General features: G+C 37.1%; 2 protein-coding genes across 2 annotated transcripts; one reads left to right on the forward strand and one right to left on the reverse strand.

The window, feature by feature from the left end:
- Positions 1 to 5250: 5250 nt before the first annotated feature.
- On the reverse strand, positions 5251 to 6596 carry LOC149250037 (xyloglucan endotransglucosylase protein 1-like). Its single transcript, XM_089458900.1, has 4 exons — positions 6297 to 6596; positions 6085 to 6185; positions 5795 to 5988; positions 5251 to 5695 (listed from the first exon to the last, which is right to left on the reverse strand). Exons 1-4 carry the CDS (start codon positions 6457 to 6459, stop codon positions 5338 to 5340), a joined length of 816 nt encoding a protein of 271 aa, XP_089315026.1. The 5' UTR covers positions 6460 to 6596; the 3' UTR covers positions 5251 to 5337.
- Positions 6597 to 26566: 19970 nt separating this feature from the next.
- On the forward strand, positions 26567 to 28120 carry LOC149250038 (xyloglucan endotransglucosylase protein 1-like). The gene is made up of 4 exons (XM_089456376.1): positions 26567 to 26907; positions 27000 to 27100; positions 27195 to 27388; positions 27488 to 28120. Exons 1-4 carry the CDS (start codon positions 26745 to 26747, stop codon positions 27843 to 27845), a joined length of 816 nt encoding a protein of 271 aa, XP_089312502.1. The 5' UTR covers positions 26567 to 26744; the 3' UTR covers positions 27846 to 28120.
- Positions 28121 to 72089: the final 43969 nt, after the last annotated feature.

The following is a 72089-nucleotide window of genomic DNA, read 5'->3' on the forward strand; positions in this document are numbered from 1 at the left end:
AAGAGTTATTTGAGTTTGAATCAGCGTATTGATATGCTGACAGAAGAAGAGAGATCCAAGCAGCATACTGAAGTGTTGCCAAAGGAAGAAGAGGTACAGAGGCCTTATATCTTTAATTATGATGATTGTCTTATAATTGAAGATGTTATTGCAGAAACTGGAACATATTTGGCATAGGTGGATAGCCAAATGAAAGAAGAAGAGGAAGAACATATACTAAAGGATGTTAAGAAAGATTTAGCAGAGGAAGAAGGACCGTGTGATGATGGATCAATCACAAATGAAGAAATGGGAGATTGTGTAAAATTTCCAAAGTTTAATCCAAGTAAAATTATTGAATTATATAGGGAATTAGACTTTCAAAGGAGGAAGTTAGAAGAACAGATGATAAGTGTTCAGGATAAATTGTTGAAGAAGAATGACAAAGAAGTTGTCATAAATAATAATCAAGAAGAAGTTGATAAGTACAGGAAACAAAAGTAGGAAATTGTTCAGAAAGACAATATAGTAGCAGCTGAAAAGGTGCAAGATAGTAATAAAGAAGAGGGTAACGATGTAAGGGCGGCAGCAATAATGAGAGTTCAGCAATCAAGAGTTGAAGACAATCAGCAGACCGAGGATATATTGGATAGAGAGATTGAAGTAATAAGAAGGTTAATGATGAAAGTGTCATAGAAGAAGACAACCACAAGAAAGTAAAGGAGTGACAACAAGAGGAAGACAGTAGTAGATTGTGAAAGCAGGGCAAGTGGAGCATTGCAGCATAAGGTATAGAAACCTCGAGAACAGTATCAGACAACAGCAGCAATAGAACAATGGACAAGTAAAAACAGGTTACAAAATAAAGTGTGGGATCCAAGAGGAATCAATTATCCAGACTTATGACCAGGAGGTCATAAATTTTCTTACTTGGGGAGTCTGATGCAGGAGCATTCAGCTCAACATCATTATTGTATTCTAGTAGACATAGGGGGTCTTGTGTTTCAAGGAAGTTGGTTTCCTAAGTATTGAATTAATGTAATTATTTAATGTTTTGAGTGATTTTAATGAGAATAGGAATTAATTGAATATTGTGAGGCATAATTGTAAATGTTCTCAAATGTAGGAGAACATGAGAGATTTAAGATAGTTGAGTGATAAGAGGATTGAGAATTGATTGTAAATCTTAGAATAGGAGTTAGTTCATGATTTAGTGGATTTGAGAGAATCCTTAGGGATGAGAAAGAGATTTTAGGATTTTTTTGAGAAGCTTATGGATCTAAACCAGGAATTGGTTTTAGAATCTGTTTGTATAAATGTAAGACTAAAATGCATGATGATAGGTTAGAGAGGTTAGAGTTAGAGAATTAGAAAATTAGCTAGCTGATGTAATTGTAAGCCTACGGGCAGATGATGAAACAGAGGCCGTTAAATTAGAAGATTAGGCTGAGGAGAGACCGAGAGTCTCATTATGTAATTGTTCGTTGATATGTATATGCACAGAGAGTCAAATTCCAATTTATATAAGTGTGTTATCGAATATTGAATGATGAATGAATGAATTAGCATATTTTGTGTAACAAAGAGTTGCAGGTGAAGTTCAGCGATTACACAAAGAAATACATGAAGAGGAGGATCATAATGGATCGTTGAATCCATTAGAAAGATCAAAGCCAAAGCTCAGGAGGAATTGCGCAGTGGAACAGCCGAGGGACCAAAATCTTGAAGAAATCCAAAACCATAGTGGAACGCTGAAGGAATAGCATAAAAACATAAGTAAACAGAGTAGTGGAGGATTAAAGTGTCAATGCACAGCAACCATTAGATCTCATAGATCAACGGCTAAGATCCAATTGCAGAGGAGAAGGAGGAATATCGCATCGACGGTAACCCTTCAAGTGTTGTCGGATGGTCGAAGGGAATAAGCGGTTACGATCATGTGATTAATCGTCAACCGTCGGATTGCGAGCCTGATCGACGGTTGAGATGTAAGCGCATATCGCAAAGGTTAGGAACTAAAGGACGGTGTGATAGCCGATAGCCGATAGCGATAAGCACTGATCGGAGATCGGGCAGATCAAAGATCGGAGGCATCAGAGATCGGAGATCGGAGGAGGAGCAGCACAACAGAAGGTTTAATATGGAATGCGGACCCGACGATAAATATGAATGCGGGTGTATAGATTTTGAGATCCGCTTATCTGGTTCGAAACGGAATTTCAATGTATTTCCTTTGTATTTCGTTAAAGTGTTGTCCCGAGTCTTTTAAGGCTTAAGCATTATTTAAACGCTTCCGACAGTCGCATATCGGAGTCGGAGGGGTGATAAGAGCATATATGTTGTATGACCATGACAACTGCGATGAGTGATTGCGATAAAGGCAATTCTTGGAAAACGTGCTAAGGTAGAGGAAAAGGCGAAAAGGTATGATTTATGTGGTTTTATGTGTCATCTATTATAAAGGGTTTAATAAAGACTGGGCTATTGTAATGAATTGATGCCACATGAATTCTAATTAAAGGGGCCATAAAACATTGTTCATTTATAATGAATATTTGACCGGATGGTCATATAATTCTTGGGGAAAATGGTTTATGCATAGGAATATGCATACTGTGGGTAAAGCAGGGGTAACCCTGCGTTAGTATCTCTCCTTGTATTTCTATGAGTATTATAAGGATTTATATGTAGATCATATGATTGTGATTTCATTGGTATTTATGTTGTTATTATATTAGTTATGTATGTGTTTTATGACAGTGGTTGTGTATGGATCTCATCATGTTTTTACTTGTAAATGAATGAACAATATATATGTGACCTAATGAATGAAATGGCAGTTAATGTGTTGAGGCATCAATGCATCTTAGCGATTCTCAGCTAAGTGTGATACCGCTATGCGCAAATCTGTTATTTACACCTGTAGATTACATATTCGCTATATGTTTAACGAAATGCCTGTCGTGGCTAGTGGGGGTCTAGTCAAGGCCTTATTCAAGTAATTGCATGTGTATTGTCATTTCCCTGTTATCTTGTTGTTATGAAGGTTTCATTCAATTCTGGGTAGTGACATGGGCTCTAGGCCTAAAAAAGTGGCTCAAATCCCAGGGACGCTTGCACAACACTAAGCAAAATAGTCCCTCGACACTAGCATGCCTATAGCGTGGGAGCGTCCAAGGATCAAGTGGTCCAAAATCTCAGTGGGACCTAGGGGTTGGTTGGAAAAAAGGTTGGGATCGTTCCTGAGGGTCCTAATGATGATGTTCAAGGTTTGTATGTTGTTTTTCCCTGGGTTCCACTTCCTTAATGTGACTTAGGAGGCCGAATCATATCATAGTGGACTCTCGTCGCATGTTTACCCCGGTTGGCCTGTTGCTTGGGTAGATGTGGGAGGAGGGTGTTACACATTCAATTGTGTTCCATCTAAATTTTTGAAATCATCAACACCTTACTATTCCAAGAATAAAAACACCTACTTTATCCTTAATATTCCAAGAATAACAACAAGTACTTTATCCATTCCTGTAGAAACGAAATCGATAAAATTTAAACAAGTATGGGATTACTTTTCTGGAATGGAGATTTTTAAATTTTTCATAGTTGTTGACTTAACGATGAGTGGAAATTGATGTATAGAGATAATCAATGATACTTTTTTTATTATGAAAACTCAGTACTTCTCTAAACAAAAATCGTTATGGTTCCCAAAAATGGAAAAAAAAAAAACAAAAACAAAAAAAGTGGAAAAGGGTGAGCATGCAAAAGGAATTGCAACGTAGAAAAAATACACAGACTTATCTATACCACTGTACACTGATTCTTGACTTCTTAATTCAAATTTCACTACTTTGCGAACAATCTTGTACCACTACGTTTAATCTTGACTTCTTAATTCAAATTCTTCAAATTTGCAAATAAATATCGTTCATTAAATATGATTATGACTAAATAGATGCAAATTTGGAAGATGGCAAGAACATTATTCAATCTTTAAATAGACATGACAAAAATACTCTTGAATTTTTAAATAAAGATGAATTATTCTTTTGTGACCATTTGTTCCAAAAAAATGAGGCTCATTTTCTCCAAATTAATCCCAATACGATGAAACACAGGTGAATGAAAGAACTATCATAAATACATATTCTTGAAAATTAGGGTGATTGGAAGGTTGTAATTCCTAATTTCAAGGGCTAAATTTACTTTTTTTACCCTCTCCCTTAAACTAAGGTGGGCTAACCTCTATACCTAATTTTTTTATAAAATAAATTTGATGCTATTTGTAACAATGTACTATGATAAAAAAAAATAAAAATAAAAATCATCCAATAAAAATTTAAAACCCTTTAATTTCCCCTTAAAATTTTCCATGAACATCAGTTGTACACTAGTCTTGAGTGTACAAGTGTTGCGGTGTTGCATTTCATCCATCTAGCCGGCAGTCCCTGGGAAACTTTCGGTGTCTGCACAGTAATCGTAAATCATATACTCCTTTAGTGGGTTCTTTCGGTGTCTGCACAGTAATCGTAAATCATATACTCCTTTCGCACCCACTAAAGCCTGTTCTCTGGGTGGAGTCCAAAACTTTCCTCTTCGACAGGGGTAGAAGAAGTAGCAGCAATGATGTTAGCCGAAGAATGCAAACAAAGCGGGCTTCACTTCAGTCGGTCTTGACCAGCTGACCTCTGGTTGCCCAATCATTTGTATTCCAAAGTCTAGAGTAGATCCCAATTGGTATCTGTCATCCACTTTACCCAACTCTCTCTCCCTGTTATTTTGGGTTATGAAATTTCTGTGGTATCAGTTTTCAAGGATAGACAATTGCTCAAAGTACCAAATTTAATTTCTGTAGTAATCCGTTTTCAAAGTTAGGCAATTGCTGAGGTATCAAATTTTAACTACAGGAGCAGACAAGAGATCAATTTCCACCTTACCAAATGTATCAAAAACTACACCTGAAAGGAAATGGTATATGGATATATACCAACTTGGCCTAAGGTATTGGTTCTTCCTGATTTGGTTTATGAGATTACGTGAATCAATTTTCAATTACAGAATCATGCAGAACAAAGGTGTCCTTATCCATTTAAAAAAAATTAATTGAAAATTGTTATATAAAGGACACTGATATTATATAAAGAACAAAATAATGAGTCCCTTTCGACTATTACAATTACGCTACTGGGAAAACAATGAAATAATGGAGCCCATACAGCAGATTCTGTATACAATAATGTATGTACTTGGAAAATAATGAAAGAATGGAGCTCATAGAGAAGAAAAGAATGAATAAAAGAATTGTTGGAAGGGCAGGGTATCGAAAATACATCAATCAGACAATGGAGTTGAGTTGGGCGCTCATTTACATTCTGCGGGTAGCCCCTGGGGGAACCTCTTGGTGTCAGCACAGTAATCATAGATCATATAGTTATTTCGCACCCACTGGAGTTTCTGCTCTTGGTTCGAGTCCAAAGCCTCCTCTCCTGCGAAGTTAGAAGAAGCAGCAGCATTGAAGCTGTGGAAGGATGCGACAAAAGGGGCTTTGCTCCAGTCTGTCTTGACGAGTCCACCTCTAGTCGCCCAATCATCTGCATTCCAGAGGCTTGAATAGACCTTCATTGCTTGGCTCTTAGGATAGTGATAATTGCTATCCACTTTACCCAACTCTGTCTCCCTGTTCTTAAACACTCGAACGGGAGTCTCGTCTACAGAGAATCTGAATAACAAACACACATTTATAATTCTGTTAGATTCAGAAATTGTATTGTGCTCTATTGAATGGATGAATGAGTGAAGAGGTAATAAGAGTACATACATGATTTGGTTTGATGTCCAGAGCACGGAGTAAGTGTGGAAATCCAAGGTTGGGTCGAACCACAAGTAAAATTGTTGCTCACGATTGCCCAGGCCTTGAGCGAAGACATTAGTGTGCATAATATAAGGATCCCCAGAGAGGTTGCCAAGAAATTCAAAGTCTATTTCGTCATGTTTGGGGCCTTGAGACGATAGCTGCAAGCGGGCATATACCAGCAACATGTTAGCATAGCATAGGACAAGATATTGTCATTTAGAATATTAAAAGGGTAGAGTAACAATAGAACATACATAATAGGTAGTGACTGTGCCTGCAGAGTTGCCAGGTACCAACTTGATTTGCATATCAATCTTTGCAAACAGATGCTCCTCTTTGGATTGAAACCCACAACCTGTCATAAAAAACGGAAGGATCAGAATGTCGTAGGCGGTATAATAAGTGTATATGAAAATGAATAGTTACAGAGCATGTTGGCATGAAATTTATATTTACAAAATATTACCTGAAGTTCGATCCAGAGTCAACTGTAGTTGTTGGCCATTGTCAAGGATTTTAGCACGATCATTGCCCCATGTAATGTCGACATCATTGTAGAAATTTGCAGAGACAGTTAGGAGAAGTGTCGATGAGATTAACAATAAAGGGAAGAGGAGAGGCGTGTCCATGTCCAAGGACAGAGTAATGCAGGGAGGATCTGGAAGGAAAGGAAGAGAATAGCCCGAGATGCGTGCGTAAAGAAAGAATATTGGATTGAATGAGTGAAAAAACAAGCAGTAGGCTGAAATTGCTGTGGGAGATGGATGTGTTTGGAGTGATGACTGATTGGGCCCGTTATATATAACATGAATGGCAGTGGGCATATGTCGTCACACCGCGTCGGCGAGGAAAGATGAAGGAAACAACGGCGAGAAGGCCGTAGTGTTTAACGCGACTTTTTGAAAGCCTTTCCGGGCGATTTTTTCCGGTGAAAATCCGGCAGTAATTTAGTGAAATCCAAGTTTGATAACTAGTTTTTGCACAATGAAAGCGTCCAGAGGTTTTTCAGGGTGCTGAATCCGAATATGCAGTTAAAAAACCATTTTAACTGCAACAAATCATGATTTCATCTCAATTTCTTCCGCTGGATTCCGTCACCGGAATCTCAAAAAGTCGCATTATAGACAACTCCGGCGAGAAGTATGCGCGGTCGCCAGGCAAACATAATGAATGATTGAAGGTCATCGTGGCAGCGAAAGTTGTTGGAGTGCGTCCCAACTTTATTGGATGGCTTTCACTTCCGCGTGGGGCATATTCGAAAGGAGGGAAGTCATTACATGGATTTAAATGCGGAGAAGAAAGTAATGGAGGTGGAGTCATTCAGAGTTAGCTCCGACATCCAACTGGCTTTTCAACGTATGGTACGACTTCTACAGAGCAACACACAACAACCGCCTTCCTTCCTGGTACCTATTCCACGCGCTTTGCTTCCCAGTAAACCGCCTTTAATAATCGATTCTACGTTCCAAAAACATTGGATTTAACATTTGTATAAAGATGTGTCTTTTTCAAACTTCCGCCAACACAAAAGCTTATTTTGTACCAGCTCCATTAAATCTGATAACTACACCTTGAAGTTTCCTTTAATAAATTTAAAATTTTCTTACAGAGATTTACAGTTTGTCGGTTCCAATTACTTTTCCAAGTCGGGCCAGCGCACTAGGTTGGGTGAAGCGAGTGTCTGGGCTTCATACGAGAACCAAATGTTTTGCATTTTGGAGTATATATATGATATGAATTTTTATCGTAAAAAATATGGCTATACTGTGTATTTTCGATATATATAAAATTAATTTATATAACATAAAAATAATAACAATAAAATAATAATAAGAAATCAATAAAAAATGGTTAAATAATAATAATAATAAATAAATAAAAATTTGTTAAATATTATAGAAATCTTATGCATATGGATGGTTAAGATAAGAATACATTTTATATATATAATTTTTATATAAAAATATTTGTTTGGAAAATTGTTGGTATAAATCATGAATCATATAAGCTGATAATTATAAGTTTTTTTAATTGGTTTTTTAAAAAACTTGAAATTTATATAAGTAAATATAAATTTTTTCATATTTAAAGTGGTTGCTTCATGGAATTAGTAATTTTGTATGACTTGATGTTATATATTGAAAAACAATAAATAAAAAAGCTTAAGCAATAGATTAAAAAAATTAGGTAAATAGATTGTTCTAAAGCCTTCAATCCAAAGTCTCTCATGGAAATCAAATTGTTAAAGATATCCATTTTACAATGAAAAACTTAAAAGTGAAACAAAAAAAGTTATGATACCAAGAAATAAAATGTAAGCAAAAATTTCATTAAATAATAAAAGCTAAGAATTTATGGTCTCAATTTAACTAGCAAGAAAAAAATTGTTTGAAAACATGCCGACTATAATTAACCCTAAAGACAACCAATATCTTCACAAATAGGTCATAGAAGAAAAAGTTCACAATATAGTCATATCTGCAAACTAAATCACATAATTAACCCTAAAGACAACCAATATCTTCACAAACACGTCATAAAAGAAAAAAACTCAAAATGTAGTCATATCTACATACTAAATCACATCCTTGTCCCTAGACATCTTCTCTACAATTTTTTGCAAAACAAAATATGGAATGTCATTATAGATGAATTCAAAAAATTCAATGAATAAGAAATGAAAATGGAGAAGATTAGAGATTGAACAAACCATGCAAACTTTTCTCTCATACCCAAAGAGAGAATTTCCTCAATCCTTGGTGGGCTTCTTTCAATATCCCTCTAGAATGTGTTAAATATATAATAAAAAATAGTTACTAATAGATTAAAAATTAGGGCCACCATATGAATGCCTATCTATTCATTGATTCATTGAAATATCTAAATGCCTATCTATTCATTGAAATATCTAAATGCCTATCTATTCATTGATTCATTGAAATATCTGAGGATCATAAGGAAGGCTCACTTCCCTCTCTTACTAGTTGTACAAATACATGTTATCTTATGCATTCAAATATATAACCAAGAGCCTATCAAATCATGGAATAGAACGATAAAAAGAGGACATCACATAATGATAAATATACCATGCATAAAACCAACATTTAACAAGAATAGAACCATGACAAACCAGTAATGAAATCATACATAAAATCAAAACTTGTGTTCATTAATCTTAATAAGAATCAACACATATTACCACATGCAAATGCCAACCAAGTCAAGGACTTCCACGTACCACCCGACCATAGATTGGGGTCGAACCAACTATTTCTTTCAACCCAATCACCCCCATGCCATATTCCAGGCATGAATGTGGGATCACATGGGATAAGCCAAAACAGAACCAACCAGGGCTTCCAGAGGCTAAACCGCCTAAACCCTTGACCACAATGATTTCACCTAAACCAGTCCAGAAATCACCAAAACCAATAAAGCTTGGATGCCTCAGAATTTCTTCACCATACCTAGAGGAATTTTATTTTCTCCACTCACCTGTCAAGAGTTCCAAGAAAAATCCAATCTTTACCCTCAACCCTTAAGAATTTTCCTGAGACCACCTCAACTAGGATTCAAAATCTACTAGCCATCCAAAGCTTAACCAAAATATGGAACCTAGTACATCATGGCCATCCAGGAAATGGCAAAGGAAAGGTTGTAAACCATTATCAACCCAGGAAAATCTCTTTCCAATGAAAACAAACATAAACCATAAACCAATGCATGCCCCACGCATCAAATCCCCACAAGCCAAATCACACATGCACATTGTTACTTGCAATTCCATGACTATTTTCTGCCCTTACTTTCTATTTTCCAAACTTCCTCTTGCACTCCCTTACTTTCCTTTGCTTTTCCTTTGCTTTCTTATGTCCAAGTGCTCTCCTTCTCCTCTTGGAGTTCGATTTTTGAAATTGATAAAAAAATTGTCAACTGTTTCTCATGTCCCTTTTTATCATTGATTATGGTGTCTCTTCCTTTCCTTTTCCTCTTTACTTTCCTTTTCCTTTATTTTCTCTCTAATTTCCCTTGCATGCATATTTTTGTCTCTTCATCTTCCTTTTCTCCTATGTTCCTTTATTTCCTGAATTAATTGTCATTTATTTCCCTTTGCCTTTTGCCAATGCCAATTTTCATATCCAATAAATAATTAACCATAAGTGACCCCCAATGTGATGTTTTCCCCTCCATTCAACTTGAAATATGTGTCTCATGACCTTGGTTTGATTTTTGTTTTACATGGAATTATAACGGAGGGTTGTTACAAACAACAACAATAATAGTAATAAATTATAATGGAGTCAAAAAAAAATTTAGTTGCATGTAAAGGGAATGCGGTTATAAGACTTGGTAAAGCATGTGTACCCCCTGGGAAATTACCATTAAGGTATAGAGTTAGACCTAGGTGATAGGGGGCATGTCAAATTATTGAATACACAGGATATAAAATTTAAGAGGGGTGGGGCCTAGAGGTGAGCAATGTTGGCTCACTTGGATGAATTGGCTAGCTTTGGTCGAGGGAAACCCCAATTCAAGGTTTAAGGGGTGGTTTCTAGGTAAACTTGACCGAATGAAAGAGTCAAAGTTTCTCAATCAAATAGTCGTGGTATGAAGCATGCAGTTTTGCTTGATCGTGATTTTATGCCTATGTATTGCATGTAATGAAGCCTTTAAAGGCTTGGGAGGACTTCATTGTAAGTGGCTAGGAGAGGTGAGTCGTGAAGTCTCACTTGGTCGACTTGGCTAGATTTTGACCACAAGATTAATAGAATATTCCATTAGCTAATTTTTTTCCCATATTGGGGTTTTTCCACGATAAACACTGTGTTTATGTGTTTTTTTATTATTGGTAAGTTTATCTCTCTTAGTTATCACTCTCGATAATTTCTAACGATTTTGTATGAGAGTTGTTTCAAGTGGGAATATGTTCTTTCTATTGTTGTTAATTTTATCTTTGTCTCTCTCTCTATCACTCTCTGTAATTTCTAACAATTTTGTATGAGAGTTATTTCAAGTGGGAATACCCAAACTTTACGCATGGTTCCTCTTATGAAACCAGCTGACAAAAAGATAGAAAAGATAGATCAATGCCTTAGAATTCAGCCTCTTCCAGGGGGCAACCTCCTTTACATTACACAAATGAATGATTCCTTGATGATTCAAATGACAAAACCTCCTTTCTATATATAGGAGTCTAAGGAGTCACAATATAACCCAACCGACCTATCAATAATAATATAAAGCCACAAAAAATAACAATAGAGGGATTCTATGGGGCACAATAATAACAATATGGGGTCAATAGGGGCACAACAATATTAATAAGGGATACAACTACAATAATAATGGGGTAATCACTAGTATTATAGGGACCTGACATGCCCCTCTCCTTCAAAAAAGTGTTGTCCTCAATGCTTGAGTAGTTCTAGATGCTTTTGTATAAAATTATCATCCTCCCATGTGGAATATTCAGCTGATAAGTTCTTCCACTTGATGAGATACTCCGAAATTGATCGATTTTGTAGCTGTCGAGTTCTTGTTTCTGTGGCTGCTTCCGGTTCCAATATAATTTTTCCTTCCTCGTCAAGTTCTGGAAATATTGTTTGAACTGGAGCTTGTCGCCTATAACCTTCTTTAAACATGAAACATGGAAAACTGGGTGCACTCGAGAAGCTGCAGGAAGCTCCAAATTGTATGCCATCGTACCAATCTTTTGCAACACCTTGTATGGACCATAATACTTTGGTGATAATTTATTATCCTTCTTAGCTTGCTTGAGGGACATTTGTTTATATGGTTGTAGGCGTAGGAATACCTAATCTCCTACATCAAAACTTCTTTCACTGCGATGTTGATCTGCCTGTTGTTTCATTCTATTCTGTGCCAACACGAGGTTATCCTTTAAGAGTTGGAGGACTTGTTATTGATGCTCGATGTGATTTTCCACTACTTGAACCTTAGAATTTTCTCTTAAATATGATGTGATGGATGGTGGCTGATATCCATAAAGTGCCATAACTGGGGTCATTTTGTTGCTGTATGGAAGGAAGTGTTATACCACCATTCAGCCAGAAGCAGCCATTTGACCCATTGTGTCTGTTTATCAGATACAAAGCAACGAAGATATCCTTCCAAACATTTGTTTACTATCTCAAATTTCCCATCAGATTGAGGATGATAAGATGAGCTATGAGCTAATTGAGTACCGAGACAAGAAAATAATTTTGTCCAAAAATTTCCAGTGAAAATGGCATCTCTGTCACTCACAACTTTGGGTTTCCATGTAGCTTTTGAATTGTTTCCATAAATGCAGTAGAAACTGTATTGGCTTTAAATGGATGTGATAATGCACAGAAGTGTGCATACTTGTTAAGTTTGTCAACTACCACCACGATGACACTCTTTCCCTCAGACTTGGGTAAACCTGTGATAAAATCCATTGAAACCTCCTCCCAACGTTGGCTTGGAATGGATAAAGGTTGTAATAGACCCGGGGTCTTAATTGTTTCAACTTTATTTTATTGGCAAACCAAACATTCCGCTACAAACTTTTGAATATCTGATTTAAGGCCATCCCAAAAAAATTCCTTCTTAACCCTGTGGTAAGTTTTTAAAAATCCTGAGTGCCCTCCTAAGGGAGAAGTGTGCAATTCCATAAGAATCTTTTGTTTGAGTTGGGAATTCTTACAGAGGTATAAGCGATCTTTGTACCATAACGAATCATTTTTCCAGCTAAATGTATCAGATGTACTGGAATCTTGTTGTAACTTTTGAATAAGTGCCCACACTTCTTCACCATTCTTCCATTCCTCCCTTGCTTCGTTTATCCAATTTAGTTGGATAATAGAAATGGCGCACAACAATGCTTCCACATCCTCATCCTTTCTTGAGAGTGCATCTGCCACCACATTTTGCTTCCCTTTTTTGTAGATGATTTCAAAGTCATAACCCAACATCTTTGTGACCCACTTTTGTTCCTCTTCAAATGATAATCTTTGTTCTAAAAAGTATTTAAGGCTATCATGATCCGTTTTTACCTTGAAGTGTCTTCCCATTAGGTAGGGTCACCATTTCTTAAGTGTATGTAGTATTGCCAACATTTATTTCTCATAAATAGATTTGTGTAAAAACTTTCCCTTGATTGGACGACTTTCAAAAGCAATGGGTCTTTCATCTTGCATTAAAACAGCACCATAGTCAATTTCCTGAAGCATCACATTCCACAATAAAGGGTTTTGTGAAGTCCGGTGTAGCTAAGACTGGTGCTTGGCACATTGCCTCTTTAAGATGTTCGAAGGCCTTTGTTGCTTCTGGAGTCCATGAAAATGCATCTTTCTTCAATAATGTTGTTAGAGGTGCTGCTATTCTCCCATAATTCTTAACAAACTTGCGATAATACCCTGTCAACCCAAGAAATCCTCGTAGATGCTTTATGTCTGTGGGGATTTTCCATTCCTTAATGGCTTTAATTTTTCTAGGGTCTACCTTAACTCCTTCATGAGATACAATATGACCCAGATATTCCACCTCTTATAGTCCAAAGAAACATTTGGATCTTTTTGCATATAATTGTTTCTCCTCCAATAGTTGTAGTACCCTGTCAACATGTTCAACATGATCCTTCCACGATTTGCTATAGATTAGTATATCATAAAAAAATACTAACACAAACTTCCTAAGGAAGGGCTTGAAAATGGAATTCATCAAATCTTGAAATGTAGAAGGTGCATTGGTAAGGCCAAAAGGCATGACCAAAAATTCATAATGACCCTCATGAGTTCTAAATGTTGTTTTCGGAATGTCTTCAGTCTTCATTCTGATTTGATGATATCTTGAACGAAGATCCAACTTGGTGAAGTAAATTGATCCATGCAATTCATCTAGTAATTCATCAATGACAGGAATGGGAAACTTATCTTTAATAGTGAGCTTGTTGAGTTCCCTATAATCTGGACACATGCGCCATGATCCATCCTTCTTGTGCACCAATACTACTGGAGTAGAGAAAGAACTTTGACTAGGTTGAATTATACCAACCTCTAGCATTTCTACAACCATACGTTCAATTTCACTCTTTTGGGCATAGGGATATCTATACGGCCTGATGTTTGGAGGAACACTTCTTGGAATCAGATGAATAGCATGATCATGATCACGAATAGGTGGGAGACCTTTGGGAGTCTCGAATACCTTGGAATGATTGTCCATGATTTTTGGAAATCTGGAGAAATAGATGATTTCGATGTGGAAACATCTAGCGAACATAATTGTGCAATTGCACCTCTTTGTTCCTTTTTTAGAAGCTTTGTCATATCGTTAGAGCTGATTATCTTTCCCGGTTTCCCTGCAATACCCCTTAATTCAACTTCCTTGCCTTTCGCATAAAATTTCATGAAAAGTTCTTGAAAATTAAAAGCTATTGTACCCAATATTGTAGCCATTGGACTCCTAGTACAACATCAGCACCTCCCATTGGAATGGAAATCATTGGGCTAGTCAATACATATTCTCCCATGGATTGCTTGATATTATGGCACTTTCCAGAGTAATTTATTATTCCTCCATTTGCAGCCATCACTTGACACTTTGGTGCTGGATATAGGAAGCAATTCAATTCTTTTGCTACCTTACAATGAATAAAATTGTGGGTACTTCCTGAATCAATCAACACTATTACCTTTTTCTTCTTGATTTGTCCTTCTGTCTTGATGGTTTGAGTGGTAATTCCAGCCAATGCATTACAAGATATGGTCGGATTCATTTCTTCTTTATCTAGACTTTGTTCCTGGAGTATATCCTCTTCTTTTGACCTTTCTTGCTCCTTTTCTTCTTCCTCTTCACAATCTATGTAGAATAATTTCTTCTCAGCACACTTATGACCTTTAGTGTATTTGCTATCACAACTGTAACAAAGCCCTTTTGCTCTTTTTTCTTCCAATTGTTGTGGTGTCAACCTTATAGGTTGTGGAAGACTAGGGGCAACAACACTTCCATCTTTATAGTTGTGAGTGGTATGCTTCCTAGTTGCCATAATTTTGCTTTCCATTTTTTTTGCTAACCTGGATGCCTTCTCTAATGAATCAGGTTCCCAAAGGTGAACATCATGTTGGATATCATCCTTTAAAGTCCCTATGAACACATCAATCCTATGCTCCTCTGGAATATTTTTTACCCTTATGTTCAATTTTTGGAACTCCTCAATATGCTCCATTATTGAACCCTTTTGTTTGAGACTTATCAATTGGCTAAAAAAGTGTTGCTTTTTGTATCCTCATAATGTGTTGTTAATTCTTCCGTAAAAATTTCCCAAGTATAATTTTTTTACGAGAGCAAAGCCATTGATACCATACAAACTGATTTGGTTCCAAATATAAAGTTGCAATACGTACCTTTTTTGCGTTTTTCACATTATTGAGATCGAAAAATTGCTCCATCTGTGATATCCATGTCGCGAGATCCTTGCCATCAAACTTCCTCATATCGATTTTTGGAATATGGTGGGTCTTTGGTCCAACATTAGAGTCTATGAAATCATGATTAACATTTCTTTTGTTCGCATCATGAGTTTCCTTTACTACCCTTTCACTATTAGTAAGTATTTCTTGTAGAAAATTTGTCAAATCTGCCTTCAAATCTGCCTTCAAATCTATCTTCAAATCATCAATCTTAGCTTCCATGCCCTTTATCTTAGATTCCACGCCATTTATCTTAGCTTCTATTAGCTTTTGTGAGAGTGAAATTTGTTGCACTTGGTCTTGTAATTTTGATATGTCATGTAGCATTTCTTCCTCTTCTTCATGAGTCATGCTAGAGCTTTCAGGTTGCTTACTATGTGTTTGAATTTTCTTTCCTCGAGGCAATAGTTACCGATAATAATGCTCTACTATGCCCTTTGAATTCCTTCAAAATAATTTTTCAAACCAAGCTTAAGCAAAAATTTAAAAAAATCTACACACCTTTTTTCACTTTGTAGGAGCTCGATATTGCCTCTGATGTATCTCTGTAATTTCAGATCATCTAGTTTTGAAATTGCAACCTGCAGTAGCCCTCTGTGTCCTCTTTCCAATGCCACCAGTCTGATCCCAATTGGATTCTCCAAAGAAGAGTTATGCCAAATCTCCCACAATGACCTGATTATAGACTAGTTCAGTAGAGCGAACTTGTACGACGTGCCACGTGTCCTTGTTTCGACCTTTGGCTCTGAAAAATATATACAAGAAACTACAGTCCGTCCTCTTTCTGTACCTTCTTACGAATTTTCAATCCGATGCCCAGAGAGAAAGTTATGACGATTTTCCCTAGGTCACCTGTTTGGAATGTAATTCAGGAGTCTGAAAAAAGACCAACTTCCTCAGATCATATCTCCACAATTGTAGCGCAAAAAGCTCTGAAATTAGGAACCGAGCTTTAGTGAAATCTCGTCTCAAATGGGTTTTTTTTTAGCTTCTGAAACATCGCAGAAAAAAGTTATAGCAAAAATTCCACGATGACTTGTTTGGAGCAACGAAACCTTAGAATCCAAAGCTCTGATACCAAATGTTATGAAACCAGCTCACAAAAAGATAGAAAAGATAGATCAACGCCTTAGAATTCAACCTCTTCGAGGGGGCAACCTCCTTTACATTACACAAATGAATGATTCCTTGATGATTCAAATGACAAAACCTCCTTTCTATATATAGGAGTCTAAGGAGTCAGAATATAACCCAGCCGACCTATCAATAATAATATAAAGCCACAAAAATAACAATAGAGGATTCTATGGGGCACAATAATAACAATATGGGGGCAATAGGGGCACAACAATATTAATAAGGGATACAACTACAATAGTAATGGGGTAATCACTAGTATTATAGGGACCTAACAGTTCCCATGTGCTCGATTTCACCAAAAGGATGACCATATGCATAAGTATCGATGAGATGGAAGTCTTGAATAGACATGATCTCAATATGACTCACATAAGTATCGAAGGATGTCAATCAGTGCCATCACACCATTTGAACCATAAATCTTGAATAAACATTGATTTGGTTAGTTTCATTTTTGGCTAGGGTGCATGATATAGGGTGTGTGATATGTAATTAGACAATAAACCATGCTTTCAAGTGTATTAGATTGTGTTACCAATCCTTTATAATGTATATAATTAAAAATCACTTAAATATTGCAGGTGAGCAAAATGAAGGTGATAAAAACCTCACTAAATTTCCCTAGTTACTTAGTAGAATTTAGCAATCCTTCCATTGATTAAAGGATCCATCCATCAAATTCTTATGAATGCATAGATTCTTAAGATTGATTTTTCAATAAATCCATATTATTTTAGGAGTTTCAAAACAAATACATGGTTAATCTAACCAAAGTTAATTTCCATGTTATCTTTGTGATCATCTCTATCTCTCACCAAGCATGTTGTGGTGTATTTCCTCATATTTCTAAATGAGAAAAACTAGAAAATGTTATCTTCTTTAGAATCAATAGTTCGGACATTGCTATTTTTAATATATTAGTAACTATATTTTATTATACATCGTAACATAAATTATAGAGGGATTTGAAGGAATCCCACCAAAGTTACAGGATTTTCTCTTTTTGGAACCAGAGATAAAAATGTGGGGTTTGTTAAATATTTAATCTTCCCCATTTTCATGTTTTATTCTTTGAATTTTGGACACCATCTAATAGAATATTCCCACTTAGATTTTCAATTTTAGTATTTAATGGGCTTTATCTTTGTCCTTTTGTCTATTGGTAATATAGGTTTTTTACTCTAATGGATGTCTCTCACAATTTTGATTCTCATAAGATACTTTGAGTTGAGGGTTTTATGACAATCCTTTTTACCTAGTATTTTTAAGAGAGGTTGGGTTGAGGGTTCTACTTTCTCTACTTAGTTTTTTTAATCCATCACTTAAGCTTCTTGATTTATTATTTCCAATATATAAAATTGAACCATACAAATTGATGGAACTTGAATTACTAATTCCATGAAGCAATCTCCTTTTTTTGGGTAAGCAAAAGAGGTTTCATTTAAAGTTTGTCAAAAACATTATATGTTGCTTTTCCCTAGTATAACACTAGAGAAACTAGACTAGTGGGAAAACCAAAATTCTTTGAGCATTCAAAAATTGCTTGTGTTTTGACATTTCAAAATTAAAGAGCTTATCCTACAAGGCTTATGGCCTGCTAGAACTACTATGAACCAATAAGGAAAATTGACAGAGAAAATGTGAGCGAAAGCCATTAACCTGTTTCGAGGGATTCTAACTCCTCAACAAGAATGGGTTCTTTTCTACTATCTGGTGAGTAACCCAAATTCAGAGGGAGGCCCAAGTGTGCCCCAATTATTTATATTTTTCGATCAAATCCCATGTTGTGAGTTGAATGTCATCGAGCATTAGTAGAATTTCATCTTGTGTTTTGTTTTGATCCATGAATACTTGTCGAAGAAACATTTTCATGTTTCAGATTATGTATATATTATACATTATAATGGATAAAATGACCCCTTGTGTGGCAGTCATTCGAAACTCAATTTGTTATTTTACAAGAAATTTCCATGTTCGATCGGAAACCTCGTTCCCCTGGGATCTCTTACTTTGTGTTAACAATTTTGGCTTCTATTAGATATGGTGTATGAGGATGAAAGTGCTCAACTCAGGATTGCGCCCTCTACTAATCTCAAGAGTTCCCATTTCCCTGTAGTATGCCATTCTTTGAAGGATTTTAGTGTGTTGTCGAAGCAATCAAGAGGTTCAAGTAGGTGTTGGGGTTGAAATTGAGAATGGGTGAGGTGTACCTGTAATCTGGAACTAGGGAAGGTGAGTTTAAAGCAGTGGGAGAGACCTTTAATTGAAGTGCCTGAACAATGACAGAGGAGTCGTAGAAAGAGTGTGCAATAGGAGAGAGGTTTAGTGAAAGGGATCGTTGTAAGAGCATAGACAAACCCGAAATGACACGTGGCTCCCAAAAGAAATGGGGGGTGACCAGGGGGCACACTAAGACCTTATTGCCAGAGAAAAACAAAAGAAAAAATAGGGAAAGCCTAGATTGAAGAGGGAAGCGACAAGCATGTAGGAGTGATCATTTAAAATTTGGGGAAGAACCATGGTTTGGATGGAAACAACAACGAATTACCATCACAAAATACATAGAGGAATATAAACCAAATCTTACCACCTTGTTGCAATGAATGCTAACTATAAGAGGCAGAGGCCATGAAGAGCTGTGATTTTCAATTGTATCATAGCTTGGACCAAAAATTACTCTGCACATTGTGTGGAACCACTCTAGTACACATACGAAGCCACCTCCACTACATGTGACGACTAATTTGCATGATAAACTATCTTGGGAATATCTCCAAGTGCAATGGGTGTCGGAATGGAGTCATCCTTTGAGTTAATGTCCATGTTTAATAGCATTAATCCCTGTTAGCTTGTGCAATCTTGTGACCTCACGAAGGACCGTGTTGGAAGGAGCGGTCCATAACAAAATGACTTAGATGAAACATCAAAGGGGAGGTGTTGTGCCATGTTCATCCTAATTTATACTTATGATGCAATAGCCACGCCCCGCCCACCTATCCCTCCTTGAGTACCCTTAAACCTAAAAAAATTAAATCTATTTAAAATGAATTCCAAAATTTTTAAACCACCAATTTTTAAGAAAATTATCTTATAATTTAATATATAAAAATTTATAGTTAAAAAAATTACAACATTTTTAATATATATATATATATATATATATATATATATATATAATTAATAATATATGTCACATTTTAATCAAAACCCAATACTGTTTTAACTTTTTCTCAAGCATTTCTTCTCTTCAACCATCTTTACAAAGAAATCCTTTTGTTTTCTTTTTCCCACAATTTTATATTAGTTTTCTTTTTTCCACAATTTTAATTTAAACTCACTTCCTATTACACAAAGAAAACAATTTCTTTTGCTTTTAATATAAACAATTTCATTTTTATTTCTTATTATTATTTTGTTGTTAAATTTTAACATATATATATTCCAAAATAAATTTTATATATGTAATTATATATTCCAAAATACAAAGTACATGGATATATATATATAATTATATATTCCAAAATACAAAAAGTATATAGTACATGGATATATATATATGTAATTATATATTCCAAAATACAAAAAGGATATATATATATATATATATTCCAAAATACAAAGTACATGGTTATCTTTTGGCTATCTCTTATTATAGTTTAAAACAAATTATAGTTTAAATGTCTCTAAGAAAATTTAATTATATGAAAGGAAACTTCGATGTGTCATTATCAGGGGAGTAGTCTACCCAGGCGGAAGAATGGCCCGGTTTCCGTCGCCGCCTGGAAAAACCTCTGGCTGCGGCTGCCAGTAATTCCTCCCCCTCCGCTAGCTCCGCCACCCTCCGCATTAATGTCGAACTGACAGGTCCCTGACATACATTCGCGCGTCTTGTTAATTCACCATGGAATTTGAATTCGAACACAACCTGCGGGCTGCTCCCTCACCAATTCGACCGGCATCCCCTACAGCTCACCAGGTAACCAGAGCATTCTGGAATACTCACTCCGTTTTCTAAGTTATGCTTTCTACATTCCAGGGATCAGTTGGGTGCTCAACATCTCACCAGGTAACCAGAGCATTCTGGAATACTCACTCCGTTTTCTAAGTTATGCTTTCTACATTCCAGGGATCAGTTGGGTGCTCAACATTTGGGGCTTGTTGGTGATTGCTGCTGGGATCGAATCCGTTTGTTTAAAGCACATGCATATTTATGTATCCTTATTAAAGCAGATGCAACCTGAGCACCTATTGGCAACTTCAACCAAGCTCTGTGCAGAAGTACTTGCTTCTGCAGCTGATGGTTTGCTTGATCTTGATGATTTCGCTTCACAGTGTGTATTGCAGGATGCACTGCAAATACTGGCATGCAAGGAGATCCGCATTCAAGGCAATCGAACAGCTGCTGGGGTAGCTGAGAATATGGAGCTGGAAGAAGAAAGTGGAGCAGCAGCTTTTGCGGCATCAAAAGGGCGAGTTGTAACTCAGATTGCAAAGAAAAATTTGGTCCAAAATGCTATCCCAATTTTCATAGAACTCAAAAGGTTGCTTGAGAGCAAGAACAGTCATTTGACAGGCTGTTTAATAGACTGATTACGTATGCTTTTAAAAGAGTACAAGAGTGAAATAGATGAAATACTGGTAGCAGACAAACAGCTTCAGAAGGAACTTCTGTATGATATTCAGAAATATGAAGCTATGAAAACTAAATCGAAAGTGGTAGAGGCAATCATAACAATGCAAGATTCGGCCCCTCATAATGTGCTTGCCAAAAAAACTGACAATCTGGGAGGCAATTTACCAACAACTTCCCAAAATAATAGCAGTGTTCGTTCAGAACGGCCTCCTAAGACTACTGCATCTGTCAACAGAGTTAACAAAGGAAGCAACATAGACAAAGAAAATGTTGATATTCACGACGCTCAGAAGACTGTTAAGACTTCTGCGATGAAGAGGAAATCTTTCTTTCTCTCCAGTGGTGGAAAAGTCTCTGGCTGGCAAGGTGAAATGGTTGGCGACAATTTAAGAACACTTGAAGCGCCTATGAGGACTCCTGGGGTAGCTTCAAGCAGGGGTCAGGCACGGTGCACTTCAAATCTCTTAAGGTCTGCAAAGGGAACTATGCTTTCCCCCAATAACATTCCTGTATTGAGGAGGCATAAGATTGCTTCTGCTGTGGCAGATGTTGCTGCTGCCGAAACTGTTTCGGCTGTATTATGGGAAGTTGCTACAGGAAGTTCGACCCCTTCGCATCCAATGTCCATACCCAGATTAAAGCCCTCAGTTCCCAGCACCTACAGGAAGTTCGACCCCTTCGCATCCAATGTCCATACCCAGATTAAAGCCCTCAGTTCCCAGCACCATGAAGGCAAGGGCTGGTTCTGCAGAAAATTCGACGGGCCTGGCAAGCTTATTGGACTCTGAAGGACAAGAAGGTCTGCAGTCAATACAAAGGAGGGAAATGTTTGGTGACATTGATGATTAGACATCTGGCTTCAGTTATAGTCTTTTGTAAATACTGGATGTTTCTTTTCAGTGGAGATGCAAATATTTGTATGTAGTTTCTTTAAAACGTGACCATTATCATCCTCTTGGTCTCATTACTGCCTTAAAGCAGAAATTAAAGCTGATAACACCTTAACAACTTCTTGATGACAATAAGCATGCGCTTCACTGGTTTCCTCTACTCGAAGAAGCCATATGTAACGTGTTTAAACTTGGAGTGGTTAGGAATTGAATCCAAGACCTCTCACTGGCCAGTGGGCTGCTCTACTACTGAGCTACCTATGAGTTACATATGCCCCTTTCATGATGGGCACCCCTTTTCGATTTATGATCAAGGTGTGGATTGCTATCTCCAACTTTCGATTTTAATACCCATTGGATTTGTTTGGTGTACAACTCTGTTTGTTTTGCGGGCTAGATTGCCACTGACCTTAAAATGTAAATTTTACCTTTAGTCTAGGACATGAATCGGTGCTAGGCATATTTAAACTCTGAGAAGTGTGTATCCTCTGATGGATTACCTCTGTTTTTAATGTGCTCAGAAATTCATACAAACATTCTATAGTGATCTGGAATTTTAAAATAACATCTCATGGTCCATTATTTAGATCTAACATCCTGTAAATCAAATTCACAATGGAAAAGCAAGACCAGAGACATGAGTTTCTGATAATAGACTTATCAATGATCGTGAAGTCTAATAATTGAGATAAAGCATTTCCAAGTATAGTGCAATAGCAAAGGAGACATTGACACATAAGAAATAGACGACACTACCTACACTATCAAATATACCAGACATTTTGGCTCGCTGATTTTTATCTTTTCTGATCGAGATAACACATTTTTTTAAAGAGTGCTAGGTCAATGAAAGAGCACCTGCCTTGCAAGCAGGAGGTTGCTTGTTCGATTCCATTGTGCCCTAACATGAATAATTACTAAAGAAACAAAAAGATTCACATTCTATATTTTGTTTTTAATGAGATTTTTTTATTGTCTCTAAAAAGACAATCACTGGGGTTAAAGACATACTATTTCTATAGAGACAATATGTCTTTAATCACAGCTATGGTTTCTTGAGAAACAAAAATAAATTGTCTTGTAAGAGACCAAAACTTGTGTTCTATATTTTTTTTATAAAGACAATTTTTTAAGACAATAATTTGAAACACTCACTTAAAGACTATTTAAGACAATTTACAAGTTTTTTTTGTCTCAAGTTAAAACAATTTGCTCAAAAATTGTCTTAAAACCCCCTCTCTATAGCAGTGCATGAATATAACTTAAACTCACTGTCATAATTTACTTTGAGATGATATAGATATTTTTATATCGATTATATATTTTGAAAATATCTGAGAGTCCGATGAGCAGGAGGGGCCTCTTGACTGTCAAATTCAAAGATATTACCAGATCAATCTATAATCAGCATAAGTTCAGCAGTTAATAATGTGAACACCTATACTAAATTATGGTAACAGAATAACAACAAACAACTGATGTCAACGGATTGCAATGATTGCCTACAAGTGTAGGCGAGATATTAGGGTGGTATGGTTTCAATTCCACATTGTGTTTAGAGTGCATGCATTGAATTTATTTTTCTTTCCATTCGGTTTCCTCATAGAGCCAGTAATCTGACCAACTAATTTTCCGTATTGTTAAACTCACAAACTAAATATATTTTAAGAGGGTAATTAAATTTGGAATTATTTTGAAATCAGATGTACAGAAGCAACTCAGATCATGGTTGATTAGAAGGGTGAATATATAACTTGCGAACTCAAAAATGCCTGGCGTAAAACCATACTAGAGTTCTAATAAAGAGATATTTACTAACTAAAGCTAGGCGAGAATGTATAACAATAATTGTCATTTTTGGGAGCGTGCTACAATGTGAATAATAACCATTGTACACCTACTTGCAATAGATTCTCGTAATTGGATTCTGTTGAACAAAAGGGCATTATTATTGCAAATTATCCCCTTATCAATACACAGTTAATCAAATTGATTTACAGGAATAATTTTGTAGGGAAGGTATACACCCTATGATTAACTTATTTGAAGAAATATATAATATGTAAAACAAATGTACAAACAAGTTCCAAGAAAAGGCTTGGCTTATATCCATATCTTTTAGTTGTGGCATGTTCTGCCTTCTTCGAGCAGAGGAAACCAGTGAAGCGCATGCTTATTGTCATCAAGAAGTTGTCAAGGTATTATCAGCTTTAATTTCTGCTTTAGGGCATGCTTATTGTCATCAAGAAGTTGTTAAGGTATTATCAGCTTTAATTTCTGCTTTAAGGCAGTAATGAGACCAAGAGGATGATAATGGTCATGTTTTAACGAAACTACATACAAATATTTGCATCTCCACTGAAAAGAAACATTCAGTATTTACAAAAGACTATCACTGAATCCAGATGTCTAATCATCAATGTCACCAAACATTTCCCTCCTTTGTATTGATTGCAGACCTTCTTGCCCTTCAGAGTCCAATAAGCTTGCCAGGCCCGTCGAATTTTCTGCAGAACCAGCCCTTGCCTTCATGGTGCTGGGAACTGAGGGCTTTAATCTGGGTATGGACATTGGATGCGAAGGGGTCGAACTTCCTGTAGCAACTTCCCATACTACAGCCGAAACAGTTTCGGCAGCAGCAACATCTGCCACAGCAGAAGCAATCTTATGCCTCCTCAATACAGGAATGTTATTGGGGGAAAGCATAGTTCCCTTTGCAGACCTTAAGACATTTGAAGTGCACCGTGCCTGACCCCTGCTTGAAGCTACCCCAGGAGTCCTCATAGGCACTTCAAGTGTTCTTAAATTGTCGCCAAAAGTCTGATCCAACCATTTCACCTTGCCAGCCAGAGACTTTTCCACCACTGGAGAGAAGAAAGATTTCCTCTTCATCGCAGAAGTCTTAACAGTCTTCTGAGCGTCGTGAATATCAACATTTTCTTTGTCTATGTTGCTTCCTTTGTTAACTCTGTTGACAGATGCAGTAGTCTTAGGAGGCCGTTCTGAACGAACACTGCCATTATTTTGGGAAGTTGTTGGTAAATTGCCTCCCAGATTGTCAATTTTTTTGGCAAGCACATTATGAGGGGCCGAATCTTGCATTGTTATGACTGCCTCTACCACTTTCGATTTAGTTTTCATAGCTTCATATTTCTGAATATCATACAGAAGTTCCTTCTGAAGCTGTTTGTCTGCTACCAGTATTTCATCTATTTCACTCTTGTACTCTTTTAGAAGCATACGTAAGCAGTCCATTAAACAGCCTGTCAAATGACTGTTCTTGCTCTCAAGCAACCTTTTGAGTTCTATGAAAATTGGGATAGCATTTTGGACCAAATTTTTCTTTGCAACCTGAGTTACAACTCGCCCTTTTGATGCCGCAAAAGCTGCTGCTCCACTTTCTTCTTCCAGCTCCATATTCTCAGCTACCCCAGCAGCTGTTCGATTGCCTTGAATGCGGATCTCCTTGCATGCCAGTATTTGCAGTGCATCCTGCAATACACACTGTGAAGCGAAATCATCAAGATCAAGCAAACCATCAGCTGCAGAAGCAAGTACTTCTGCACAGAGCTTGGTTGAAGTTGCCAATAGGTGCTCAGGTTGCATCTGCTTTAATAAGGATACATAGATATGCATGTGCTTTAAACAAACGGATTCGATCCCAGCAGCAATCACCAACAAGCCCCAAATGTTGAGCCCCCAACTGATCCCTGGAATGTAGAAAGCATAACTTAGAAAACGGAGTGAGTATTCCAGAATGCTCTTCTTACCTGGTGAGCTGTATGGGATGCCGGTCGAATTGGTGAGGGAGCAGCCCGCGGGTTGTGTTCGAATTCAAATTCCATGGTGAATTAACTTCCCGTGCGGCAAGACGCGAATGTATGTCAGGGACCTGTCAGTTCGACATTAATGCGGAGGGTGGCGGAGCTGGGCGGAGCTAGCGGAAGAATTACGGGCAGCCGCAGCCGGAGGTTTTTCCGGGCGGCGACGGAAACCGGGCCATTCTTCCGCCTGCGTAGACTACTCCATTATCAGGAGTTGGTACAATAAGGCTTTTCTGGTGGCGAAGGTTTGAAAAGGACATAATATTATTAGAAAGCCACTAAATTAAGTTTCTTGTAAGGTCTAAGGTTTGAAAAGGACATAATATTATTATAAAGCCACTAAATTAAGTTTCTTGTAAGGTGTGGATTATACTTTACCGAATCGAATAAAGATATCAAGAGCAGTAAAGGCGGTTACCTGAAAGCAAAGCGCGTCGTAGTAGGAAGCAGGTGTATTTCCATGTAGAAGTTGTACGGATAGTTGAATTGCCAGTTGGATTTTGTAGCCACCTGGAGCTCTGAATGAACTCCACTACTTTCTTCTAAGCTCTTAAATCCATTTCATTACTTCACTTTCGAATATGCCCCACGCGGAGGTCAAAGCAATCCAGTAAGGTTGGAACGCGGTGTGAAAAAATTTGGCTGCCACGATGCCCTTCGATTATTCATTATGTTTTTGGCTGGCCGCCGCTGATACCTCTCGCCGTTGTTTCCTTCATCTTTCCTCGCCCACGCGGATGAGATGACATATGCCCACTGCTATTTATGTTTTATATATATAACCCAAATCAGCCATCACTCCCAGCAATTCCCTCTCCCACAGCAATTTCGACCTACGAGTTGATAATTCAGTCGTTCATTCCAATATTCTATTTTTAACGCAGGCATCTCGGGCTATTCTGCTCCTTTTCCTTCGTATCCTCCCTGCATTACTCTGTCCCTGCATCGATAATTTTGAATTCATTGGAAATGGGAACGCCCCTCCTCTTTCTTTTCTTGTTAATCTCATCCAGACTTCTCGTAACTGTCTCTGCAAATTTCTACAATGATGTCGACATTACATGGGGCAATGATCGTGCTAAAATCCTTGACAATGGCCAACAATTACAGTTGACTCTGGATCGAACTTCAGGTAAATGTAATTTTCATGCCAACATGCTCTGCAACTATTTCATTTTCATGTACACTTATTAGACATCTTATTCCTTCCGTTTTTGATGGCAGGTTGTGGGTTTCAATCCAAAGAGGAGCATCTGTTTGCCAAGATTGATATGCAAATCAAGTTGGTACCTGGCAACTCTGCAGGCACAGTCACTGCCTATTATGTATGTTTTATTGTTACTCTACCGTTTTAATATTCTAAATGACAATATCTTGTCCTATGGTGTGCTAACATGTCGTTGTTATGCCCCCTTGCAGCTATCCTCTCAAGGCCCCAAACATGACGAAATAGATTTTGAATTTTTGGGCAATCTCTCCGGAGATCCTTATATTATGCACACTAATGTCTTCGCTCAAGGCCTTGGCAATCGTGAGCAACAATTTTACTTGTGGTTCGACCCAACCTTGGATTTCCACACTTACTCCGTGCTCTGGACATCCAACCAAATCATGTATGTATTCTAATTACCTCTTCGCCCATCCATCCATTCAATATAGTACAATATAATCTCTGAATCTAACAGAAATATGAATGTATGTTTGTTATTCAGATTTTCTGTAGACGAGACTCCTGTGCGAGTGTTTAAGAACAGGGAGACAGAGTTGGGTAAAGTGGATAGCAATTATCACTATCCTAAGAGCCAAGCAATGAGGGTCTATTCAAGCCTTTGGAATGCAGATGATTGGGCGACTAGAGGTGGACTCGTCAAGACAGACTGGAGTAAAGACCGTTTTGTTGCATCCTTCCGCAACTTCAATGCTGCAGCTACTTCTAATCTCGCTGCAGAGGAAGATTTGGATTCGAACCAAGAGCAGAAGCTCCAGTGGGTGCGAAATAACTATATGATCTATGATTACTGTGCTGACACCAACAGGTTCCCCCAGGGGGTGCCCGCGGAATGCAAATGAGCCCTCAACAACTCAACTCCATAGTCTGAATGATGAATTCTAGATACCCTGCCCTTCCAACCATTCTTTTGTTCCTTCAATTCTGCTCTACGACCTCCATTCTTTCGTTGGTTTCCCTATACATACATTTATGTGTACTTAATCTGTTGTATAAGTTCCATTATTTCATTGTTTTCCGAGTACATACATGAATGTATCCAGAACTGTAATAGTCCAGGTAACTAATTATTTTGTTCCCTAAATAATATCAATGTCCTTTATATTACAATTTTCAATATTTTTAAATGGATAAGGACACCGTTGTTCTGGGTGATTTTGTAATTGAAAATTGATTCACATAATCTCATAACCAAATCTGGAAGCACCGATACCTTAGACCGAGTTGGTATATATCCATTTACTTCCGCTATAGTTTTTGATATATTTTGTAAGGTGGATAATTGATCTCGTCTCCTTCTGTACTGAAAATTTGATACTTAGTAATTATTTTGTAAGGTGGATAATTGTAAGATTTTTGAGATACACAGATCTAGATCTGCAAAACAATAAACAAGCTTGCAAGAGAAGAAAGAAAGCGAGCAAGAATTGAGAAAAGAATAAAAAAATGATTCTACAATATTAGTTTTAGAATGAATACATAAAAGCAACTAAGTTAAGCTTAGTTGTACATGCAATAACTAAAGCTAACTAAAGCTAAGTGTGTTTTATCTTATGTTAATGTGTACATGTGCCACATGCAAGCAATAAGTTAACTGGAACTAATCTAGGTGCATGTACACCAACACAGCTAGTCTAAGTGCATGTACACCAACACCCCCCCTTAAGCATAACTTAGGTGAGTGTGATGCAAAATGAATGAGTCCCGGCAACACGGCCATTTTAGGTACCCATATACAATGCATAAAAAGGAGGAAAGAGGGAAAACCCAGTGGGAAGAAAACCCCACCTCAAAATATAATGCAAAAGTAGAGAAAAGACAACTGCTAGGTAGTCGTGTCCTTCACCCCGAGACGATCTCGCAGGAATCGAAACTTCTGCTCAGTGAAAGTCTTGGTGAAGATGTCAGCAATCTGCTCGGAACTAGGACAGTACTGAAGATCGATGATCCCATCATGAATGAATTCTCTAATGAAGTGCATGTGGATCTCGATGTGTTTGGTACGCTGCCGCTGCACTGGATCTCTGCAAAACTTTAGCGTACTTTGATTATCGCACCAGATGACAGTTGGATGATGGACACTAATCCCAAGCTCAGATAGGAAATGTTGTAGACAAATTGCCTGAATAGTGGCATTGACTGCTCCTCTATACTTTGCCTCTGCTGATGATAAAGCAATGGCAGCCTGCTTCTTACTTGACCAACAAATTGGGCCGGATCCCAAACTAAGTACATAACCGGAAGTAGACTTGGGATCAATGGTGTCGCCAGCCCAGTTTGAATCTGTGAACCCGATGAGATTCAAAGAACAATTGGCTGCATAATGAATCCCATAGGTGATTGTCCCCTGGACATATCGAAGGATGCGCTTTGCAGCATTCCAGTGTAACTCATGTGGCTCCTGCATGTATCTGGAAACTGCTCCGACAGCATAGGAGAGATCAGGACGGGAGTGAGTGAGATAAAGAAGACTTCCCACAAGCTGGCAATACAATGTGCAATCAACCAATGGTGTGTCTTTGCCATTCTCAAGCTTTATCCCTGATAAGAAAGGTGTGGCTGCTGGCTTGCAGTCACTCATGTGAAATCGTGCCAAAAGATCTCTGGGATATTTTGGTTGAGAAATGGTAATGCCAGAATCACGCTGATGGATCTCTAGTCCAAGGAAGAAATTTAGCAAGCCCATGTCTGTCATAGAAAACCGCTTATGCAATGCAGTTTTGATGTTAGTAATGACAGAAGCTGAACTACCCGTTATCAAAAGATCATCTACGTAGAGTACTATGATCAATAAGGAGTCAATTTTCTTCAGAAAATAAACATTGGAATCAAATTTGCAGCGTACAAAATTTTGAGATAACAAATAAGAATCCATCTTTGCATACCATGCTCTAGGTGCCTGCTTGAGGCCATAGAGAGACTTCTTTAGTTTGCATACCAGAGATGAATTCTGCATGTATCCTGGTGGCTGCTCCATGTAGATTTCCTCCTCGAGATCACCATGAAGAAAGGCATTCTTCACATCCATATGATGCACCTCCCATCCTCTTGCTGATGCAATGGAGAGAGCTAGCCGAATGGAATCCATTTTTGCCACTGGAGCAAAAGTCTCATCATAGTCAACACCATGTACTTGCTGAAAACCTTTTGCTACCAATTGTGCCTTATATCGACTAACTTGGCCATTTGATGCTTTCTTGGTCCGGTAAACCCACTTGAATCTCACAAGTTTGCGATTTGAAGGTAGCGGAACCAAATCCCAAGTCTGGTTCTCAATGAGAGAGTTATATTCCTCATCCATGGTGGCTTCCCATTCAGGATGCCCATTTGCTTCTGCATAAGTTTGTGGATCAGATCCATGCATCATATAAGCATGCATGGGCATGGATGGCTCCATAGCTAAGAGTGCTTGCGGATCTTCCTCAAACAGAGGGATAGAGGCAGGATCATCAAGGATATCACTCATGCTGCGCCATTTTTGTCTTGAAGGTGGTCGAGAATCTTCCGAACTACATGCAGAAGTATGATCTCGATGTTCAACAACTGGTGGTCTAACAGGGGTCACAGGAAAAGACTCATCTTCATCAGAATGCTGGTTTGAAGTTTCATCTGCATACTCATCAATGAGTGGTGATGAAAATTTGGTAACAAGTTCATCTACTGGTGCATGCGAAATATCTTCGTCAAACTTTACACTCCTTTCAATAAAGAGCTCTTTAGTGTGGATATCAAGCAATCTGTACCCTTTGACTTCATCAGAATATCCAACAAACATGCATGCTTTGCTTTGAGGCTCCAAAGCCTTTCTCTTCTCTGGAGGAATGCGGGCCCATGCTCGAGATCCAAAAATGCGGAAATAACTAACTTCAGGTTGCATGCCAGTCCAAGCCTCAAAAGGTGTTTTTCCAGTAACAGATTTATGAGGAGATCTGTTCTGGATGTATGAGGCACAATTAATAGCTTCGGCCCACAATTTCGACGGAAGAGATCTTGCATGCAACATGCAATTAGCCATCTCTTTCAAAGATCGATTTTTCCTTTCAGCCACGCCATTTTGCTGTGGAGTGTAAGGAACTGTATGCTGCAACTGTATGCCTGCTTCATCACAAAGATTCTTGATATCTTTGTTGACATATTCCGTCCCATTATTTGTGCGGAGTATTTTGATGCGTTTTCCAGATTGATTTTCCGCATGCACTTTGAAAATCTTTAGATGTTGAAAAACTTCAGACTAGAGTTTCAAGAAGTAAACCCAAGTGAATCTCGTGTAATCATCTATAAATGACAACACATATCTTGCTTTGCTCATTGAAAGCACCGGAAATGGACCCATGAGATCACTGTGTACAAGTTCCAAAGGTGAAGAGGCTCTCCATGCATGCCCCTTCTCGAATTTTTCTTGTGGATGCTTTCCAAGAGCACATCCATTACAAACACCATCTGAAAATTCAATGGTTGGCAATCCTTTGACCATCCCTTGCTTACTAAGTTGTTGCATATATCTGAAATTCAAGTGCCCAAATCTCTCGTGCCAAATCCTACTTTCTTCATTTGCATGCGTAAGTAGCAAAATAGAATCTGATTGAGGAACAAAATTAGAAAATGTATACAGACGAGATTGATCATTTACCTTGCCAGATGCAATTTTCAAATTGGTTTGCATGTCATAAATGCTCAGGAATCTGGGGTAAATTCCACTTTCCTTTCGCTGCATGTGCGTGTCATCTGATACACTGAGAGAAGATTCACAGAAAGCCTTGGAATATGCAAGACATTTTCAAAACTCCCATCTTCGAATTGCACTCTTCCTTGTCCAGTTGTTGCAACTGCAGAATTATCCCCCATGAGAATGGGAGGACCTGAGTATGCATGTAGAGAAGAAAAGGATTCCTTTGAAGAAGCCATATGATGTGAAGCTCCTGAATCGATGATCCATTCTTGTGGTGCAGAATGAAGAGCAATCAAAGCATGCCTGTTACCTCTTGGATCTGGTGCTTTTTCTCCAAACTTCTTCTTAGCATTCTCAGGAATGTGGTCTCCAAGATTGTGTTGCTAGAGTGTCTGCGCCATAAGATCTATAGTCTTCTTCATGCATGCAGATTCAGGATGAAAACCACGGTGGCAATAATTGCACATTGATTGCCCTTTCGTTCCTTTCCTTTCCTTTGAGCCAGATGATCCATCAGGGGGTTTGGGATGTCCTCCCTTTCTTGGATCAGGATCCTTCTTCCCTTTTCCTTTCTGATGGTCTTTGGAATTTGCCTTTCCTTTTGCATGCACAGTAAGTGCATGCGCTTTGGAATTTTTAAGTGTGCCCATTTTGATGAGCTTATCTTGCTCATGCATCAAAGATTGAATAAAAGAATCCAGTGAGGGCATCTTCCAAGCTGCACCAGTTGCAGATCTGACTGTGTGGAATGTAGAGACGAATACTGCATACTCTGGACCAAGTTTTGATAAAATGGAAAGAATCAACTGATTTTCTTGCTTGGATTTGTCGATCCCGCATCCTTTCAGCTGAACCAACAAGGCTTTATACCTTGTGAAAAAATTTTGAATGTTCTCAAAGTTTCTCGGATCTAATGAGTTTAACTCATTTTCGAGAATGTGACCTTGCATTTCATCCTGTTTTCCAAACAATCCTTCCAAATTTTTCCATACTTCATTTGGAGTTGAACATGATTCAACATGAAATAGCAGTTCTGGAGAAATAGATAAACATAGGATGCCGAAGGCCTCGTCCATGCGATTGAAATATCTTGTTTTCTCCATTGCCGATGTTGGTTCAACTTCCGTTTCCATGGTTATTCGAAATAAGCCTCTACTTCTGAGATGAAGTTGAATCTTTGGCTTCCATTCGAAATAATTATATGGAGTGAGAATTGTCGATTGTGGAAACTTCAATTTAGACTCCATTCTTTGTTGTTGCTTCAATCTTCTGAACCTGCAAATAAAATTGCTTGTGCACTGATTACAAATCCCTGTGCTCTGATACCATGTAAGATTTTTGAGATACACAGATCTAGATCTGCAAAACAATAAACAAGCTTGCAAGAGAAGGAAGAAAGCGAGCAAGAATTGAGAAAAGAATAAAAAATTGATTCTACAATATTAGTTTTAGAATGAATACATAAAAGCAACTAAGTTAAGCTTGGTTGTACATGCAATAACTAAAGCTAACTAAAGCTAAGTGTGCTTTATCTTATGTTAATGTGTACATGTGCCACATGCAAGCAATAAGTTAACTGGAGCTAATCTAGGTGCATGTACACCAACACAGCTAGTCTAAGTGCATGTACACCAACAATAATTGATCTCGTCTCTTTCTGTTTCTGTAGTGAAAATTTGATACATTAATAATTGAGAAAATTCTGGAAATCTACACTTTTCTCCTCGACAAGGAGAGAAAATTGTGGAAATGTACTCTCTCATTAACAGAGGAAGAGGAAGCTCTGGACTCAGAACCAGCATAAATACTGCTATTTATTTTAATTCCGCGGCAGTTGAAGCTTTGAATTCTGACCAAGAGGAGTGGCTTCAAAGGGTGCGAAAGAAGTATATGATTTAAGTTTACTGTGCAGAAACAAAATGTTACCCCAGGGCTGCCTCCTAAATGCAAATGAGCCCACAACTTCATCTAATTATTCTCCTTCTCAACTCTTCAAAGGCTATTCTTCCCTCCTAAATGCAAATGAGCCCACAACTTCATCTAATTATTCTCCTTCTCAACTCTTCAAAGGCTATTCTCCCAAGAACTAACTAGGGTGATAAGGAAAATTCCATAGTGGGATGTTATAGGATTGTACGAAACTCTAGTGTGTTTGGATTTTTTTTAGAGAGTTTAATTTCTCCAAAAGTGTTTTTTATTTTCAATTTTTTTTTTATGATATTTAAACATAAGAGTTTGTGGGATTAAACTCCACTTAAACTAACTAATCTACATCTCATGAGTAAAGATAAAAATATATTATTAAAATATAAGACATTTCTTGTTGGATAGCATGGATCTTGATTTACAAGTTATTTAATTTGTAGTGATGTATAATTGCATAAGAACTACAACACATGAGAGAGAAGTAAATATAGATATAAGGAAAAATCATTAGTAAAATGGAAATAAATATGGGTATAAGAAAGTCCTAATGGAAGTTCACTTGGTAGGCTCATGAAAATATGAAGTAAATGTGAGTACAAGTGTCCATGTTCACATTCCTCATTTCGTACCCCTGGACAAATGGATGACCTAGGGGTTATAGTGATAACAATTCCAATCAACCTTGTGTCACGGGAGTATTAGACCAACCTATTTCTCAATTCCTTTAGTTCAAACAAGAAAATTATGGACAAAAAAAAAAAGAAATTATTCATAAAAGGAAATTACACATGGTCATTTTTATTTCAAGTTAAGAAGTTTTTAAAGAGACACCGTTATAAATATTGACATGGGTAGTGAGAGCTTTTTAAGATATTTTTAAAAAGTAGAAGATATAGATAGATAAATAGAGATGAATGTTTAATGAGTGAAAAAATGTTATTAAATATTTAAGTCTTTTTAAATTTATATTTATACAAAAACATAGGAAAACATTTTCTATTTGTCACTAGTTAGAGAGAGTAGATGTCAGTGTATGTAATAGTCTAGACAAGCCATTTTTTCTTGTCGACAATTATGGTCATACTATATGTACACACCGTTCGATTTCGCATACCTAATTTGTGTTATGAGGGTTTTAGTTGAGAGGAAGTACAAGCTTGTGAAGTTTATACAGTATTACAATCAGTTCAAAGCAATGATTCAAAGGAGAAACATGCAAGATTCGAATTTGATCACAAATTACATGTGAAAAGTTGACCTTCAAGACTTATATCGTTGAATTACAACCTTGAGTTGTGTTGATAGGGTTTCATGTCCCTATGCAATTAGTGGGGGTTCTCTCCAGTGAAAGGTTTCAATTAGACCTTGCATTGTTTTGAATAAGGAACCTATTTGAACTTTGACACGATATTCTTTACAATTTTTAGGGTTTTACCAAATGTACCCCAACCCACCATTTATAATTTTATGAAGTGCAATTAATTAAATGTAGTTACTCTAATCTGCAAAATGCAAAATAATTCCTAGGCAAATCTAATGGATCCAAGGGAAGAAACATAGCACCAACTATATCACGAGTCATATCCTTAGCATGAAAGTTAAAATGTGAATAAACACAAAATCCTAAAAGACTAGATACATATTCGAAAAAGTTTGAAAATAAGTAGTTGATTATAGTGCTATGGTTATGGCTATAGACATGCGAATTAATTCGTATTGCTCATAGTCAAGGAAAATATCCTTCCTCGTTGTTGGGTTCTCCCATCAAACTATCATTTTCTCTCATTAGAGAGTTCGATTCCTCTTGCCTAGTCAGATCTCTTCCACCACCTCCATCACCATGATCTTAGTAGTGAGCACCATTTTGTAATTCAATTAAATTCTCCTACATCTATGCTCCTACCTTATTACTTGCTTCATTTTCTTATCGAAAATAAATAATTCCAAATCTACAACCTCATCAACTAGTATTGGAACAGGGCCACAACCCTAATCAAACTATCATTTTCTCTCATTCGACATTCAATTTCTCTTGCCTACTCAAGTCTCTTCCACCGCATCCCCTCCTTCCCCAAGTTGTTTGAATACCCTCCTTTAGGAGAATGTTCAATTTGCTCAATGAAGCTTCTTCTCTTTGTTTTCTCCATTTTTATTATATAAGTTTTCCATGCCTCAATTTTTTTTATTAAAAGCATATCAGGATAACTAAGTTGTTTAAAGGAAGTTTCATATGTTGTAATACTTTTCTTTATTCCTTTCTCAAATTTCTTCAACTTAGGCCATAAAGTCTTGATCAACATTATGTCCTTAGTAGGGGTTTTCATAAACCTTTGGATACTTGCTTAATCAACACGAGAGAGTGATATATTATCTTTCCTCCTAGTGCTAATACAATCATTCATGTCCTTAGATACTTGTGCTTATGTAAAGAAATTATATTTTGAGTCCAAAAGAGGGTAAATAGCAATGGTTTTCCATGTTTTCTATGACGTATAGCATTATAGAAAAGTCTGTTATTTCATGTGTAATCCCCTGGGCATTATGTGATATCTATTTCTAGTATATTAGGTCAAAATTCATTTCTTTTGGGGTTTTTGAAGTGAAAATAGGAACTTCAAATGAGAAATTTTTTCTATGGAGGATTACCCATCTTTAACTTTTTCAAACTATAACTAATATTGTTGATAGGCAAGCTTCCATGCTTGGATATGGGTCATGACATCAGCAAGATCTTGGCCTTGGACTTGTAGATGTTGTACTATCATAAAATTATTTTTGTATAGTGTTTAATTTAGTTTACACCCTAAAAGCAGAAGCTTGATATTTGATAAATTTGTAGTAGTTGAACTAATATTCCAGTAAGGTGATTTCTCTCTCATAATCCTATATCTTCTTCTCAATGCCACCATATGAACGTTAGCTTTTGAGAGTGGCTCAACGAATAGTAATAATAAAAAATAAAAAATAAAAGTCAACCTTTTTATGTTCATCACCATGGTCTCATTAGTGAGCATATTTTATAATCAAAAGAAATTCCCATATATTTGTGCCTTACCTTATTACTTGCTTCATGTGCTTATCAAATATAAGCAATTCCAAATTTACAACTTCATTAACTAGTTTTGGAATAGAACCATCACCACCTACAGCCCTGCTTGGAGCCAGGTTAGTGGCACATGTTTGAGTAGTGAAGACTTTTTTGGGTTGTGAAGAGTATCAATGCTACTTATTGAACTCATTGGCATTGGTCTTCTGTGTTAACTATTCTCATTCTTCTCTTATCCTTTCAACTTGAATATTATTTTTATTTTTCTTCTATTTTGTTCTACTTTTATCTTCAAGTTCTCTTTTACTAGTTCCTATATTTACTTTTTTTTAGTTTCAATTGTAGCTTCTTGTTTTTCTTAGCTTTTTCTCTTTCTCCATTTCAATTTCAACTCTTTCTCTTAATTTCAATGTTTTTTCTCAAATTCCTTCTTTGTTTCTTATTTCTTCTTGGCTTCAACCTCTTCCTTGATTTTCTTTTTATCTTCTACATGGGAACTGTGTTTCCTTGGCTCTAGCATTGACCACAACTTTAATTTAACTTTGGTAGTCATATAAATCAAATGGTTGGTAAATACCTATAGGCATTAATCCATAATAAGCATCAAAACACTTACTTCATTATGAGTTGTTAAAGTAGAAAATCATGAGAATAAACTAAATTATAACTTTATTTATTATTATTATTATTATTATTAATGATCATGGTAAAAAGAATATTATTATTATTATTATTAATGATGATCATAAACCAGAGATTGGTCTACTCCCAAGATATCTTGGGACTAGAGAATATGTCTCCTTTGTGATACTAAGAGATTCGAAGATGAAAAACAATTTCTCTTGGATTGTCCGGCCCTTACTCACATCTACTCTTGTTTCCAAAACATTTTGCTGGCTACTAACATCCTCGACTTGTTCGATCAACAAAACTACAGTGACCTTGGAATGTTTCTCTCCCTTCTTTTTTATTGTAGGAATAAAATTTTAAATAATCTCAATTAACTGTTTTTTTAAGATCCAATAGACCATATCGGTCTCAGTGAACGTTAATCATCGTCACCATCATCATCCTCATCACACACATATGAATTATTATTATGATGGATTGATGGCTATTAGAATTTACTAAATATTTAATTCATATGACTACCCTAATTTTTAATCTATTAATAACTATTACCTTTTAATATATATTGTAATTTAACACATTGTGAAGAAATATGAAAGAATCCCACCATGGTTTGAGGAATTTCTCTCTTTGGGTATGAGAGAAAAGTTTGTGGGATTTGTTCAATCTTTAACTTTCTCCATTTTCATGTCGTATTCATTCAAATAACATTCCATGTTTTGTTTTGCAAAAAAATGTAGAGAAAATCTCTCGGATTGGTATATGTTTTGGTTCATAAACATGATTACATTGTAAGCATTTCCTTCTCTGATGAATTTGTGGAGATATTATTTGTATTTACTTCTCTGATGAATTTGTGGAGATATTATTTGTATTTAGGATTAATTATAATGAGGATGTTTCAAACAATTTTTTCATACATATGCCTATTCAATTGAGATTTTAAGTTTCTAGATTTTATTATTTAATAAATTTTATCTGGGACAAATTGAATTTTTTTAACTGTTTTTTCAGTTATTTATTTTAATCTATCGAATTAAACTTTATGATTTTATTTTTTAATATATAACTATTTTTTATTTTTATTTTTTAACTTATTTATTTTAACCTATCGGATTAAGCTCTATGAATCATTGTTTTTAAATATATAACTTTGAGTTACTAACAGTTACAAATTACTAATTTCGAGAAGCAATTTACTTTAAATCAGAAAAAAATAAATAAATATATAATTCTTTAAAAAATCAGTAAATACTTAATTATGTATAATATATCTCACCAATTTATACTTGAAATAACTTATAATTTTTCAAAAAATTCAATAATTTTTTATCTTTTAATTATGTATAATATATCTCACAAATTTGCTATGAATTGAATTTTTAACTTAAAGCTTTACCTTTTTCAGATGAGCTTTTTTCCTTCGGTAATCTGCATGCAAACGACTTGTGCAAAGATGGTTTTTTGACTTTTTTTTATTGTTAAATGTTTTAATTATATATATTTTAAAAGTAGTTAATTATATTTTAATTATTTTTTGTTAATGACAGAAATGTTCTTAGACACGTAATTTTATTAATCAGGAAAAAAATAATTACATAATTTGATTTTGCAAGAGTTTACATCTGAACAACCAAACACTCTTACAATGAGCTATTTATAAGCTCCATGTCCTAACTACCTCTAATTATGGATCACTTATTAAATAAAAAGTGTCCATTTACAATAAATGCTATTCAAACCAACTAGCTAACAAATCTCCTAAAATAGAGCCTAAGATACGACACATTTGGAGAGTCATATCTAGTTATAACAATATGCTAATTCTAAAAGTTTCCATTAAATAATTAAACATTCTAGAATAATAATTATTAATTTAATATCTTAAATTAATAATTATTTTATTCTAATTTTATAACCTATGATAAAATTGTATTTTTGGATCATCTAACATTCCCCCCTATGATCCAAAGATACATTACAACAGATACCAAGTTCATCCCTGAACTTAGTAAATTTTATTCTGCCAAGTGGTTTTGTGAAAATGTCGGAGATTTGATCTTCGAAATGACAATAAACTGGCTTGAGGACATCTTTGGCAATGAGAGATCTGATATGATGATACTTGGTGTCCACATGCTTTGTCTTTGAATGAAAAACTGGGTTCTTGGCAAGTTTGATGGCTGACTAGCTATCAATGAATAATGATGTAGCTTCTATCTGAGAAATGCCCAAGTCCTGCAAAATTCGGCGCAACCGAACAATTTCAAATGCTGCTTCCCATGCTGAAATGTACTTTGCTTCGGCAGAAGAAGTGGCCACTGTAGCTTGTTTCTTACAACTCCAAGATACTGTTGCTGACCCCATGTTCATTAAATAACCTGATGTTTATGCTCGATCATCAATACTCCCAGCAAAGTCGGCATCAGAATATCCACCAAGTACAAAATTTTTAGTCTTTGTGTAAAGAATACCAAAATCTTTTGTTCTTTGGATATATCGAAGAACTCTTTTGGCTGCATTCCAGTGGCTGTCTCGTGGTTTCTGCATAAAACGTGAAAGAATACTGACTGCATAAGATAGATCAAGACGAGTATTTGTCAAATAAATCAAGCTGCCAATCAACTATCTGTAAGTTGTATTGTCCACCTTTCCCCCCCCTTTAAATTTTGAAAGTTTCAAGTTTTGCTCCATGGGGGTGTGAACGGGCTTGCAATCCTGCATGCCAAATCACTGAAGAACCTATGATGCATACTTACTCTGAGAAATGAAAATATGGTGTGGACGCTGGAAGACTTCAACTCCAAGATAGTAGTGAAGTAATCCCAAATCTGTCATCTTAAAACCTGCGTGTAACTCCTTTTTCACCTGTGCAATATGATCATCATGGTTGCCAGTAATGATCAAATCATCTACATACATAACAAGAATTACCAGATATTTTCCCTGTTGTCGCACATACAAAGTATCATCAGATTCACTTCGTTGAAAACCAACTCTCTTAAGGTATTCATCCATCTTTGCATACCAAGCCTTGATCAATTTGCAGACTTTATGTTCTTGTCCTTCAACTTCAAAACCTGGTGGTTGTGTCATATACACTACTTCCTGTAAATCCCCGTTGAGAAAAGCACTTTTCACATCGATTTGATGAACTTTCCATCCTTTCTGAGCGGCCAATGCAAGTGTTAAACGGATGGTGTTCCATTTAGCTGTAGGAGCAAAAGTTTCCTCATAATCAATGCCTTCCTGCTGCACAAAACCTTTTGCGACAAGTCGTGCTTTATACTTTTCAAGTTCTCCCTTTTGATTATACTTAATTCTGTAAACCCATTTACATCCTATGGGTTTAACATTTGCTAGACAATCAACAAATTTCCAAGTGTTGTTATCAATTACTGCTTGATATTCTTCAACCATAGCCTGTTGCCATTCTTTATTTTTTACTGCTTCTTTGTATGTGGAAGGTTCAGTAAAATCATTTGCTATTAAGGCAAAATTGCCTTCACTTCTATGTGCCCTTCTGGTACCTGTTCTATTCTGCTCATCAGGCTTTACATCTTTCAAAAGTTGAACTGCCCATTTCGGTAGTTGGTGCTCACTTGTTTTCACTTCTGTAAAATCTCCATCATTGTAAAGAGGATTAATATAAACTGAGGTTCTTCATTCAGGTGAAGAGTGTGGAGAATCACTATCAGAAGAATTGTTACTACTTGGAGATGCGGATGAACTGTTAGAAGACCCAGATGATGTTGTTGATGTAGATGGACTGGATGACTCATCTTCAGAGGAAGGAAAATCAAGTTCATACCAATTTGGTGAAGTTGGTTGACTTTGCATTTTTCCATTTCGTTTACTTCCCTTAGTTTCTAACTTTTGAAGAATATTTTCAATTTCTTCAGCACTCTTACTCCAAGTTTCATAAAAAATGACATCCCTGCTCACAATGAATTTTCCATTGGTCAAAAGATGATACCCTTTCTTCTCATCAGAATAGCCAATCATTGTGCATTTTAAACTTCTTGAGTCAAGCTTAGTTCGTTTTTCTTTCGGAACTAAGGCATAACATACTGATCCAAAAACTCTAAGATGTTTAACTCAAGGTTTGAAACCAAACCAAGCTTCATAAGGTGTGATTCCGTCTAAAGAAGAAGTTGGAGATCTGTTTCTTAAGTAGACAGCTGTATGAATTGCTTCTGCCCAATATGTTGGACTTAACCTCTTGAAAGTTAACATGGATCTCGCCATTCCTAACAAGGTGCGATTCATTCTTTCGACTACTCCATTTTGCTGTGGAGTGTAAACATTAGTAAGATGTCGTCTTATGCCATTTTCACTGCAATAAGTTTTGAATTCATTTGAAGTAAATTATCCCCCATTATTTGTCCTGAGAGTACCTATCTTTTCTTTGACTTCATTTTCAACAAGTTGGCGAAAAATTTTAAACTTCTCAAATGCTTCTGACTTGTTCTTCAAAAAGTAAACCCAAGTCATTCTACTGAAATCATCAATGAATAGTAAGAAATATTTGCAACCACCAAATGAAGTTTGTAGTGGACCACAAACATCACTGTGAACTAGTTGTAGCCGCCTGTTTGCACGCCATGAACTTGTTGGAAAACTTTCTCGACTTTGTTTGCCATAAATGCAAGCTTCACATTTTGCATTTTCCCTTTTGAAAGTGGGAAGTCCTTTAACCATTCCTTGTTTTTGCAATTGAGAAAGACTCTCAAAATTTAAATTTCCATATCTTACATGCCATAGTCTTATAGGTGAAATCCCTGTACTCACTGCCCCTACAAAATCTGAATGCCTTGGAATAACTGTCCCTTTCATCCGTAACAGTTTTCCATCTTCATAACCTGTCATGACTGTTTTCAAGTTCTGTTTGACTGAATTAATCTTGACTAAACCATCTTCTGTAATCACCTGATGTCTTGCTTGTCGAATCGTGATAAAAGAGAGCAATTTTTTCTTAAAACTTGGTACATACCATACATTGGAAATCATTTTTTCTCCAATTCCAGTGAGAAAAACTTTAACTTCTCCTTTTCCATAAGGAGTATGTTTTGTATCATCAGTAAGAAAAATGGAATTAAGTTGGCAATCTTGAAAATTCCAGAAAAAATCACGTCGACAAGTCATGTGCTGAGTGGCCCCGGAATCCAAGATCCAGGCATCTTCATAGTCACTTCTAAGATGGGATGAAAGTTGTGATGCTGGCGAGGAAGTAAAAACATATTCTGAGTTGTCATCATCTTGATCATTTGCAAATTGCGCTGAATGCTACTGAAACTTGGGAATTTTATTAAGTGAAGTTCGACAATCTTCAGCGTAATGGCCAACTTTGTTACATCTTCGACACACAATTTGACTTAAGTCTCTTCCTCTTCCTGAAGATTGTCCTCTGCCTCTGCTTTGACTTCTATGTTGAGATTGTCCTCTACCTTGATTATTGTTTCCTTGTCCTTGAAAATTGCCTCTTCCTTGGTTGTTTCCTCTACCTTGAAAATTACTTCTTCCTGAACTGTTGCCTCTGTTAAAGTTGTTTCCTCTGCTTTGGCTTCGACCTCGACTTTGTGCATTATGTGCTGCTTGATTCTAATTCCCTCTGCCTCTGCCTCGAGAATTGTCTGTTGATGATTTACTAGTGCCGGCCTCTGTGAGAAAAACATCTTCACCAACTTTCTTCTTCCCAAAAGTTTTATCATGTTGAGTCAACATTTCACAGAGTTCATCAAACTTTAGTTTCTCTAATTTCCCAGTTAATTGTAGAGTCTCCAAAAAATGTGTGTAGGAAGAAGGAAGTCCAACAATTACAATTGTTACCATAAAACTATCATCTATTGCAGGAAAACCAGCATTAATGAGTTCCTGCCTAATATTCTTAAGTCTTGAAATATATTCAAGAACATCACCTCCCTCAGTTAATTTTTGTTGCAACAATTTTAATTGTAGATCAACTTTCTTTGATTTCGGCTGAGTATCAAAGAGGTCTTTAAAAGTTTTCAAATCAGACCATGCATCTGTAGCATTTTCTATATGGACATACATTTCATCATTCACAGAAGATTTAATAAGAGCTAAGGCTTTAGCATTCTTGACTTCCCATTTTGCTAGTGCAGCTGCATATGTGGGTTTATTCGGCTTAACATCTCCATCACATATTCCTTGCCATAATTCATTGTCAATGAGAGTGCTTTCGATGAGACGGTGCCATGTTTTATAAGATTTTGTGCCTTCAAGTTTGTCGGAATCAGAAAACAAATTAATCAACTTAAACATTGTAGTGTTAAGACTTCACACCACGAATCAAGCTCCAAAAACCTCAAGATGCGCAACACAACAGCAACACACGACGCAAAAAACGAACTATCGGGGCTTGGCCTTGACCCTCGAATAGTCGTTGAAGCAGGAGAAAAATGACTAAGCTTTGCACTTGGCTCTAGTCAATTTCTCAAATATTACAGGGCAACTTTCAAAATTTGACTTTTACAATGATGCTCTTGCAAAACTTGGTAAAAAAAAGTTACCCCCCCTCAAAGCAAAATTACTTTGAGTTACAATGTGATGATCCCAATTGAAAAATTAAAAAAAAAAACTTCTTAAAAACAAATTACCCAACACACCTTATCTCTCCAATTTACAAATTATAAATAAAACTCCTTATTACTTCAAAACAAAAAAAAAAAATTACAAATCACCTTATTGCTCCATAAACCATAAATTCCCAAAAATAAAAAATCACCAGATCTCTCCAAAAATATAATATTCCTTATCTCTCCACAAAAATTACAAACAATGGAAAAACCTTATCACTCCATTAACATTACAAAATTGAAAAAAATATTTTTTTTATTGCAGGCACGCTAACTTGTTGCTGGCAGGCTCGCTTGTTGTTGGCTTGTTTCTGGGATTGCTAGCTTTCTAATTTATTTTGTAGACCTTGCGCATGCTATCCCCATAAATTTCACGCTTCAGGTCCTTCCTTGCGCAATTCAATGGTGCTCTCCAATGTGATCTACAGACTCAATTCTTGAATGGCTGTTCTTTGAACGCAGTAAAAAGGCTTTAAAGGTGGATATATACCACTGATAAGGCTCATGTTGATGCAGCAAAGACCGGACTTTCATCAATGGTTTCCTGATCAGCACGATGCTCTTCTGGGAACGAGTGAGGTGACTTCTGCGATTGGTTGCTCAACAAAGGTCGTGTATTTCATCTTTCAAGCCTTGATCTCAATTGGGCATCATGGGCGAAGTTGGACAAGAAGTTTACAGTGAATCCTTTCTGATGGACAAGAAGGCCAAGTTATTTGTTGCTGGACACCGGGGATTAATGGGCTCTGCCATTGTTAGGGAACTTATTGAGTCCGGATTTGAGAATCTGGTCCTGAGGACTCACCAGGAACTTGATCTCACTCGATAGGGAACTTATTGAGTCCGGATTTGAGAATCTGGTCCTGAGGACTCACCAGGAACTTGATCTCACTCGACAAGCAGATGTAGATAATTTTTTCCGTTGAGACACCCAAGTATGTATATATAGTTAAAATTTATTTTATAAATTAAATTATATATGTAGATATATAAAAGTAGTGAGAAAATTTATTATAATTTAGTTGTCAAACTAATTGAGGGGACAAGTATCATTATGGGACAATTATCATCATCATTATTATTTAAAGAAAACCATGACATTGGAATTACCACTTAGTGGTCCATAAAAAAATAGGTTTTCACTTCTACCATATACTTATGATTAACTAATGATCCATAAAAAAATAAACTTTCATTCCTACTACATACCTCTAAATCAATTAAAGGCTGTTAAGCTATTACCCTATTTCTCTTAAGACAAAAAAACCTCCGAATCAAATTCTTTATATATGAACCAACCTATATAAATCAAATTATATATATAGACCAAAATGCAAAATATTTGGTTCTCATATGAAAACTGACACCGTCGATTCAGCGAACTGGCTCGACTCGGATAAGTAACTGGAGCCGACAAACTGTAAAGGTCTGGAAGAAAATTTCTATTATATTAATAGAAGTAGTTATAATCAGATGTTATGGAGTTGGTACAAAATAAGGTTTTTCTGATGGCGAAAGTTTGAAAAAGACATATCTTTATACACATGTTAGATTCAGTGTTTTTGCAAAGTAGTTTAAGGCAGCGTGGGGCAGGAAGGAAACGCAGCGGTGGTTTGTTTCTCTGTACAAGTAAAATTGAATTGCCAGTTGGATGTTGGAGCCAGCCGGAGATCTTAATGGACTCCATTACTTTCTTCTCCGCACTTAAATCCATGTAATTACGTCACTTTCGAATATGCCCCACGCGCAAGTGGAAGCAATCCACTAAAGTTGGAACGTGCTTTAACAACTGAACTGTTAGCACAGATATCCCATAAGCAGTTAGCCATAGTCTAACGAGAATTTTTTTTTTTTTTTCTTTTTTATTCCGAAGGTTATGGAAATTTTGATTAAATTTTGAAAAAAATTGGTAGAGATTTTTGTAAATTTAAATTACAGTTGTTAAATTTTAAAGTTTTAGGTGTTTTAAATGTTTTTGATAGTACTGAATCTATTTCCACCATCAAAAACATGATTCAAATATTGTATTTACAAAAAATTTTGAAATATCTTTCCCTGAATTCGTACCACTTTTAACTATATCGACAATTCCATTTCATAATCCCAAACAATCAGAATAAAGAATTAGTAAAATGGAAAACCATTATTATTATCTCATAATCCCCAACAATCAGAAGAAAGAGTTAGTAAAATGGAAAACCATTATTATTATCTCATAATCCCAAACAATCAGAAGAAAGAGTGAGTAAAATGGAAAACCATTATTATTATCTCAAAAGGCAGCCAATGAGGATGTACTCTAATGTTTGGAACACAAATGATTTGGCAACCAGAGGTGGCTTGTCAAGAAAGACTGGACTAAAGCCCCATTTGTTGCATTCTTCAATGCTGCTGCTACTTCTGCTAACTCTGCAGCATAGCAAGGTTTTAAGACTCTATTTATTTTATTTTAATTCCGTGGCAAAGGAAGCTTTGAACTCCAACCAAGAGAGAAGACGCTGCAAAGGATGCGAAAGAATATATGATTTAAGATTATTATGCGGAGACAAGAAATTTCCCCAGGAGCTGCCCCTCCTAATTGCAGATGAGCCCACATCTTCATCGATTTATTCTCTTTCTAAACTTTTTACACGCTTTTATAGATTTCAGTTTATGGCATCTCTCCTTTAATTAGTCCCCCATACATAAATGTAATATTGAAACGAAATTATTATTTTGACCAGTGGTGAAGTTTATTATAAATTAATATATCATTAGTAATTAGGCCCAGTATTATGATTTATTATATATTAATGTGTATTTATGATTTATTAATGCGTATTAATTCATTATTTTTATTTAAGGAAAAGTTATATTAGTTAGTCTTTCATAATAATGCAAATTAGTAATTCATAATGATGCAAATTTGTATTTTTATTAAATATTTTTGAGTTTAGAGTTGTTAATTTATTTTTAACATCCAAGAAAAATGAATTCTTTAAATTTGTTTTAATTTTAAATATTATTTTAAAAATAAAATTAGTTTTAACCTAAATAGTATATTGATGATGATGATTAATGTCTACTAAGACCAATGTGGTCTATCATACTTTAAGAAGAAGAAGAATCTAATTGTAATTCTTTAGAATCTTATTTTTGTGCTCAAAAAAAGGGAAAGAAGTGCACCAAGATCACTATAGTTGGGTTGACTTAACAAGTCAAGAAGATTGGAAGTGTGATAGATGTTAGGGAAATGAGAGCGAATGTGAGTAAGGGCCTCCAAAAGAAATTGTTTTTCATCCTCCACCCTCTTAGTATCGCAAAGTTGACAAATTATATCATCCCAAGGAGTCTTGGGAGTAAACCATTTCTCAGTTTTACTTTGAAGGTCATGAGAATTAGTTCTAATCTTAGTGATGTTCATTTTTTTCTTCGAGCTAGTCAAAACAGAAAGATAATTTTGGTTCTCAAGGGTTGGGTTGATCACCTCCTTATAATATCTTGACTTCCTTTTACCCTCCAGCTCCTTATCATCCTATAGCTTATCCTTAAATTTAGAGGTTTGACACTATCCTTGCTTCCCAAGATGATCTCCTAATTTATCTCCCAATGGTTGAGCCAAGGCTAGGCATCCTTATGCCACCCACGCTTGAGGTGAAGTGGGGATTTTTACTAAAGTTAGAAGCAATTTCAGGAAGCCTCTCAGATTACTTATTGTAAATCTTCTTCTTATTCATTAGATACTTAAACACAGCCCTACTTTCAATAGGGGAGAGGGCAACTTCGATCAAGAGGATAGGATAGGGGGTATTTCCCTTGATCTTGAGATTGTAGGTTATTAATTGCTTTTGAATCGTCTCATTCTTTCTCCACGACTCTCTGGATATACTACAACCCCAGAGTTCACAACCGTATAGGACAACAGGGGTGACAAGGGTCTCAAAGAGGAACGCTTTTTTAACTCCAAATACAATGATCAGTAACCTTACAATTGTTTTCAAGCTCATAATCAGTTTTCCAGCCTCCAATAATCCTTTTCTCAATGTTGTAATTCTAGTTGAGCTGATAAGGAATGTTAATACCCAAATATTTATAAGAAGAGACATGATCCAAGCAATTGTTATCATAGATGGAATTTCCATGGGTGATGTTTTTTGGATTTAATTATCATGATTTTAGTCATGTTGGTATTAACCGACATACCCATCATGGAACAATAGTCATGTAGAGTCTTAAGCTGCTTGTCCAAGTCCTCATGCCTTCTAGCCAGAAGAATGATATCATTGGCGTAGAAGAGTAATGATAATACCAACAAGCTCGGTCCCCTTGCACCCTATGATTTCACAACACTCCTCTAGCTTATTGATGTAAATACCAAAATGGGTAGGGGAAAGGGGACACCCTTGCTTAACCCCGATATTGCATTTAATATCTTTAGACCACCCTTCATTGGTCTTAAGATTGGCAACAATTGTCTCATAGAGGTGAATCACAACAATCTTCAACTCAAAAGGAATCATTATCTCAGCAAGTCTTTTCCAAAGCTTATCTTGAGGAATGGTGTCAAAGGCTTTTCTAAAATCCACAAAGCAACAAAAGAGATCAACTTTACTACTGCGACACTCCTTGGCAATGATCTTGAGAGTGACAAGATGGTCGATAGTCGAGTGGTATCTCCTAAAACCAGCTTGCCCTTTAGCTCTTTTACAATGGATTTCAAGCTAATGGCCAATCTTCTTATCCAAAATTAAACCATAAATATTGGATAAGATGTAGCTAATCATAATGGTCTTGTAGTTAGAGGGAACAATTTTGTCCCTATTTTTAAAGATAGGCACAATAAGGCTTTATGTCCAAAGCATAGGGAAGCCATGCTTTATAGCCAAATTGAGAATCTTATGGAGATGAGAAATGAGGGTAGATCTTCCCAGGTTTAAGATATTAGCTTGGTATCCTTCAATATCTTTAGCTTTCCCACTAGTGAGCTTATTAATTCCCGACTCAACATCCTCAAGAGAAAAGATATATTCCTTAATAGGAGTGCTAACGATGTTTTCCATGGTGTTTGGGAGTCATACAACGTTTTAAGATAGATGTCCCACTTTTCTAAGGGAATCGAATTATTATCTTTAGATTTACGAACAAGCACATTCCGCTAAAATTTTATGGGCGCAACTTTAGAAAGGTGAAGAAGATGCTCTTGTCTCTTATTAATATATGACTACTTCTTCTCTTTAATGAGGGCTTTGTATATACTAATATTTCAAAGCTTTACAATTTTGTTAGGAGCATTTTGAATAGTTTTCCTGGAACTTTTACAGTCTTTGTCATACCAAGGGTTGGAAGTTCTATTAATCTTCTTATATGAAACCTCAGTAGAGAACTTGTTAATGGTAGTGGAAAGGGTAGTAGTAAAATTGTGATAAATTTGATCAATATTGTTATTATAAGTCAGGGAACTTAAATCCCTTTTTAACTCCTTTAAGAAAAGGTCTATATTACTTTGATTGAAACAAGTGTGTCTTTGGCTTTCACTAGTATCCTGTATGTGGCTGGTATGCATGACAAGATTGAGGTTTAAAGACAAAGGCCTATGGTCAGAGTCAGGCACAAAATCTTTAAGAAGCTCAAGTTGGTATTACGGTTAAGGACATGGGTGTTCAAAATCACATAGTCCAAAACACTACTACCCAACCCATGTAAATAGGTCATAAGATCAAATTGAAGGGGCTTTTAGAGACACACAAGGGAGTTTGAATTACCTCATAGTGAGAGAAGGGCATAATTTGAGCAAGGAAGACATCAACACAAGGGTTTCAATAGAGAAGATGTATGGGAAATTTTTTGAGGATTTTTCTCGGAATATTTCCAATTTCCAGTGAAAGGAAGGAGGTCAAATTCATCAACATAAGAGAGGTCCAATACAAGAGTGTGAGTAGCTAATTTTCCAGTGCGTGTGACTGAGGGGCTCGATTTAGCTTCAAGTTACTAAAGGATTTTCTTGGAGGGAGTGCAAGTTGGTTAGGCGAATTCCTGAAGGTATATTTTCTTGTAGGATCATTTTCCCAGAGGCAGGTGCAAGTTGCAGTCAACCCGTGCGAGTTGTTGGGAAAATGTGTGAATAACATAGAGGCCGAGAGTTTCTGCATAGGGAAAATTTGTGGTTTCTAGGTCAATTTTTCCAACAGAAGATAATTTATTGGAGATTTTTAAGTGAGAGGTAAGCAAATTGTAATTATCATTTTCTTTTTATAATTAATAATAAAATTGTCATCTACATAACTAGTTTTCCCCACACTAGGGTTTTTCCAGGGACAATTTGTCCAAAAAAAATGGTGTTCATTATTTTGTTTGTGTGCATTATTTCTGAGAACCTGTTATTAATTGTGAAAATTGAAATAGTGATTTATTCGTTATTTTTCGTGATTAATTTTTGAAGACAAAAATATATGCATAAGATAGAAGAATAAATTCTAGTAACTACAATTATGGAAATTTTACAAGCTACCCTCATAACCAAAAGTAAAAAGAAGGGAAATAAACCTAGCTTGATAGGGAAGAATGTTGTTGATTCAGATTAGATTATTATGCTATTTTTCATCCATCTAGATTCTTTTAGAGTGGAAACAATAAATGAATTAGGTCACAAGACCATTTTGACTAGTGGGTCCTAGTTTGGAAAATTAGGGCTTGGAATCTTCAGGAAGAAGTTTGAGGTATCAAATGGCCTTTTTTGGGGGCATTTTTTTTTCTTATGTGTCATACCTTTTGGTGCTATTCTACACATAAATACCTTTCCAACAACACAAGAATCACATTAATCAGAGCATGTATGCAAAAATTATGGCACTTGGAAGTTGACCTTTCTATTTTGACCACCATAATTTCAGAAGATGCCATGTCAACACTTGTTATTCATGTAAAATAAGCTATATACATGATCATCATGAAAAATACTCTAGAAGAGTCCATATTGTAACTCTAGTTAAGAGTTGAAGGAGTCAAACTTAACCACTAATAGACTATCAAGTTGTGTTATAACCATGTCACTAGGAGGAAAAATGGTTCCATTCTATTCAAGTGAATTTTATTCTATAGATGAGTAGAGTAACCAAGAGTGGATATGGAGAGAGAAAATAGAGATATTTATGCACTGTAGCAGCCCACGAGCCATATCCCTCACTTCTTTGTACTTGCATCCATTTCCATTTAGAGAAAGAGAGTAGAGTGACCTCACCTTCTAGCTAGGTTTTCTCTCGAAAGGGTTTCCGGGTCTATATCTTATGTTAATTTGTCATTTTTATGTTTTATTTCATTATTCACTATTTTCTCTTTATTTTATCTTTTGCATACATAAGCGTAACACAATATCAACAAATCCAATAATTTAAGGAGAAATAAAGCCTCATAGTGTAGATTTTGGATTTTAAGTATAATTTCAACATATTTGTTGTGATGAACTATCTATTGGAATATCCATGACAATTTACAAATCAATTTCTAGTGAAGAGGAGCTAATAGAAGACGAAGCAAGTACCTAGTGAAACCCTTGATTTAAAAATGGTTGCGTCCATGTCTAAGGGAAAAGGAACAAGAAGAAGTGAAATAAAAGCATTTGCATCCACACCTTGGTATCAAGAACACCACCCCATCAACATTAGCTATAAAACCCCCAAATTTGACCATACCATTTCCTTAGCGACAACCCATGGCCACATTATACATATCTTGGTCAAGCTTTCAATTTGGATTCTATTTAGGGAAGAAGGAATCCATGACAAGATATTTAGCGCATGTAGGTGACAAATCAAAACCTTTATTCTACCCCAAGTAATTATCATTGCAAAGGATGTCAATGAGGGAGACTCAATTTATACTTAGCACATGATAGACTTGTGGAAGATGGGCCTTCCCTCCTTTATCAAGATGAACATAAAGTCAATGATTGAGATGGTTGGCATGCTCTAAAATATGGATGATGCCATCAAGGATCCATAACCTATGGTTCAAAGACCATTTGGAGAACGTGTAAAATGAGTTGGAAGTGGCATGGAGATAGGTGGATATGAGTATTTAAAAAGAGATTCATTGAGAAGAAGTCAATCCTGACACTGGAGAGAATGAAGAAGCAAGTTGAATATGCCAGAGTTTTCACACTTTCTTAAGTCTTTCAAATATTGATAGTAAAGCAACCTAATCATTAGGATCATAACCATGCCTCGGATCATAGAGACTAAGAATGGGTTATTGTAGTTCACAATAGAGGTAGAGCCAAAAAGAGAGGAGGAGGAGAAGTAAGAAATAGTAAGACTAGTAACTACCAAGGATAAAGTGTGTAGGAAAATATAAGCTCTAGTTATTGATACTATTCTTACTAAGGCTTGCACACATATAGAGAAGTTGAAGCAATTCTATCTATAATACTAGAGCTTATGGGTCAAATTTCATAGGCATAGAGCCATCCTAATAGATTCCAAGTACATGATCCAATAAGAGATTGATCAAATTCAAGGAACAATATAAGGTGTATGTTGAACCCATCTAGTCATAAAATGAAGATAATATGAAGGAAGTGTGAAGCCTAACTTTGACATATGATGCTCTTGTAATAAGGATTTAAGAAATGTGTCATCCTAATTCATGGTGGCCAAGGAATATAAGGAAAAGGTAGATGCTAAGTTGGAAGCATTAACACATATAGTATCAATTTCTCAAGACATGATAAATATATCTACAATAGGGTGCATCCATAAAACCCAGGAGGGTATCGCCACTTGGAATATTTGTTTTGAACAATTCAACAAGTTTAAGGACAAGACCATAAGAAAACTCCCTATTTTAGAGTCCCTTTTTTGAAGAGTAAAATGTAAACCCTAATTTTCAAATAAAATGAAAGTTGTGGTCGACTTGTTGTGGCCTAATTTTGTATAAGTATTGATGTAGAGCTTAGGTCAATAGAAGGTTGACCCACAAAATACATATGACTATAGAATCGTGAATATATGTGAAATATGTGAAGTGCAAGAAGAATTAATCTCATAAACCATTTATTTCTAGTCTCTCTAATCCTCTACACATTTTCCTAAAGGAACATATATTTTGTATAAGTTTAGTATAGTTTGCAAATTCCCTGGTATAGTCAAGAATATTCCACAATCATCTTCACATCATGTATAAATGAGGACTATTTTGTAATAAAATATTGTTGAGAGTTAAGGGTGTTGAATGTTAGTTATTTATTGAATAGATGGATAGTTTTTTTTTTTCATGCTACGAAGAGATGTAATTCTCACTCTGCGAATCCAATGGAAGATTATTCTACTCACTTTTATGCCCATTCGATGTATATGGATGATGTCTTCATTATTTTCTTTCCTATGCTTGATTTATGTTACATTAACTTGAATGAATGTGATTAAAGTATATGATCTTATTGATGGCGCTAGACCCACCAACATGTAAGGGGATCTCCCGGTAAGAAGTCCCAATTAGACCTTAGACTGTTTGGTGTAGGAGTCCCAGCAGTGGGTCGTATGGTAATGAAGGTGCATGAGAGGTTCAAACACACAGGGGTTGAGATGAGTGTTCCCCTTGGAAACCTTTGATAGCACAGAGTTAAGAAGGGAACACACGAGCAAAGATGCATCACAACATGGAAGGCAAGTTAGCTAGCAATCCAAAGTGATGGTTAAACCAACAACACGTTTCAGAAAGATTTCATACATACATACACAAAAAGTCCATACATGCATGTGTAAGAAAACAAATATATATATCATTTAGAGTAAACCAGATAACATAGAATACAATACAACATATGCATGAAAAGTGTAGGCTCTATTATATTAATAAGTGTAAGTTCCAGTCATACAATAAATCCATGTCTAACCACTAGTTCTGACAGCAGAATGTTATAACCACAACCGCCTGCTCCTCCAAAGAGATATACTAGCCCTGCGCAATGGAGAAGCCAAGGCTCGTTACAATAATGTCTAAGCTCTCTCCAAGATAGTCTTATCGGAAGCTTGGCTGACCAAAAGCCTTTACAATGAGTTATGAGGTTTTATTTATAGCAAAGGGTGGGGTGACCCTTGACATTCCCCTTTGTGATAGTTCATCTACTCTCATGGCTCTTCATCTACTCTATGACTGCTATATCCAACTATCGACACTTGAACTTCCACTTAACAAGACGTTACATTACAATGCACATGTGCCCGTGTGAGACAAAATGGCTTGAGCAAGCCAGGCAAGACATCATTGACACTTGGTCCATTGTGATGAGACCAACTCTTTGACATGATTGTGATGGTGAAGATGGTGAGCTGATTCCAAGCTTGGTCGTCCATGATGGTGTGTATGCACTCCATGGTGACATCTTGCTGAAGCAAACTCTTGCCTTTGTTGCATCTGGGTGCATTGGTATGGCTCCTCCATCCAACTCATCTGTTAGCATGTGCATGGACTTCTTGGGTGCAGTCGAACCAGCAACACAGTGATGCATAGTGTTTGTGTTGATCTTCCAGTGTGTTTTGGTGGTCATGCACATCAACTGCCAATTGCATGTTCAACTTCAGTTAGACTTGCTTCTTGTCTTTGCTTCGGTGAGTGTTCCAAATGGGTTAGACCTCATGTGAGCGCACAATGACATGCATGTTGTTGAATTCCCTTGCATGCGATCAACAACACTGCTCACCATGTCTTCTCCATACTAGCTGCTAGGATGGATCTATAACTTTTACAGGCGTAGTTTCATCCGTGAGTGCATGTTGCACCCACTGCAGTACCTGCTCCTGCTATAAGTCATCCTCTCGTCTATGCAGCTCATGTCCTTCCTTGAGTTGTTGCTTCAACACATACAACTCCTTCTCTGTTCCATTCTCTGTCTTCGCGCGATCTTCATGTCACGTTGCCACCTCATAGCCTGAGTCTCCAAAGTTGCTTTCACCACAAGTAGATCTGCTCGAGCTTGCAACTTTGTTCTGCCTCTGTGTTGTCAATAACCTTCCTCTTGTTTTCACCGCATGCGGGTGTCCTACCTTTTGCTGCTGCTGATGGTGTTACTTGTTGTGATGTTGATCGCTATGATGTTGCTACCACCTTATCTTGATGTCCTTGTCTACGAACGACTTGGTGTCTTCATAGGTAGGCAAGCTCATAGACACTTGCTTGGTTGCAACCCACGTTGTGCTCTCAACGGTGTCCTTTGACTCTGCTCTCCTGAAGGCCATTGTACTTGTGATGCTGAGAGGCAAATGAAAACTTGTGATACTTTAAGACATGGAAACACTCATGGCAAGCAATCTGTCATTCGAAAGCCAAAATTAACTTGAGAACTGGCTTGCAACATACCTATGTGACTGATCATGAAGGTTGCGTAATTTCCGCCGGGAGGTTGGGATATTGAGTGCCAAAACTGTGCAAGGCACAATCCAGGCTATCAGGAGGCTAACTAACTGTTGGAACTGTGCAATACACAGTCCAGCCTGGCATGCTGAGGACTGAAACTGCGCAATGCGCAATTTCAGTCAGTAATGACATGCAACCAACAAACTACATTGCGTAGTTTCTAGGGCCAACAGGACACTGCCTCCAAGGATTACGCAATGCAAGCCTGGAGGTCAGTGCTTGGCTAGGCTTGCGCAATTTCTACAGGGAAGGGAGAGCCTTCGCTTCCGAAAATGCACAGTGCTATCCAGGTAAGGCACAATCTGGGCCAAGGCAGTCCAGTCCGACCGACGGGTGACCAAAAGCATGAGAAATGTGGAAGCATGATGAGATGAGTGAAAACAAGAGTAAATGATCATTCATGCAAACATCAAGTGTAGGATTCAAAGAATGGGAAAGCATGCATGTGTGTGAAGTGAGTCGCCGCAACAGCGACCATTTGTGCAAAACAGTGACATGCATGCGACAACAGTGAGATGTTAATGAAAACTAAAACAGTGCTATTACAAGCTAGTATGTATCAAAACGACAACAAGCGCTCACTGAAATCAAGCATACAACATTCATACAAAGCGAAACACAAAAAGCAAGAGAAACGCAACGTGAAACATGAAAAGCGGGCTTACCACAAAACAATTGAACTGAATGTGCCAATGACTCATAGATGCAATGTGGGATGTTAGATCTATAAGATCGATGTAAGGAATGAGCTCTGCAGCATTCGGTTGATGAGTTTTGGTAAAATCGAGGTTGCGACGCGCATGCCACAAATCTAGGGGAAGTGACACTTGGTGGAAGGCTTCTGAAATGATCTTTGCATGTAACCTCCAACTGCTAAAAATAGATCCCTGAAAAAAGGGATGCCTTTGCATGCTGCCTTAGGAGGAGCAGGCCATGCATGCAAATCAGTTTTGCTCAGTCCCGAAGGGGACCAGTCAACTCAACTACACATGCAACTCAGTTGGGGGGGGAATGTGCATTTCTGGGAGGGAGTTGGGCTGGATGCCTAGAGGGATTGCACAATTTCTAGGCAAAGGAGCTGACTGCTACCTAGAATTGTGCAATTCTAGAGCCCAGCAGGGTTCCAGACATAATTGCGCAATTTCTAGAGGGAAGGTTGGTTTCCCTCCAGAATTCATAATTTCTTGAGGGAGCTACTTAGCCTGCAGCTGGACCAAGTCGGGAGGAACAACTTGTGAGGGGAATACAACAAGCTCTAATGGACAAGCTATCATTCTGCAAAAAAAACCACTGAAGCTTGTGTACTTGATGAAGCAAGACATGCTGTTGTGAAAGGTTGGTAGGGAGGCTCCAAAACGAAGCTAAGGAAAAATTTTGGAGGGTAGTTGTAGCCGCTACAATATATCTATAAACTACCACGGATATTCCATTGGATAATTCATCATAATAGATTTGATAGAAATAAACTAAAATATGAAATCTATACTATAAGTATTAATTTTTTCTTACAATTCTATATTTATTAATTCTTGTTCTTTTTCTTATGCATGCAAAGATAAAATTTGAAAAATAGATAATAGTGAAATACAAACACACACCAATCATAATGAACACCAATATATAATCTGAGAAACCTTCTGGGAGAAAAACAAGCTAGAAGGTGAGGTTGCTCTGCTCTTTTTTGTATGAATGGAAATGATGCAAATACAAAGGAGTAGGCAAGTAAGGTTTCTCTAATCTCTTTTGTATGAATGGAAATGATGCAAATACAAAGGATTGGGAACTCTTTATGGAGTTACTTGAAACTTGTGGTCTGTGGGATACTATAGAACAAAATCCCCATCTCTTCATCTCTTTCTTTATCCACTCTTAGCTACTTTTCTCTACTATGGAACAAAATTCACTTGAATAGAATGTAACCACTTTTCCTCCTGGTGGCGCGGTTATAACATAGCCCAATAGCTAACTAAGGGTTAAATTTGACCCATTCAACCCTTGATATGAGTTACAAATCGACCCTTCTAGTGTCTTCTTCATAGTCATCACATGTCTAGCCCCTCTTCCATGAGTAATGGGGGATGACATGGCATCCTCTTGAATTATGGTTGTAAATTACAATAGGTAAACTTTCAAGAGGCATAAATTGTGCATTCGGATTTTAATTGACACAATTATTGTACCATTAGAAATATCTTTGAGTGTAGAACAACAGTACGGGATGTGAACCTAAGCAACAAAATTTACCCTTGAAAATTTTCATTTAAATCCTCAAACTGACATTGGAAGGTTTTTGACCCCAATTCTTCAAATTGGGTTCTATTGCTAAAATTTATCCCATAAGTTGATCTCTCTGATTTTTCTATCCTAAAATCATCAATATGGAAGAATAAAATATAATGATCCAACCTAGATCAGTATAATTAATGGATTACATGTTCCCATTAAAACTTTAATACCCTACAAATTATTAGCATGATAAACATCATAAACACTTGGGGTGAGACCTCCTACTTTCAGAATGTTGAATATCTCGTTGTACTAGGATATATTACTCCTATGTTAGATAACTTTTTTGGACTTTGGGTTTGTCGTAAGACCAATGACTGTATTACAATTTATTTCCTATTTATAATAGATTTTAAATCACATCAGTTAAACCTTCTAATCAAAATTTATGGAAAAGTTAATTTAACATGCCTTTTAAAGCCCTAATTTGGGATCTACTTGAGAGGTTTCCATTTCACTTGATGTATCTCTAAAATGAATGCACCACTAATCATGCCCTGCCAGAGAGCATGCTTGAGAAGGGGGGTTGAAGGTCATGATGGCCTCAACAATTCCCAAACTTGAGGTAGAGCGCATGCCTTCTCAGACAAATACCGAGCACACACACCATTGGTGGCCTAACAAGAAATTGAAGACATTGAATATGAAGGGATTTACAAAAGAGAGATGTATTTGACTCAGAAGTCATGACATCCATCTCCAGCTAGGTCCTTGTCCAGAAAGAGGATGCCACAACCAATATCTTCTTATAGTTGATCTTTGTCATTGTCTTAAGGAGTTGTTGGGAAAAAAAATATTTGAACATAATGAAGTCGTGATGAACTCCTCCTTTGAATGGAGGAAATACATCTACTATACCAAGTCATGGATAAGCATATGCAGCACATGGAATCTGTTCTCATACACAATCACGACCCACCTCCTCTAGTCAATTGATCCTACAACTTCAGGAAATTAACATTATTGCTCTCGTTGGTCCTACTATAGATGGCAATTGATTTACTAAATATATTACATCCAGATTCTATGTGCTTTTTGTTTTCTGTAATTACACTTTATTGTGTCGATATGCTCTTTATAGCCTAGTATGGGGAAGACATTGTAGTGTCCATCAATGAGTATAAACATTTAAATATTGGCTCAATATGTGAGAGATGTTGTAGTGTCCATAAAATAAAACATTAGTAGTAATAATATAAACTCAATAAAAAATTAATACAAATAATAAATCAATTCGATTCAATTTAATTAATTATAATGTAATTTTGTTTTTATTATTAAAATTACAAGAAATTTACACAGAAAAAATCATAATACACATATCACAATAAAATAAATTTAGATAATAATAATAATTTATATTTGAAACATAATCTTTTACAATATATATTTAATAAACATATAAAAAGTTAATAAATTTAATTAATAACAATATGATTAAAAATAAAAATGTTTCACACTATATAATATATATACATAACTATAAACGAAAATTCATTTGAATATATAATTAATTAAAATAATGATTCATGTGTAATTATTATATTTTAGAAACTTATATTTAAATTTAATTAATAGATTATATATATATATATATATATATATATATATATATATATATATATATATATATATATATATAACATAATATGTTACATATATTTGTAATGATATATTATTAAAGGTTTAATAAAATTAATAATAATAATTATATATCTATATATATATAGAGAGAGAGAGAGATGTGAAATTTGTATGAATACAAATAATATTATTAAGGACCAACATAGATCTATCATAACTCTATCTCTATTAAGATGGAGGAATCAAATTTTACGAGGTGCAAACTTTTCCTCAAGTTTTGTACTCAAAAAGAGATTTGAATCTTGAGAGATTTGATTCCTCTGGGCACTTGGTAGATCCATAGTTAATATAGATATATTAATATGGTTGAAAAACCTAGTTTTTTTCTAGTCATATAAGACATATCATGATAACTCTCTATTGGAATCTCATATTTTTCCTATGATTTGGTTTCCAGACAGACAAACCAAAACATTCTAAGGTGTGATCTTCTTGTATGTGATGTAAATATTTTCCTAAAATTGTTTAAAAAATAATTTAAAAACATAATTTATTAAAAAATAATAAAATATTTGAAACAATAAAAAATTATAAAATCATAAAATGATTTTGACCCAAAAAAATACAAAGTTAATAACCCAAAAAAAAGAGCACGAAACAAATTGTGATTTTTTGATTGTTGAGATATGCATAGCAACACGAGGCAAAAGGCGAACATAAGTTTACCTCAACAAAAATAACAAAGTTACAGGTTCCATATTCTTTCTTTGTCGTAGTTTATCTATTATAAGTTTTGGATTTTTTCTCGGTATATTTTTTTGGTTAATTTTTCTAAATTCTGGTGGTGATTTGTTGGAATCACAAGTTGGAGTTGTGATCTCCATATATATAACAAAAAAAACACATTTTTTCAAAGTGATGAATCCATATATGAACAACAAAAACACATTTTAAACAACAAAGATCTTGATTTGATAAAAAATTGTTTGGTCGGATCCAACCTTGAAACTCTAGAATGTAGAATACTTAGATAATTTTCTTGGTTTTTTTTCCAAATGTATGCATTGCAAATGAACCCATTTCATTTTTTGGTTTTATTTTATACTTTAAGAAAAACTTTAAAACTTTTAATATTATTATTTTTAAAGTTAAAGTTGTATTTCCTCAAAAGATCAAACAAAATAGATGTTAAATTTCCATAAGGAAATCAATATCCTCATTAATCAAATAATGTTACAAATAAATACGTGAGGTGTTGTCTCAAGATAGGGAAACTATCTTGGACACACAATCTGTTGGTTAAGAGAATATCTCAACCACACACAAATCTAGGAAACAAAATAGGAACAGACTCCTCTAGATAAAAAGAATCACAACTGAGACAAGTAGGAATTACATATTCCAACACACCCCCTTAATGAGTACCTGTCTCAATATCAATTTGCAAAGTCTAGTTGTGGTCAAACATAACAAAAAAATATATTGATGTCCATATAAAAGAGCAACCATCCACCGAAATGCATGGGTGCCAACCGCTGCAACCGTCAGTGTACTAGGATGCCCTTCGCATACATGGTTCTATTAACCGTTATAACTACATACATGTATCTGTACCTGTAAATCCCCCTCTAATATCATCATCATGGGTTTTATAGGATTACCCGTAACCATGCTCTGGGTTTTATCGAATCACACTCAATCATGCCACCAAGGGCTCTCAGCGACCATGGCTCAACTTAGCCACCAAGGCTCAACACAGCCATGAAGGCTCAACTCGTCCATGAAGGCTCTCCAGCCACTCTGGGCCACAAATATACCACTAAGGCACTCCAACCACTCTGAGCCACAAACTTGCCACTATGTTATCGGGAAATCTAGTGTCCACTCGGATCTGCTAGTCCCACTAAGACTGGTAGCTATCTTAGAAACAAACAAACTAAAACTACTTTCGTTTTCCTTTATGAGAAGTAGATAAGAGTGGAATGAAGGACACCAACCTCATTCTTGCGCTTGGTTCCTTGCTTGATTCCTCTCCTTTCTGACAGATCCTTTCCGCTTCTCCTTCGTCTACCCAGCTTCAAAGAGCACCTGTGGGATCAAAGCAGCATAATACTATCGAAGAATAGAGATTTACAATCATAAACAATATATGACCAGATGTATATTGACCACACAAATGCATATATCATCAAACATACAAGAATGTGGAGGAAAACTTGAATAGCTTTATTAATAATCAAGAATAGCAAAGAGGATTACAACCAATTGTTTTGACCCAGTGTCATCCTCCAGCATGAAAGCCCTTATTTCACCTCATGAAAAGCTTAGATCACCCAACACTATGATCTTCCAGCAAGAAACCAACAACACTTCCTTACAAGATACAAAATTCTAGCCTCTGGATCTCTGGGATGAGGGATCCATATATAGATGATTGCAGGGGGGTGAGTCAGCTTCTGGGATTCTGATTAGTGTCCTCTCTCTGATAGTTCTTGATTCCACTTGGAGATTGATGATCTCTTACTCATCCCTGGGCGAATTCAAAGAGGCAAGTGTCACAGGAGAAGTTTCTGGAAGATTCCATGATCATCCACCTCGCATACTGCCTCTGCCATTTGTCCACTCTCGCCCATCGCCCCCCATAGAAGGGATTTTCAGTATGCATCGCACCTCCCATGTGTATTAGGTGGGATGCATCACACTTTGACCATGGAGCAGGTGAGATGGTCCAGTTTTGACCAGTTCTGAGCAGTTTTTTCATGGAGAACTTCTGGGAGATGATGTAATCAGCTGACCTTGTTCTTTTAGGGTATGGAAAAACACTTTTAGGGACTTAGGAGCCCTTGGTTTATGGACATGTTTGATTGGGGTTGCAGTGCCCAAAAATGTCTATAACAGTTGCCCCCTAAAACATGAGGTCGTTAATCTTTGATGTCGGGTGAAATGCTTTATCATGAGGATTCGAAGTTTTTTCGAGCTGGAAGGCGACCTGTAATAAGATACAATACAATACATTATCTTCATAATATTTTTCATGATCTAGCTGAGTCGGGCATTCCCATGCTCAGCTTTATAAATTCATTTTCATGTACATAGGACAGACGACCGTCTGTGCGGGAGACTGACGATTCTAATAGAGCCATCATCCTTTGATTCAGATGATCATCTGTGCAGCAGCAATGTACATTTGATGTCTTTATTTTCCTGAATATATCGCAGCCCGGATGGATGAAACTAGATCCGAGGTCTTCAAACTCTCTCAATATTCACTCGAGTACAAGTCGATCCATGTGAAAGATGTTCTGGAGTCGAACATGGAAAGACATCGCCTGATTACCAGCCAATGATGTAAGTTGTTAACAGGTGCGAGAGGAATCACCGATAATGATGATGACCCTCAAGGTACTACAGTACCATTTGCATGGTGTGAATAAGGGACTTGGCATCGAACACCACGCAAAATCTTTTGGTCGAAGGCCATTGATGTAAACCTGTCGCCGGAAGTGAGAAACTTGCCATTGGGGCATGCAAGCTTCAAAGTACTGAAGGGGTTGTTCCTAAGTCGACTTCTTGAATAGTGCGCTGATGTCGACAAGAAGCAACCTGTCGTAGGAGTGCCTTAATGAATCCCACATCTACGACATGGAACAGAGTAAATGATTTTGGAGGTGAAAACGATCTGATGATACAGGGTTCAGTGTGGCGGTCATGAAAGAATGGAGTGTGAATGTATTACAGCGGATGAGACACAGGTGAATTCTCTGAGCGACATCTCTTGAACATACCAGTGACACTGACATGATGGATTGGTAGCGTTAACCCCAAATTTGGATGGTGTGATGGACCCATGGTGATATGACCAATGAACGGAACAACCCAACTCGACTCGGATGCGGAGTGAAAGTGTCATGTTCAAGAGCGACTTGCTACCAATAAAGTTTCTTCAAGTTTTCTTCCCAATTTTTCCCCAGTCATTGCTGACCAGTACCTCTTTATTTTTGTCAAGCTTGAGGAGGATAACATATGCTTGTTCTATAATTTTCCCTTCGGGCAAACCCGTCGCTATATTTTAACGAGCCTAGCGACAATGAGACTCGTTCTTGTCTGTATGGACAAGTTTGTCGCTATTCGGTTTTAACGAGTTTAATGACAAAGATAACTCGGCCCTTTTAAATTTTAGAGAGTCTGAAAAGGAACGTAAAGGAAACTCCAATAATCCATTCTCGTCATGTAATCCCTTAAGTCCAAAAAAGTATAAAAGAATACGAAAGGGATGAATTTTCGATAATTTTAACGAGCCGAACAAGACAAGCGCTCGATCTTTTTGTGTAACAATCCCTCAGGTCCAAAAAGATTAAAATCTAGAGGAGGGATAGCACTTCCGGTCACTTTAACGCGCTGGAGAGGCCAATCGCTCGACAATCTTTTTATATTTTACGAGTCAGGTGAAAAGAGCTTAAAGGAGACTCATTTTTTAGGAACGAGTGATAATTTCAGGTAGCAACTGATTCCAGGTAAGGTTTGGAATTTTCCAATCACGACAGTGTCACAAGGATGGCTAACAGGATCACTCTTCGCAGTTGTTCCTCAAAAGGGGTAAACAATCAAATGGAGGTGAATGATCGGCTAAAACAGAGTGGAGGTGATGATGAGAACACGACCAAGGCTCAAAAGCTAATGATAATGCATTCACAATGGTTATTTACCGGAAATTGGTTCATTTTTTAATGAGCTTAAACTCTGGGGGAACGTTTGCTCATTGCTTATGTTTAATTTTTAACGAGCTTGAACTCCACGTAAAAACTGCTCGTGCCAGTGGTATAATAAGGATGTCTCATCTAAGATGCCATTTTTTATGGAGCTTGCACCTTTCAAAGCTTTGCCCAGGCGCCTCTCGCATGCAAGCTAGGAACGACCAACTACGCCCCTCTACTCAACTACCAAGATCACTACCAAGGTTAGGTTGGAAAATTTTTCCTTTACTTTGCCGGTGCCATGGTGGCCCCTGCAAAGATGAATGGTCGATTTGACCACTCACCCGACCTAGGCGGTTGAAGTTAGCGAATCATAGAGCTAACGTTAGCTGTTCGTTTCTCGCTTGTTCACAAGAGGTTTGCATGCCCCCAGGTATAGTGAATTAGTTTCCAGGTTACCATATGAAATCTCTCCATCCGCGTTGCAGACAAAAATGCTTCCTTGGCGATGTCTACCGAAATAGACAAAGGTGAGTGGCGTGGTCGCTTCCACTCACATAACTTCGATGAGGGAATCTTATTCTAGTCTAATCCCATTTTCCTAAACGGACGGGTGTGTCAAACTAGTCATATATCCTCCGCGGAAACCTACCCTATACCCAAGGTTTTCCTGCCGAAACAGACCAGGGTGCATGCCCCCTGGGTTTCAGTCATGTCCTCCCGAATCACTCGCGCTCATCAGGCGGACGGACTGGAGATTGATGAGACATTCCTTGTGTGAAAAAACCATTTAGGGATGGTATTTGACTATTTTCTGTGTGTGAGCTGGGAAATGACAGCTGGTCTATGAGCTTGACCACTCTGCCTTCGTGCGGAAAACACATTACTCTAAAGAGTGAGGAGACAATGGCTCCCATGCAATAAATATAGTCACGCCCAAGGAGTAGATTATAATCCAGAGGTCCTTGGACTACCATTACGTTCATGTGAACGGTTTTCCTTCTCAACGTTATGGGCACATTGGGAAGGATCCCTAACGGTCGACTGGTTCCTTTGTCGAAGCCTGTCAGATTTCTCATCTCAGGCAGAAGCGATGGCGAACCAAGTGCTTCCCAAGCAATTGAGGAAAGGATACTCACAGAAGCCCCTTCATCTATGATGGTACCGACCATGATCATTTTGTAAGCTTGTACAATGATTCGGAATGGTACATTGGCCGGTACCCGAGGTCTGCCTAGTAGATTCCAATCGAAAAGAACGACTAGGTTGCTTGGAGGTGGGACCGAATAGACGACCGGATACGACTCTGACGAACTTCCTTCCTGCGGTAAAGGAACGGGTAGACTGCCCCCCTCTGGAGTAGATTATAATCCAAAGGTCCTTGGACTACCATTACGTTCATGTGAACGGTTTTCCTTCTCAACGTTATGGGCACATTGGGAAGGATCCCTAACGGTCGACTGGTTCCTTTGTCGAAGCCTGTCAGATTTCTCATCTCAGGCAGAAGCGATGGCGAACCAAGCGCTTCCCAAGCAATTGAGGAAAGGATACTCACAGAAGCCCCTTCATCGATGATGGTACCAACCATGATCATTTTGTAAGCTTGTATAATGATTCAGAATGGTACATTGGCCGGTACCCGGGGTCTGCCTAGTAGATTCCAATCGAAAGAAATGACTAGGTTGCTTGGAGGTGGGACCGAATAGACGATCGGATATGACTCTGACGAACTTCCTTCCTGCGGTAAAGGAACGGGTAGACTGCCCCCATGTTCATCGAAGTCTGTGTTTACGAAAAGAATTTGGACGGTGTCGTTCTCATTCTCTTCGGTGATTGTGTCATCTGAAGATGGACCTTCTGAAGACAAGACCGGGTCGACTGCCGCCTCAACCTTTTGACTTTCGTCTGGTATGGGTTCAGCAGGTTTATCTTCAATGATAGATGCTTTGACCGAACACAATGGCGTGTCAATCGGATTTTCAACCAGTGATGGACTTGGCAAGAGTTTTTTATATCTAGGAGGAAGCCGTAACGGTGAAGCCGGACGGTCATCCAAAACTCTTTTAGCTTCGTCCAGGAAGGGACATCGGTGGAGGGCATGATTGCCTTCACATAGTTTACAAGGAAATTTACATTTTCCTTTTTGTCCAAATGCTTCGCTTTCACTAGTCGATGGTGTACTTTCAACATGGTCTTCAGAGGTTGATGACAAGTGTTGTGCAAACGAGGAGACCAGTCCCTTAAGATCCGAGGGATGCAGGGACAATCTCGGTGGTAGTGGTCTCCTTTGCAAATGACACATGGTGATTTAGGCCTGGACGGTGCAGTGTGTGGATTTTCGCTAGACGATGCATGGTTGCCCCCTTTCGTCTTTGGCTCCTTCTTCTTCTTCTCTTTCTTCTTCTTCTCCTTCTTCTTCTTAGTTACTTGGTTTTGGGCCTTACCGGCTTTATCAAGCGAAGAGGAAGGAGGAGAGGGAGAATCGGATGAAGTAGAAGGTTGGGGGGTAACTTTAGTATCATCTAGTTGCTGACTTGATTGTTTAGGAATCACGGTGTTCTGAATGACGGAGGTTGAGAAGAGCCATATTGGCAAGCCAATCGTCAATCCTGGAAGTGACAATGTGGCCATATGAGGTGCACCAACATCTCCCCAAGAGGAGAAAGGACTAGGATTTCCTCCAAGGGGGACTCCTTGGCTGGTGGACTCCATTTTTCTCAACCTAAGACCAACGCGAGAATGGTGATATTATTCCGATTAAAATAAATTTTAGATGCTTTGACACAACTTGTTTTTTCAATTTTTAAGAGTCGAGAAAAAACAAAAGATGACTCTAGTCGCCTTCGATTTTTAATGAGCCTGAAGTGACAAGTGCTCAGATGGACCTTTTCCTTTAAGGAGTCTGAAAAGGAACGAAAGAGACTACTCTGGAAATCTAGACAGAGGGATTACCAAACCAATCGCAAAACTACAGAATACTTTTTACGGTACGGCAGTCAATCTTCCCGAATGTTGTGTTCAATGCATTGCGATCGATAGGGCGGCAGACACAACTTCCTATGGATAAAGGATATAGCCTATTGTGGTCTCCAAATATATACTCGACGGTACGTGGGAGCACAAGTCCATACTGGCACTTGTCGTTTCAAAGAGGAGGAATCACCCAACCAACAGTGAAAGCGACAGTTACCAGGCTTTACGACGCTGGAATACGTCTCTAGCCTAGACTTCTAGATGTTGTGTGTTAGGTTCCAAAGCATTTTTAGGTTCATTAAATTTATTTTACAGTTGATCTTTCTTAAGAAATTTTCCTTTCAGGTTCACCGCGTGATGTAGATATACAATTCCTAAAATGCAATCTAAGATGATAAACAATCGTTTAATCTTCTTTTTGCAATGAAAATCCTAGCTACTAAAGAAAGAGAGATGATATTCTTTCAACATAGAGCAGAGAGCACACACTAGATGCACTATCCTAAATCGAACCAACAAGCAGTCTAAATGCAAATGCACATGCATGTATTTGTTTTCAGCTTTCTTAATGTGTGAATGACAAGAAGAATGCTAAGTACAAATCTGAATTATCTTTCAAAGTGACAGTACTAACAAATTTCTTTTCAAAACGAAAGGAAGATAATGATGACACTTTACTATTTCGAATTGAAAACTGCTTTCGACACTTGAAAAACTACTAATTCAAATCAAATACAAGAGTAACTGTATGATCGACCATCAAGAACAATAGAATTCCTTTATTTGACTGAAAACGACACTTGCGACACTTTCAAATCAAAAGACGATAGTTTGACTATGCTACTACTTTGCAAAAGAGAACTGAAAATGGCGGAAAATACATAAAAACATTCACAGTTCTTTGCACAATGGAGGTGGAATGATGGAAAGGAAGGGGGTTTCCACAGTGGTATACTAATCACAGACAAAAAAACTCCAGAATAGAGCTGAAAAGAGTGAAGAAAAACCAAAACCTGGAGGCAAACTTAGCCTTTTCTGATCATCGCACCTGTAACACAGGGAAACAGGGATGCATCCCACCTACTGCACACGGGAAGTGCGATGCATCCAGATTTCCTTGAAGAGAGGGTGCAATGGTACCAGGACGAGACTTTACTTGGCTCTTGGTCACAGTTTGCAACTCATTTCAGGGATTTAGGCCGAGCAAATGATGTACAGCAAATAGAAATCACAGGGGCTGATCTAATGAGGTTACTAGAGCCACCACTAGGGCAATTATAAGGTTTTCAAATCAATTTTTCAATTTATAAACAAAACCTGGAGATAGACTGAAGCAGCATTGCTCTACTTTGCACTTGCATAGCAAATGCAGTTCGAAGGCTAGTTGGCTTGACTTCAGGCTCCGTCAGTAAGTTTATAAAACAAACAAATATAGACGAACAAACAATCTATTCGCTCCCCAGTGGAGTCGCCATTTTGTTATCAGGAAATCTAGTGTCCACTCGGATCTGCTAGTCCCACTAAGACTGGTAGCTATCTTAGAAACAAACAAACTAAAAATACTTTCGTTTTCCTTTATGAGAAGTAGATAAGAGTGGAATGAAGGACACCAACCTCAGTCTTGTGCTTGGTTCCTTGCTTGATTCCTCTCCTTTCTGACAGATCCTTGCCGCTTCTCCTTCATCTACCCAGCTTCAAAGAGCACCTGTGGGATCAAAGCAGCATAATATTATCGAAGAACAAAGATCTACAATCATAAACAATATAGGACCAGATGTATATTGACCACACAAATGCATATATCATCAAACATACAAGAATGTGGAGGAAAACTTGAATAGCTTTATTAATAATCAAGAATAGAAAAGAGGATTACAACCAATTGTTCTGACCCAGCGTCATCCTCCAGCATGAAATCCCTTCTTTCACCTCATGAAAAGCTTAGATCACCCAACACTATGATATTCCAACAAGAAACCAACAACACTTCCTTACAAGATACAAAATTCCAGCCTCTGGATCTCTGGGATGAGGGATCCATATATAGATGATTGCAGGGGGGTGAGTCAGCTTCTGGGATTCTGATTAGTGTCCTCTCTCTGATAGTTCTTGATTCCACTTGGAGATTGATGATCTTTTACTCATCCCTGGGCGAATTCAGAGAGGCAAGTGTCACAGGAGAAGTTTCTGGAAGATTCCATGATCATCTACCTCGCATACTGCCTCTGTCGTTTGTCCACTCTCACCCATCGCACCCATAGAAGGGATTTTTAGTATGCATCGCACCTCCCGTGTGCATTAGGTGGGATGCATTGCACTTTGACCATGGAGCAGGTGAGATGGTCCAGTTTTGACCAGTCCTGAGCAGTTTTTTCATGGAGAACTTCTGGGAGATGATGTAATCAGCTGACCTTGTTCTTTTAGGGTATGGAACAACACTTTTAGGGACTTAGGAGCCCTTGGTTTATGGACATGTTTGATTAGGGTTGCAGTGCCCAAAAATGTCTATAACACACTAGGGCACTCCAGCCACTTTGGGCTACAAACCTACCACTAGGGCACTCCAACCACTAAGGCTCACCAAAGACCCGACTCAACCAGGCCGAGGGTTTTATCAGCTCACCCTAAACCATGCCTACAGGAATCCATGTCCACTACACTCTCACGTGTAGTTTCTGGCTTACCACAAACCAACACTGCACAGTGGTTTCTGGCTGACCATAAACCTGCAATTATAAAGTTGTTTTGAGATTACCATGAACTTTATGGGGATACACATGCCTTACAAGGCTTACAAAACAACTCCAACTCTTGGAGTTACTAGGTACGTACATTACAAAGACCACTACAAAACATCCTAGACTTGCTTACTAATAGATGTATGTGACACTTAATACATCATGAGTCTATTCCACAATCTCACACTAATTCACACAAACTTTCACCTAGTTATCCATCATCTTTTATTCTCTATTTTTTCTCCTTTACCTCCTCCTTTAAAATTCTTCACATCTCGGGCATCTTTGTCTTTGTCAATTAAGTTTTGGAATTCCATTCTTTACCTGTCAATTGTTAGAATAGCCAATTCTAACAAAATATATTGAGGTGGCTAATCTCAATATATATATTGATTTTAATTCAAAAATTCTTTCATCATAAAAAAAATTCATTTAGTCAAAAGACACTAAAGACAAGGAAGAGCGACATATTTCCCAACACATTGTCAACAATTTGTTGCCGCGGTCATGAGCCATGCAGCAACTTCACAACGTTGATTTCTACTTCTCTATTGTTGGCTTGTTGACAGAGCAAACGAAAGCATCCACAAATAATAATATAAGCACAAACGATGATGTAAAGATAACCATGATTTTATGCATTAAGGCAAGAGCCAATATCAAGTGCTCCGCCAACAGCGTTCTCAATTTCTCTGCATTGTGATGTTGTATTACTGTCCATCCAAATAGGTGATTCATTCGTGGAGAAAGCATCCTGAAGTTGGACAGCCAAAGGATATTTTGGATTCACTCCTTTTAGAATAGATTCCAGGGCACCCTTTCTCCAATAAACACTCCCGTGTTGCTGCCCACTTCAAGAAATAGCCTTGATTTTATCAAACTTTAAATTTTCCTTCTTCAATTTGTTCAGTATGACGTTAAGAGCTTCTACCCACATCAAAGGTGATGACACAACACGACCATTGCCCGATGGATCTCTGTAGACTCCATCCGTTGTCTTGTAATGCGGTAACTCTAAATCAAAATGAATTGTTTCAGAGAGGACAATATGTATATTATAGTCCAAAACAGTTGCTTTGAGAGACTGTGTAGAGTTGTCAAAACTAAGAAACAATGCATTCTCTGAAAGAGAGTATCGCCATCGTCGATCGACAGAGGCCATGATATTTTTAGTTTTGAGTTTTTTTTAACCCAAATGTTCCCTCCAACTGCAGACCAATGCAGTGCCCAGATGCTCGATCTAACAACCGCTCGACGACCACCATGAACGGGCATAATCGGTCCACACCACAGTAGGTCAACAGGGATTTCACCATGACAGGATCCACGACCTCGATCAGCAGAGTCACAAATCTACCACCGACCACCCTCACCGCTGATCGGCCTGATCAGTAGAGCCACAGATCGGGCCTGCGGGACAAAACATGACTATGCATATGTAAACTATGCAAATGGAAAGATTCCGATATGCCTCACAGAATTTAGAATCCGGAATCAACACAGCACCTGAACACTGTGACAGTGTACTGAACATTGAGGATCCCAGGTGGAACGATCCTTGCTTCTTCCATATTCAAGAAAATTTGCGCCACGCACAGAATTTGCGAGAGGTACCGCAATTGATACCCCGCATCTTCCACCAACCAATTGAGAGCAAGGAGTTCTCTACGCAGACACCTGTGGGTGGTCGAAAATCTACCTGACCTCACACACCAACAGATCGCTCACCACCATCGCAAATCTCAGCGCATATATTGATGGAAAAACAAAAACTAAAAACAATACAAATGTACTTTGTTATTTCCTCAACCCACGAGGGGCCAAGGCCCAGACTCTCACGGACTCCAATACCATGTTAAATTTCCATAAGGAAATCAATATCCTCATTAATCAAATAATGTTACAAATAAATTCGTGAGGTGTTGTCTCAAGTTAGGGAAATTATCTTGGACACACAATCTGTTGGTTGAGAGAATATCTCAACCACACACAAATCTAGAAAACAAAATAGGAACATACTCCTCTAGATAGAAAGAATCACAACTGAGACAAGTAGGAATTACATATTACAACAATAGATATCTTAACTCATCCATCATGATAAGTGTATCGTTTATTGGATGGTCTTAATCTACCCAATAGGAAACCATATTTTTTGACCACCTACAATAGAGTGAAGTGTCAAAAATTTAAACAGTTTCAACAATCTTGAATTGACTAAAGTATCAACTACAATACAATAAAACAAAAAATTGATAACTAACATGCAACACATCAAGATTTAGAGGAGGTGAGAGGTGTCTAATCTCTAGCACCAGATCCTGAAGGAGATGAAGTAGTAGGAAAACAATGGAGGTGACACACAATATGGGCTAGTCATGCATCCAATCTTTCCAAACAAACCCTCTGGTTAGGTTAAACTCTTTTGACATCTTCCAAGCTAGCAAAAATGTTATACCTTTCAACTTTCTTGTCCTATCGAACCCTTCCTAGTACCCTTCCTATTAGGGTCTTCATTTTCCAATACAAAAATAGGGCATGAAAATATTTTTT

Source organism: Pinus tabuliformis, chromosome 7 (assembly GCF_031772625.1).
Source record: "Pinus tabuliformis cultivar Carrire ecotype Pingquan chromosome 7, CPIR1, whole genome shotgun sequence".
Lineage (NCBI taxonomy): Eukaryota > Viridiplantae > Streptophyta > Pinopsida > Pinales > Pinaceae > Pinus > Pinus tabuliformis.

Coding starts and splice junctions, on each gene's coding strand:
- LOC149250037 (XM_089458900.1), bottom strand. CDS start 6,459: ATGGACACGCCTCTCCTCTTCCCTTTATTGTTAATCTCATCGACACTT. Junction 6,186..6,296: donor GACTCTGGATCGAACTTCAG/GTAATATTTTGT, acceptor TTTTTATGACAG/GTTGTGGGTTTCAATCCAAA. Junction 5,696..5,794: donor TGGACATCAAACCAAATCAT/GTATGTACTCTT, acceptor TTTGTTATTCAG/ATTCTCTGTAGACGAGACTC.
- LOC149250038 (XM_089456376.1), top strand. CDS start 26,745: ATGGGAACGCCCCTCCTCTTTCTTTTCTTGTTAATCTCATCCAGACTT. Junction 27,101..27,194: donor GCACAGTCACTGCCTATTAT/GTATGTTTTATT, acceptor GCCCCCTTGCAG/CTATCCTCTCAAGGCCCCAA. Junction 27,389..27,487: donor TGGACATCCAACCAAATCAT/GTATGTATTCTA, acceptor TTTGTTATTCAG/ATTTTCTGTAGACGAGACTC.